At 45.2% G+C, this 68159-nt stretch overlaps 7 protein-coding genes and 3 pseudogenes across 15 annotated transcripts; 5 read left to right on the top strand and 5 right to left on the bottom strand.

Moving 5' to 3' along the window:
* The window catches only part of LOC101770750, a 1779-nt pseudogene extending 974 nt beyond the window's left edge, over window positions 1-805 (bottom strand).
* Window positions 806-5967: 5162 nt separating this feature from the next.
* LOC101778962 (outer envelope protein 80, chloroplastic) lies at window positions 5968-12996 on the top strand. The gene is made up of 16 exons (XM_004951512.2): window positions 5968-6659; window positions 6741-6834; window positions 6926-7008; window positions 7365-7462; window positions 7567-7636; window positions 8184-8277; window positions 8372-8453; window positions 8689-8724; window positions 9673-9826; window positions 9908-10051; window positions 10122-10192; window positions 10326-10404; window positions 10489-10604; window positions 10745-10892; window positions 11973-12042; window positions 12242-12996. The coding sequence occupies exons 1-16, from the start codon at window positions 6180-6182 to the stop codon at window positions 12394-12396; spliced, it is 1974 nt and encodes a 657-aa protein (XP_004951569.1). The 5' UTR covers window positions 5968-6179; the 3' UTR covers window positions 12397-12996.
* A 373-nt stretch (window positions 12997-13369) lies between these two features.
* On the bottom strand, window positions 13370-23823 carry LOC101779369 (zinc transporter ZTP29-like). Of its 2 annotated transcripts, XM_022827475.1 has the most exons (21): window positions 23496-23823; window positions 21794-21892; window positions 21608-21709; window positions 21473-21532; window positions 21273-21379; window positions 21067-21149; window positions 20844-20934; window positions 20534-20733; window positions 19459-19946; window positions 18259-18346; window positions 17580-17638; window positions 17397-17489; window positions 17225-17314; window positions 17032-17113; window positions 16787-16842; window positions 15772-15828; window positions 15114-15154; window positions 14668-14735; window positions 14489-14545; window positions 14296-14413; window positions 13370-13731 (listed from the first exon to the last, which is right to left on the bottom strand). In XM_022827475.1, exons 1-21 carry the CDS (start codon window positions 23619-23621, stop codon window positions 13686-13688), a joined length of 2211 nt encoding a protein of 736 aa, XP_022683210.1. In that variant the 5' UTR covers window positions 23622-23823; the 3' UTR covers window positions 13370-13685. The 2 variants fall into 2 exon arrangements, with proteins under 2 accessions (XP_022683210.1, NP_001267766.1); NM_001280837.1 differs by lacking the exons at window positions 19459-19946; window positions 20534-20733; window positions 20844-20934; ... (4 more) ...; window positions 21794-21892; window positions 23496-23823 and having other exon boundaries at window positions 13407-13731; window positions 18259-18470.
* Window positions 23824-31063: 7240 nt separating this feature from the next.
* Window positions 31064-32814, top strand: LOC101780163 (zinc finger A20 and AN1 domain-containing stress-associated protein 8). 3 transcript variants are annotated; one of them, XM_004951515.4, is made up of 2 exons: window positions 31064-31204; window positions 31949-32814. In XM_004951515.4, exon 2 carries the CDS (start codon window positions 31961-31963, stop codon window positions 32474-32476), a length of 516 nt encoding a protein of 171 aa, XP_004951572.1. In that variant the 5' UTR covers window positions 31064-31204; window positions 31949-31960; the 3' UTR covers window positions 32477-32814. The 3 variants fall into 3 exon arrangements, with proteins under 3 accessions (XP_004951572.1, XP_022680309.1, XP_004951573.1); XM_022824574.1 differs by having other exon boundaries at window positions 31120-31210; XM_004951516.4 differs by lacking the exon at window positions 31064-31204 and adding an exon at window positions 31309-31412.
* A 1435-nt stretch (window positions 32815-34249) lies between these two features.
* Window positions 34250-39457, bottom strand: LOC101780837. Of its 2 annotated transcripts, none has more exons than XM_004951517.4 (13): window positions 39273-39457; window positions 38443-39129; window positions 38139-38341; window positions 37788-37985; window positions 37633-37704; window positions 37166-37261; window positions 36657-36736; window positions 36481-36556; window positions 36198-36408; window positions 35783-35976; window positions 35597-35702; window positions 35422-35511; window positions 34250-35164 (listed from the first exon to the last, which is right to left on the bottom strand). In XM_004951517.4, the coding sequence occupies exons 2-13, from the start codon at window positions 39026-39028 to the stop codon at window positions 34428-34430; spliced, it is 2649 nt and encodes an 882-aa protein (XP_004951574.1). In that variant the 5' UTR covers window positions 39029-39129; window positions 39273-39457; the 3' UTR covers window positions 34250-34427. The 2 variants fall into 2 exon arrangements, with proteins under 2 accessions (XP_004951574.1, XP_022680302.1); XM_022824567.1 differs by lacking the exon at window positions 39273-39457 and adding an exon at window positions 39233-39251.
* A 4291-nt stretch (window positions 39458-43748) lies between these two features.
* Window positions 43749-46879, top strand: LOC101781241 (annotated as a pseudogene).
* A 1995-nt stretch (window positions 46880-48874) lies between these two features.
* On the top strand, window positions 48875-50779 carry LOC101781629 (zinc finger A20 and AN1 domain-containing stress-associated protein 4). 2 transcript variants are annotated; one of them, XM_004951518.4, is made up of 2 exons: window positions 48875-49016; window positions 49730-50779. In XM_004951518.4, exon 2 carries the CDS (start codon window positions 49742-49744, stop codon window positions 50255-50257), a length of 516 nt encoding a protein of 171 aa, XP_004951575.1. In that variant the 5' UTR covers window positions 48875-49016; window positions 49730-49741; the 3' UTR covers window positions 50258-50779. The 2 variants fall into 2 exon arrangements, with proteins under 2 accessions (XP_004951575.1, XP_022680305.1); XM_022824570.1 differs by having other exon boundaries at window positions 48933-49022.
* Window positions 50780-50923: 144 nt separating this feature from the next.
* Window positions 50924-55957, bottom strand: LOC101771933 (annotated as a pseudogene).
* Window positions 55958-58047: 2090 nt separating this feature from the next.
* Window positions 58048-61923, top strand: LOC101782992 (protein ABHD18). The gene is made up of 6 exons (XM_004951522.3): window positions 58048-58389; window positions 59342-59794; window positions 60189-60273; window positions 60350-60519; window positions 60680-60993; window positions 61449-61923. Exons 2-6 carry the CDS (start codon window positions 59419-59421, stop codon window positions 61602-61604), a joined length of 1101 nt encoding a protein of 366 aa, XP_004951579.1. The 5' UTR covers window positions 58048-58389; window positions 59342-59418; the 3' UTR covers window positions 61605-61923.
* Window positions 61843-67631, bottom strand: LOC101782038 (transcription factor TGAL9). 4 transcript variants are annotated; one of them, XM_004951521.2, is made up of 10 exons: window positions 67199-67631; window positions 66419-66525; window positions 65409-65464; window positions 65191-65325; window positions 64956-65102; window positions 64687-64764; window positions 64256-64310; window positions 63835-64142; window positions 62435-62683; window positions 61843-62336 (listed from the first exon to the last, which is right to left on the bottom strand). In XM_004951521.2, the coding sequence occupies exons 1-10, from the start codon at window positions 67294-67296 to the stop codon at window positions 62112-62114; spliced, it is 1458 nt and encodes a 485-aa protein (XP_004951578.1). In that variant the 5' UTR covers window positions 67297-67631; the 3' UTR covers window positions 61843-62111. The 4 variants fall into 4 exon arrangements, with proteins under 4 accessions (XP_004951578.1, XP_004951576.1, XP_012704240.1 ...); XM_004951519.2 differs by having other exon boundaries at window positions 66419-66528; XM_012848786.3 differs by having other exon boundaries at window positions 66419-66533.
* Between the last annotated feature and the right edge of the window lie 528 nt (window positions 67632-68159).

Consider the following 68159-nt stretch of genomic DNA (forward strand, 5'->3'; position numbering starts at 1 on the left):
GTGGCTGGTGGGCACGGGTAGCATGGCCGGCCGGAGGGAAGCCCGGGCAGCAGGGGCCCCCGCTTTGCTTGTGACGCGAACAGGTCGAGAGTGGAAAGCGAGGCCACTGGACAGTCTATCCTTTCCTTTGGCACTGTCGCCCTCATCATCGGAGTCATCAGAGTCGGACTCCCAGAGCGCGGCGTCCAGCGTACTCTTGGGGGGACACCTATCTAGCCGGGACCTCCTCTGCCTTGACGCCGCAGCCGACTGACGCCAGGAACGGGTGCTCCAAGAGCTGCGCCGCCGTGCACTGGTCGCGCGGGTTCCTCGCGAAGCACCGGGGCAGGAAGTTCTTCGCCTCGGTGGACATCCACGCGGGCACCTCCGGCACGGCGTCTGTGTACCCAATCCGGTGCACGGCCGCGAGGAGGCCGCCCACGTCGCTCCACGACGCGCGCCCTGTGGCCATCACGATGACCGTGCACCCGAGCGCCCAAACGTCGGCGGCCGGGCCCTGCTCCTCCCCCCGCGCGGCGCCGAGGACGACGTTGGCGGGCTTGACGTCCTCGTGCACGAGCGAGCGCCCGTGGAGGTGCCCCTAGCCACGTCCGCCGTGTACGCCGGAGGGTTAAAAAAAGAAACCAGTAGTTTTTTTTGCATCCAATAGGGAATTGTCTCAATCTCCGATGATCATCCAGCGAGGAAAGGGACGGCCGGTTTGGTAGCTAGCCTCGGCGGGCGTCTCCTGCTTTGTCGCTTGCACGAGCCACGACCCACGAGCGGCGCGGGCTGCAGAGGCGCAGGGACCGGTGGCGCGGCCCATCCGGCCGAAAGCAGCTAGCATCTCGGCGCGCACCCGCCGCCGCGGGAGCACGGAAGGTGCGTGGCCGTGGCGCGCCCGCTGGCTCGCTGCAGCGGCGCGTGAAGATGCCGACCTTTTGCGAAGAGGACGCGAGACGCGACGGCGACGCATGGAGGCGAGCAGAGTTTGCGGAGGTGGTGCCGGATGTCAGGGCTGATTTGTGATTGGCTGGTTGCTAATCCCTGCGGCGGCCATCCGTTTGATGCTGCGCAAAAGAGATTTTGAGCGCCGCTTCCGTGGTTACATGCTATTACTGTACTTCATTTTGATTATTTGTTATACATACCTCTTCTTTTTTTTCTTATATACTTATATATACTAGGTCCCGTTTGGAGGCCTCCGATTAAAAATTAGTTCGATGCTTGGATGCCAATTAGGATGACTAGACATGAGCTAATTGCGAAACTAATTGCATAAGTCACACAAATTGATCTAATTGTGAAACTAATTGCATAAGTCATATATTATTTATGTATGACTTATGCAATTAGTTTCACAATCAGCTCATGTCTAGTCATCCTAATTGGTATCCAAACATCGGACTAATTTTTAGTTCATAGTCTCCACCCTAGGAGAGAGAAAGGCAAAGAATGGTTTAGGACGTATACTTTTGTGCTATCTTTGGATGACGTGGCGATGGCACGTAGACTTAACCAACAGCTTGCTATGGCGGTTGGATCTATTACAGATAAAAAACCGTTTAGGTTTTTTTTCTAAGTCAGATTTTCTTAACTTTGATCATCAATACTTGTGATGGCAAAAGTATGAGATTTTTAACAAAGCACCTTAAGATACTCCCTACTGTAGATGAGCAATTGATGTGAGTTTAATAGGAGATTTATATGGATATCGTTTTGATGCAATTAGGAATTTGAATAAAGGGAATAACTTGCTAATTTTCCATGGTATTTTGTATGCTTGTTTTGCCATCTGAGGCGAAGCCGTATGAATTTCTCCACAGAACTCGAATAATTCGTCGGAATTCCTAATTCATCTTGTGGTTGTTCCAAGTAAAGCCTTAATTAGACAATCCGTTCGACATCCGTATTTAGCCACCATTTCGTCGATAACAGGCGTATGGAAAGGAGATGCTTGGTTTCTTTTACCTGCTCACTACATCTGAAGATTGGAGGAGAGGGGCTACAATCCACATGCACGTACAAGAAAACACAGGGCCATCAAGCAGTCTCCGTCAAAGGAAAAAGGACTAATGAGTTGTCCGGTTAGCCGATCATTTTCTCCGGACAACATCTAAGCACTAGGGACGACGCAATTCCTCGTCATATATCCACTACACTATTTACTTCATTTCATCTTTAAAAGAGAAAAGGTTGTAGGACTACTCGCAAAAAAAAAAAAGGTTGTAGGACACGGGGCGACTTCAACAAGACAACAAAGCTGCGCAAAGCGGCAAAGGTACTCCAAAGTCCAAACCGATGGCAAAGTCCAATTATGCCACACTCATTTTCTTGTGGGTAACACTTGGGTTCAAATTCCACTAACAACTACATGTAGGCTGTAGCTGCAAAATCAAAGTTGAATTAAACAGGTTTGTTAATTATGGATATGTTCAAATACACCTTTTAATTATAAGTCAGACTTCGAGTGAATTTGTGAAATGGGAGTCTGCTGAAAAGATTTGTGATTCAAATCTCACATGTAATTTAAATAATTTTAACGAACTGAGCGTAACTTTAGGTTACAAAGGACAAGGAGTATCAAGAATCCAGTGCGAATATGCCACCAATGTGGTCTCGCATATCATTATCTCTTTAGGTTCCAAAAGACGTGTATAAAGAAATTAATATTCCTTAGTCTTTTGTCATCGTACCGTAACCACCACGGTGAAAATTTGTCATGTTTGACTTTTAAGTTTTAACCTTGGCTATCCGGTTTGCTTTGATCCACCGTAGCTTCCTCGCAAGAGAAAGAAAAGAAACTGTAAACGAAGCCAAATGCAACTGGAAACATGTTGATGGCCCAGTAAATATTGAAACTTCTTTTTTTTAAAAAAAAAGACAATATTGAAACCTCTTTCATCCCAGGAAAATAACATTCGCGGTTACTTTTAGATACTCTGATGGTCTGACATATTATAGTTCAAAATCCCAGTCATTATAGCAGGGACAAGAGTTCAAATCACAAGCGTCTTGAAAACAACAATCGAAACCGTATGAAGACTTCAGACTTCAGTCTGAGCTTCTGCCAACATGATCCTGAAATTTGTTTCAAAAGAGTGGATATGAGGAAACAGTTCAATTTGCTCATATGAGCCTTCAGATTGCTAATCTCGCATGATTTTTTTTACTTCCTGGCCAAAATCTCCAGATGGGCCCATTTTGGGCTTAAATTGGCCAGTGAGGTTTCTAGTTTTGGGCTTTATTTGGATTGTCGTCTTCTTTTCTCCATTTCAAAACCCTCCTCTCTCTTTCGGGGGCGTCGGTGAGCTGACGAGGCCACGAGGCTGAGCTTCAATTCGCTGAAGTCTGAAACTGTATTTCTACCTCCGCTTCTCCAGCAGCTTGGGTGGCAGAAGCAACGGGCAATTGCAAGATATATAGCCAGCTAATGTTCGATAAAAGTACGCGTTGTAGGGAAGATGGCATGGCACTACAGTCATGAAGAGAGATACGATAGATTTCGGGCCTGTTCGTTTCAGCTTATAAGTCAGCTGAAAAGCTGAAACGGCTGATTTATTGTGAGAGAAAAACACTGTTTGGTGGCTGATAAGCCAGCTGAATAAGCTGAAGCGAACAGACCCTTCATAAATGGGAGTGGATACACACGCTCCAATATTTTCACACGTGGTGGGCAAAAGTTTCATTTTCATCTGCCGATCTGCCTATCCAATGCATCATCGCATATTAAGTAAGTACAATGATTAGCCTCTCGAAGAATTGCATCGCATGTTTTTATAGAGGTGATTGTGTACGCATATATATGAGTGTGCATCTATTTCGAAAAACAAATACGATGGTCAGTCCATGACATTATGTACTGGAGTGGTTTTATTTCAACAATAATGTAACCGCGTGGTTAATTAACTAGCCAACAGATCAGATTCTTTTTTTTTTTTTGAGAACACGAGGTTCATCACTCAAATAGCTGGATTACAATCGTCATTCAGGATATCACGTACCGGAAAAGGGTGCTATATCTAGCCACTCACCCTGGACCAGTGAACGAGAGACTTGTTTGGTACAAAGATGTGCTGCCCTACTACATGATCTAGGATTGAAACAAATTTCAAAGCTAGGACAACTCATGCCAAGCTCCTCTATCCTCATGAGGAGATCTCGGACTTTTGCATTTTTAGGGTCCGTTTGGCACGGTTTTGGCTCGTGAAAAAATAGCTCTAGCTCTGGCTCATATGAAAAAGCAGCTTTTTTTTAGTTCTAGCTTATTTTGTAGAAAAATATTTGGCAAAACAGCTTCTCCTAGCTTTTTAGAATGTATAGAAGATGTCAATTGTCCATTTTGCCCATGCATATGTATGTTGCTTGCCCATACAAGTTTTATGTGTGGCTCTATTGATAATGTGATTTGTGTGAAATAAAAAGATAATACCATTTTTCCTTCTTCCTTTTTTTTCTATTTATTTTTATCCTTTTTATTTTTCTTTTCTATTTTTTCCTTTCCTCCTTTCCTATTTCCCTTTCTTTCCGTGCATCCTTATCCTCTTCTACGGAGTCCACCGTCCGCTCTCCCAATCTCGCTCTCTCGTCTTCTCTCTCGTCTCTCTTGCTAGGCTACGCCGCCGATTCGACCTGCCGCTAGTGCGCCCCGCAGGGTCACGCCGTCATTGATCTGCCCAGCACCGCGCTGCCGCTGCTCCACCCCGCTGTCCGTCCGCGCCATCCAGCTGCAGCTGCACGCGTGCACCTGCTACCATTCGCGCCGGGCAGCTGCGACCTCTCATCACCGGTGAGCTTCACGCCGCCACCAGAGAGGTAGGAATGGCAATTTCGTTGCAATTCCAGCCAAGTTGAGGGATAGTTCCATTTGTCTTGGCGCAAGGGAGGAAGAGAAGCCGGGGGAAGCCACTTTTTTCAGCTCTCTCATCCTAGTTCAAAAACGCTAGAGGCTTTTACCGGCTTCTGGGAAGAAGCCGTTTTGATTTTTAGCGTTTTGTAGGGCTTCGGCATAAGCCGGCAAATAAGCCGGAGCCAAAGCCCGACCAAAGGGCTCCTTAGGGTCCGTTTGGCACGGCTTTGGCTCGTGAAAAAATAGCTCTAGCTCTGGCTCATATGAAAAAGCAGCTTTTTTTAGTTCTAACTTATTTTGTAGAAAAATATTTGGCAAAACGGCTTCTCCTAGCTTTTTAGAATGTATAGAAGATGTCAATTGTCCATTTTGCCCATGCATATGTATGTTGCTTGCCCATACAAGTTTTATGTGTGGCTCTATTGATAATGTGATTTGTGTGAAATAAAAAGATAATACCATTTTTCCTTCTTCCTTTTTTTTCTATTTATTTTTATCCTTTTTATTTTTCTTTTCTATTTTTTCCTTTCCTCCTTTCCTATTTCCCTTTCTTTCCGTGCATCCTTATCCTCTTATACGGAGTCCACCGTCCGCTCTCCCAATCTCGCTCTCTCGTCTTCTCTCTCGTCTCACTTGCTAGGCTACGCCGCCGATTCGACCTGCCGCTAGTGCGCCCTGCAGGGTCACGCCGTCATTGATCTGCCCAGCACCGCGCTGCCGCTGCTCCACCCCGCTGTCCATCCGCGCCATCCAGCTGCGGCTGCACGCGTGCACCTGCTACCATTCGCGCCGGGCAGCTGCGACCTCTCATCACCGGTGAGCTTCACGCCGCCACCAGAGAGGTAGGAATGGCAATTTCGTTGCAATTCCAGCCAAGTTGAGGGATAGTTCCATTTGTCTTGGCGCAAGGGAGGAAGAGAAGCCGGGGGAAGCCACTTTTTTCGGCTCTCTCATCCTAGTTCAAAAACGCTAGAGGCTTTTACCGGCTTTTGGGAAGAAGCCGTTTTGATTTTTAGCGTTTGGTAGGGTTCGGCATAAGCCGGCAAATAAGCCGGAGCCAAAGCCCGACCAAAGGGCTCCTTAGAGTCTTCCATAAGTCCAGATTCATGAGCGGTCTCGTGACCACAATCGAACGGTTCTCACTGCCCCTCTAGACAAAAGCGAGGGAACCCCCATCCCCGACCCCGGGCCAGGAGGGCAAGCCAGCCACAGCCACCATCTCCGCTCCGCCGCCTCCGCCTCGTCCATGGCGGACGAAACCCTCGCGCCCTCCTCCGCCTCGTCGGCAAAACCCTAAACCCTAACCCACCTCCATTTCGGGACCCTGATCGGGCACCCCACTCCCGCCGCCATGGGGCGCTGCCGCGATGTCCGCTTCGTCTCCTCCGGCGTCAAGCTCCCCTCCGCACCGTCCCCTTCCCCGGGGCCCGCGCCCGCGCTCCTCTCCGCGGCGCTCCCCTTCGCGCACATCGGCCGCGCCATCGACTCGGCCGCGCGCCGCCTGGGCGCGTGCCTCCCCCGGGTCCCGGTCGCGCGGGCCGACCCGGCGCCGCCCCCGCCGGCACGGCGGCACGGGAAGGACGCGGGAGGGGGCGCCGAGGAGCGGGTGCTGATCAGCGAGGTGGCGGTGCGGGGCAAGGACGGGGAGCCCCTGGAGCGTCCCGAGCTGGAGGCCGCCGCCGCCGCGGCGCTGCGCGCGTGCCGCCCCAACGCCGCGCTCACCGTGCGGGAGGTGCAGGAGGACGTGCACCGCGTCGTGGAGAGCGGGCTGTTCCGATCGTGCATGCCCGTCGCCGTTGACACCCGCGACGGCATTCGCCTCGTCTTCGAGGTCCTTGTTTTATCCACTTCCCTTCCACTGGCTTATCTCTGGAATTTATGGATGCACAATTCCGGTTGTGCTGTGGTTTAGGTGGAGCCGAATCAGGACTTCCATGGGTTGGTCTGCGAAGGCGCCAACATGCTGCCTTCCAAGTTCCTGGAAGATGCATTTCGTGATCGCCATGGTAATTGTGTTAGTTTCTCAAACAGGTTTAAGCTTTTGCTGTGTGATGATGTGGTATCTTAAATTAGAGTTTTTGGTGTTACAATGTGCAGGAAAAATCATTAACATTAGACATCTGGATCAAGTGATAAAGTCTGTTAACGGATGGTATCAGCACCGCGGTCTAACTGGGCTGGTAGGTAATCTGAATTTATGTTTCCCTGCCACATTTTTCTTTCTGCTTATCGTTTTATGGTACTTGGTGTTATATCATGATATGTTTAATATGATTAGCTAAATAAGGTGTCTGATGGCATTTATCCTGAAAGAACATCTCTGTAATGTGTTGATCATCCAGGGGCCTACAACTGTAGCAACTGAGTTCGTTATGCTCCTGCTTCTTTAACCCACTAATGTTTGTATGTATCTCCCTGATGTCAGATATGTAGGTGGCTGAGCATACAGCATAGAATTCATTTGTTATTCATTGCATATGAAATAAGGATCCTCAATGCTAAATGATAAATCACAGAGTCATTGATTTGGATTCAGGTTTCATACGCTGAGATACTTTCTGGAGGAATTTTGAGGCTGCAAATTTCAGAAGCTGAGGTTAATAACATTAACATCCGCTTTCTAGATAGGAAAACGTGAGGACCTATCTTTATTATGAGTTTTTCTTGATCAAGTATGGTTTTAAACTGCGTAATTTTCTTATCATCCACCCTTCACTTTCCTTTCCGTGTTGTACTAGTGGTGAACCAACTGTCGGAAAGACACAGCCAGAGACCATCCTTCGACAACTTACCACCAAGAAAGGGCAGGTCAGAGCATTTTCAGAAGTTATCTTTCTCAATTCTCTATTTATGTCTTATATACTTCAGGAGGACCATTGATGATATGTCGAAATGCAAATATTATCTTTCAGTTATTGTCTTCTAGATGTTGCATGAAATGTTAATTCTTGCCACTTATATTTTTTAGAATTCATATGCTGTGTTGCATTGTTCATGCACTGATATTGCTACGCAAAGGCTAATACCAAAATCACCAGCTTTTGTTACGATATAGGCATACAAGTTTGGTTGGAGACTTGAGCACGTAGAACTAAGTCCCTCTTTCTTTGTTCTTTATTGTGTGAATTCTGGCATTCAGAACTAAGTATTAGCAATCATCTATAAAAATATCATGTTACCAGTTTTTTTTTTGTGTGTGGTGGTGGTGGGGGGGGGGGGGGGTTTCTTACCTTTTTATTCATGTTCTGTTGTCTTATGCTGCGACATTAATCTTGTCTGTTTACTTCACACTAATATTGTCAGTTTTAAACTTTGCACTGATCGTATCTGTTTAAACTACGAATGGTGAAAACAGGCTTACAATAGGGCGCAAGTCAAAAGGGATGTTGAAACAATACTTACTATGGGCATCATGGAGGATGTTACAATAATTCCACAGCCAGTTGGAGGTGAAGCTAACTCTAAGTTCTCTATCATTGTTTTTGAAGCTGATCCGTTCTTTTCTTAAGTGCTAGTCTTCATGTGCTTTGTAATTATCTGCAGATTCGAATAAAGTTGACCTTGTGATGAATCTTGTTGAACGCCCTTCGGGTGGTTTCTCTGCTGGTGGTGGCATTTCAAGTGGGTGAGTACAAACAGTGCTTTGTAAATTGAGCTGAGTAAGATTGCATAAAAGGACGTAGCTGGTGCCTGCATGCTTTAAGAAATTCTGTTTTCAGTCACTACTCACTAGTGCGGAAACTGTGGATGCACTGTTTCTTAACCTCCAGTTGTAGCACATCTGCAGATGCGAAAATACAGTTGAACTGTTATTCTTCAATTCTTATTAATTTATTATTTGACAAGCTGTTTTTCTGCAGGATAACAAATGGACCCCTTTCTGGACTTATTGGCAGGTTTGTATGTTATTCTTTCACAGTTTAAGATGTATATATACGGCTACTGTGTTTCTGTTTCTAATGCTATAATGCTATCATTTCTTGTGAGATCCTACTCTCCTCATAGGCTCAACATTATCATAGTTCTTCAAATAGTCCCAGGGATGCAACTTTCCTTGCTGAATATTAGTTGGGTGGCCCTGCGCTCAAAACTAGGACCTGTTTTGAAAGGGTGTATTGTGATCCAAATTCTTAGTCTAGAGTTATGCCCCTCTTCCAAAGACACCACCCCACCCCCCCATCCCACCCACACAAAAATTATTGGCGATGAAATCATGTGCAGTTGAATAGATAGCTGATGATATTTAATTCGAATGTGTGGCTGAACTTCTTTTTTTACTGTAAGATGTATATAACATCAAACCCCTGACCAGCCATTTACTAGTTGGCTACAAGCATGTGCTCACTTCAAAAAATTCCTTTCTCAAGGATTTGCCATAATCTGTAGCATTTGGATATTGGAATCTGTTGGCTAGTTGGCTTGAAACTTCAATAGAAATATAATATTACACTGGCATGCTTAAGACCGTAATATTCTTTAATTCAGTGTATTGGTATACAATACACTAGTTCAAGTTAATTGTGGTTTTAGCTCCATGTATATGGAACAAGGAAGAGTTACTAGTTTCATTTTTTTACATGGTTCCTCTCTAAGATTGTGTAGCCTTCTTTCAAACACCACTGCCAATTGGCAAGTTTTAGTGCCATTTGTGGCAGAATGCCTCGAAACCAAAGTGACAAGTATCTGCGAACCAAAACCAACTTGCTAAAGTAGACATTCTGATTTCCGAACTTGTGGTAGTATGTCTAGAACAAAATCATTATATTGCAACTTCTTATTAGCTCCTACCTATTTATCTGGATATATTGAAGATGCACAGTCTAATACGTTCTAATTGAATGCAGTTTTGCATATTCACACCGGAATGTTTTTGGGAGGAACAAAAAATTGAATCTTTCACTTGAAAGGGGGCAGATTGATTCAATTTTTAGATTGAACTTTACTGACCCATGGATCGATGGCGACAACAAGAGAACCTCTAGAACTGTTATGATTCAGGTATTTGGCTTTAATATGACATCGCTTTCGATTTCCGCTAGTTAGCACCATACATATGTTTATTGTTATTTCTCGTGCCAGAACTCTAGGACTCCTGGAACACTTGTACATGGTGGTGATCATCCTAACCATGAGCCTATAACGATTGGACGTGTTACTGCCGGCGTGGAGTATAGCCGTCCGTTCAGGCCAAAATGGAGTGGGACGCTTGGCTTAATTTTTCAGGTTAATTTCTGCTGCTTATCGTTTTAGGACTAGCCACATAGTATGGTGCTGACCTTTTGTGTCTGCACAGCATGCTGGTGCTCGTGATGACAAAGGCAATCCTGTCATCAGGGATTTCTATAACAGCCAATTAACTGCCAGGTCTCCATTCTCATTGTCTTATTTCCTTCTTGGTTTTCACATGAAAGATCCTATATGTCCAGGCACACAATCAATATAATAGTCGAGTTAAGACTTCTACATTCTACCTGATGTTTATCTCTTTGCATTGCAGTGGAAATGCTTATGATGATACACTGCTTGCTAAGTTTGAAAGTGTCTACACAGATTCTGGGGACCATAGCTCTACAATGGTTGGCATTAATGCTTATTCCTTCCCCAACTTGGCAATTTTGTAGCCATAATCGCTTATCTCCTGCTATCATTGCTGCTTGTAGTTTGTTTTCAACGTTGAGCAAGGTCTCCCTGTTCTTCCTGAGTGGCTAAGCTTCAACAGAGTGACAGCACGTTTGAGGCAGGGCTATGAAATTGGTCCTGCTCGGCTTCTTCTAAGGTTTGTTTTTTTTATCAAACTCTTGAACTGGGCCTGTAGCAAAAACCATCATGAACTGAATGCTCTGCATATTAACTTGCACTGATAGTTTGTTTCCAGTTGTGTAACTTTCTATATAATTTTTTTTTTGTTTGATGTAGTGCTTCTGGAGGTCACGTGGAGGGAAATTTTCCACCTCATGAAGCATTTGCAATTGGTGGGACAAATAGTGTAAGAGGATACGAAGAAGGTGCTGTTGGTTCTGGGCGTTCTTATGCCGTAGGTAGTGGAGAAGTGTCATGTCGCATGGTAGGCTTCTTCATCCTCCTGAACCTCATAGGCCTTTTGTCTTTGTTATATTGACTCCACAAGGAAACATGTGACACTAGTATGACAAAATCCAGGCACAATGGTATGGTAACTTACCACAGAATACCGTGTTGGCTACAAGGGTATACATATGTACATAATTACCATTTGTAGGTGCCGTACCCAGGAATAGGGCCCAAAGTTCTCTGCACAAAACACAATAGTCCTGGAATACCTATACGAATATCTAGCAACGGATATTAGCAAAAACCGAATCAATATGCATTTATAACATTATTGTTACCAGGGCTCAACATGAAAGTAAAGTGAGCAGCCCAGTTAAACTTGTCTCTTACCCAGTCTTATATTGTTTTCGGTGCTGCTAGCGCCCAGACGTCCGATGGGAAGTTTCCTATTGGACGCTCCGTTGCAACATCAAAATACAACATCTGCAACATCAAAAATATATAGTTGCAACATTGAAAAAATAAATATGCCGTTCGATTCTGGGATAGAAAATTCCCGCCGCAACATGAACACTATGTTTCATGCAACATTCACTGTGAAACATGCAAAAACAATAGTTGCAACATCGATGCTTAACTTTTGCAACATATGTCGGAGCATCCGATTTTTCTTCCCCGTCCAGACGCCTGTGTCTTAGCATTACCTTATTGTTTTTGCTCAAATGAGTCTTCTATGGATGGGGCCATCACCCAGTGATTGGCTGCGGTAGCTTAGGCGTGCTTGCTTTCTTTTTCACTGCTCTACTTTCATATTGGGCCCAAGTAGCAGCAATGTTATAGATGGATGCTGTTACTGTTTTTTAATAGAATGTTTGCTGTGGGGTAAAACAGCTGTTCCTGGTTCTTTTTCTTCTTTATTTTTTGCACAGAGAATCTGGAGCCCTGTTCTCATGCCTGACTATATTACCAGCTTGAAGAATAGCTATATGCACTGTTTGAGTGCCGTTGCCTGGAAATGCTTATGTGCACAGTTTGAGTGCTGTTGTCTGCAAATGCCATCATATGCATTTGATAAAGTCACACTAATGCACATTACACCTACTAATGCATGCAGTTTGGACCGCTGGAAGGTGTTGTCTTTGGGGACTATGGTAGTGATGTCGGTTCTGGTCCTAAAGTTCCTGGTAATTCACATTCTACTCACATTTTGTCCAACTTATAGTTATATACTTTTTGTAGGTTACATTTGACAGAATGAAAATATAAACAGCTGGAGATCTTGCACTTATGCAATCATTATATCATCGATACATATCAGCATTTTTTTTCCTGTTAGACAGTATGTGTTCTTACTTGGACCATCCGTGGTGATTGGCTGTTCAGGTGACCCAGCGGGAGCTCGTGGGAAACCAGGTAGCGGGTATGGTTACGGTGTTGGCATCCGTGTGGACTCCCCACTTGGACCTCTGCGGCTTGAATATGCCTTCAATGATAAACAAGCAAGGAGATTTCACTTTGGTGTTGGCTACAGAAATTAACATGTATATTCGGCATGTTCTTCTGAGCATTCTTTGGCTGGTATGAGGTGATCCATGCCTTCCCATTTTTTGGCGATGTCGCAAGTTTTGGATAGAAAGCTTTATTTAGTCAGGTTTCCTTTCTGTAACATATAGTCCCTTTGCTCCTGTTGTAAGCATTCTTGTGCTAGAGAACTTAAGTCGACCCCAGCTGGTAGATTCATCCTGCCTAAGGTATCTGAATTCTGGGAGGCCTGGCAAGTGAAACAGAAGATGCGAAGAACGAGGGATGAATATGCTGCTACAATAGTGTTGCCATTCCTTGCGTATTTATGCATGTGTATATGTGCTCAGTGCTCAAACACTTGAAGATCTGAGTGGTTGATTTATTTATTTCATCACATGGATGACAGATGATATATCCGGACAATACAAAAGGTTTCTTAGTGGTAGAGAATGGTTTGCCAACCATACCTTTTCTAATGTATGGATCTAACAACAATTTTGGCTGTTACATTCTGGGCAACTGCAGTTTTTACGCCTATGTACGACATATCCGTGAAACAATGATCTTTGGGGACAATTGATCCAGTACAAAAAATTGAATGATCTTTGGTAGCATATGTTTCTCTGTTGAGAAAAGATGGATGAGCGCCATTTACACACACTGTTCAGATTGAGATGTTCAGTGTGCCAGAAGTGGCTGTAATGCTTTGACTCGTGAGCGGCAGGTCTATTGCTGCAGTCGGTCATTGCTGCGATCCAGTTCAGGGATGCGTGACCATATCCAAGATTGCCGGTAAGAGCATCTCCAGTAGATCGAGAAAAATGATCCCCATTTCCTATAAACTTCAGCATCTCCAACAGCGTGACCTAGTTGCTCTCAAAATATTGATGACCTTTTGATTTGCAAGACATGTAGAGCAAAACTTGAGGTGGTTGTTCACAATCAAAGTTTTAAAAGGTCGACAGCAACCTGTATGAAACGTTAAGAAACAGTGTAATCGGAGTGTATACTTTTGAAGCTTTCATTGTCGACCAACTGAGGACTACAATTTTTCGATTGTTACAGTTGCCACGAATCGTCTGGCAACTAATTCAGTTTTTACATCCTGGGGAAATGCAGTTTCCCCCCTCCGATACATGTAGCCATTGTTCCTGGCTCCTTTCTGATGTTTTGGTGTAGTGCCTACTGCCTAAACACATTGTCGGATGAAATCCTCCAGGAACACACTGACTGAAAAGCTCAGCTTTAGAATTCAGATGCTGCTGTGACACTGTGGAGGACTTGCGGCGCTACAGATGTGATGCTACAAGCTTATCTCCTTTGGTAGGCTGATCTCCAAGAAGTACAAGCTGTCATAACCGAAAAAAGAAAGCAATTAGGTCGTAAAAGAATAGCAGGAAGTGATGTAAAAAAGGCGTGTACAACGATACAAGCTCGTCTGGTACTCTGGTATCAAATTCAGGACTTTCACGACCCTACAGGTCCACACTACAAAGGCCCCAGCCAGTGCACTTAACAAATGTGATTATTGATGACCGCTGCATAAACTTAGGCCAGTATGTTTAAACATATTGTCAGTCTTTATCTGTGCCATTGCAGGATGGTCAACCTTCATAGATGATAGAACTATGGCATTGGTAGGCTATTCTTTTTAGAGCCCTAACATTAACAACATTTGCGTTTAGTGCCCTACTCATACCCACAAGCCTGTGACTTGTGAAAACTCAATAAACACCCTACGAGGATAAATACCCGTTCATATTCTCATATTGCATTACAGGTGTTCTTAAAAAACACATTACCACACAGAAAGTCTCTTGCCAAAAGCAAATTGAATCGAATTGGATTTTTTGTCTAAAATAATCCATACTAGTCATTACGAGAACATGTACGAAATCGAAGAATCAACAAACCTTGCAGACATGCAGGCCATGCCCACAAAGACTGCTTTGACAGCTCGCTTCTGGCCACAATAGTCAAATGCAAGAGGCAGCATTTCATGCAGAGTGAGGAAAGCCATAACACCACCAACTGCAAAATGACACACATGATGTTGACAGAGTATTCAATATCAAAACCAGTGTTCGATTTACTCAACAAACTAACCAGATCCAAGTAAACCTTCAAGAATGTCAGGATTCAAGCTGCTTGGAAACAAGTAAGCTGCAGTAAAATCATATCAGCGCTAAATAAGGTTGCAGAGTAAGAGACAGAAAATAGATAGATTTTAGTATAGTTTCCATCTGAAGAACATCATTTCAAAAGGGGTTCATGAGAAAGCATACCTACAGCAATTACTCCTACTGGCTCGGCCAAACCGGATCCTGCTGCCATATAAAATGCCTTCCATTTGCTGTGACATAAAATAAATAATAGACAGATATATCATATGCATAAAAAGAAAGGTCCGACAAATATAGGAATGGTTATAATACTATGAGCAACCATTACAAAATGGAAATGCTAACTAGGATCTGCCTTCTTTCTAACGAACCACCATTTTGGTTTTTCTGTATTTTCACCATTTATAATAAGTTCAAGTTCTCGACTCGTACATCCTGCAATGATATATCTGACAAACATGGATTTGAACTGATAACATTTTCAAACTTTTTTTTAGGATTCATTTGTCCATAAATCATATATATATTCGACACTGGAATCATTTGTAAAGGCTGCTGCAAAATATAAACTCCATTCACCATGACTATCTCCATGAGAGAACAGGTACCTCTTGGTAGCAAAATAAATTGGAAGAGCTACAGCAACCCCCTGAAAAGGTAACAAAGTGGTGAGCAGTTAGTACGAACTAAGCAAGATGAACCGAACTGAATGAAACTGAAAACTGGTCCAAAGAACAGATACAAATACACAGAACCTGAATGGTATCACTAATATGCCATGTATCCCCAGTTATAAATTATATGATTTCTATGTACATTGCATATATTCTCTCTATGGAATGGAAAAAATATTCCTAAGTACTATTTTGATGGGGTTTTTTTACACTATACTCTGCTAATGCTATATACAAACATACCCCTCTTTAGACTGGTATCTTCTGAGACTACCCGATTCTGGAAAACTGAAAGAGATGAGTAAAAGGAATATAATTTGATTACTGCTGATACCTAGCAAAATTTAAGAGGGCGGCTTTATGATATAGATTACACAGAACTTACTAACTGTCATGAGCCCTTTTGTCATGCTATGAATTAATTTGCACACACAAAGGTAACCCTTAAGTTGAGCATCCATAGACTATGGGATTTTTAAAGTTTTAGAAACTTTGTGGCATTTAAATCTTCCGGTCGTTATCATTCGTGGCTTCATATCAGATATAGATAATTCTCATTTGACGGGAGGGGCTGAATAGTTGTTTTCTGTACCTCTGGTATGTTATGTAAAGCAATAGCAACAGCCAAGTTCAGACCCACATGAAGACCCTGCAGTTTTTTAATGCAACAAGCAATCAATTCAAGCATGAGGTTTTGGGCGGAGCCTTTCCAGAACTAACAAAGCTAGGAACAAGTAACTCCAACAGTGTTCTATTAGAAGAAAATGCAGGGCACATGAAACCACACTTTTTGTCACAGTTCACCAAAAATGGAACATGGAAAGAAGCTAAGACAAGCACACATCAAAGGAACCAAGACAGAATAATTCTGGAAGTAACATATAGGCTATAGTTAACGAGTGTTGTAACTTCAACATATTGATATGATGTTCAGTTGTTCATAAAGCTACTGTCCTTGATAAATGCAGGTATATGATACTATTACTGACTATGTCAGACTACAAATTTTGCAAGGATGGATGATGGTAAAAATCACAACAGCTATGAATACTAGAATGGGTGATTAAAACAATGAATGATGCTGAGCTGATCATCAGTAAGTACTAAGATACCACAGGAAATCAGGGACCAATAGAAATGCAGGAACGCTAGCCACAGAACTCTTACAAACTTGACCAAGAATTAAAGTCATGCAGTATAACTGAACATTCTAGCACACATTTGAATCTTAATAGTAATGAACAATAGAAAGTATCGCTAGTTAAACTGTTAAGAACAAATTAATCGGAGAACATGCTACAGGAACACACAACTGTTGCTCCAATTATTAAATGGATTGTTAGTCATTGATATAATTCAACTAAGTCTTACTCATTTGATCTATTACACTAACATACATTTACAATCAGAAACATTCTAAAATACAGTTTAATCAGCAGTGTGATGAATAACAGAGAGTATCACTAGTTCGACAATTTAACAGCTAAATAACAGGAAAGGCACCACAAATAAATGTTATTTCAGTAATCTGGCTGATGGTTAGTGATTTGAGCTGTTATACTGAGTTTACTGACATAATTAGTTAATTACACTAAGGCAATATGTACCTTCACAGACCCAAGAAATACAGCCATTCCCTCTGGAAAATTGTGCAAGCTAATTCCTGCAAGGCAATTCAAATGACTGTAGCGTCAAGCAAAGTTGCACAAGATATTGCAACAAGATACACATGATATGAAACAGTCTTAATATTTATTTTATCAGAATTCGAAAGAAATCCAATGGAGTGCATGTGTTATTTACTAGTTAAATAAGGGCACTGAATAATTTAGAATTGTTTTAAATTTCTTACCAACAGCAGTGATAATACCACTGAATAACACTTGCCGGCGATGTTTTCTCATCATATCTTTACCCGAGCCACCATCATCAGCCTGCTTTCCTCAAGTCATACAAAGAGAACTAAATTCTGTTCAGCTTTTCTATTTTAGCGAGCAAAAAAGATATGCTGCTCCAAAAGAATCATAAGTGCTGTTCATTCCAACCTTTTTCTCACTTGGATCAGCTTCTGGTGAAAAGTCTGGCTCTGGAATAAATTTGACGATAAAACCAAAGAAAAGAACTCCTGCAAAAAACTGCAGGTTGCTTTTCGTTATCAGAGACAGATCAGCATCACATCAGCATGTGTTCTAGAACTGTAAGCACAACATGACTCACCCAGAGGTTGCCCTTCAAGAAGCCAATAGAATTCATCGCATTGTGTGCCAAGTCTAGAAAGGAGATGCTCAGCATAAGCCCAGCAGCAAAACCCTGTAGTCAGTATGAGCAACATATAGAGCATTAGCAACTAAACATCTTACTTACTCAAAGAGATAGTGAAGTTACTCGACAATTTTTCACCTGGAGAAGCCCAAGCATCTTAAGGTTAGGGGCAGGATTCAAAACCACAAACAGCGCACCTGAAACAGAGAATTCAAACTTAAGTGGGTGAGGTTGCTAAAAAAAACTTTGTTGTACATAACAAGTCACCAATTCGACTGACCAAAAGTGAGGCTGGGCATCTTGAGACAGTTCACCAAATCGATCAAAAGTAAAGTACAATGTGGATCAGGTTTTAGCTATATGTATGGTTTAACCAAGCAACTAGGCTACCTGGGGTCTCCTTCCAAACTTGAAAATTAGCCTATTTTTCCATGTGGGTGCACAATTTCCATCACTTGGTGATGTGTGGTTAATAAAACAGTAAAGCCAAAAATGCTCTGCAATTTTCTGTATCCGTACAGGAGGGTAGGGGTTTGTAGACACCAGAATTAAGCTTATGCAGAACAGCCGGTTACGGTTACTCGCCCACAAATATCTACGTTGACGCGAGAAACCCCTGCGGGTGCGGAACACTCAATCGCATCGTGTACACTGCTTCACGCCGCAGCCCAAGCTAGGAAATCGGACTTGAACCAAAGGCAGCAAGTGAATTTCCCGCTAGAGCTCCAACCCCAGGAAACGCAACGAACCACCACCACGGCGGCAAGCAAGCGGAAAGTCAGCGACCGAGGAGCCGGGGGGCGGAGGGGAGCCGTACCGATGGCGGTGCTGAGCCCGCCGACGGCCGAGAGCATCAGCGCCCTGTAGAACACCTGCGACTCCATTCTCCCCCCACGCAGCCTACGCTAGGGTTTGGGCTTTGGGGGATTCGAGGCTGAAGCGGGGAAGGGGAGGGGAGGGGAGGGAGAGGAGGGTGAGCTTGTCGTGAGCCTGCGCGAGGCGATGGCTGGGGGAGTGATTGAATTGAACTGAAAATCGTGGAAGGCGACGGGAGGAGGCGCAAGTGCGGATTTATTCTCACCGGAAAAAAAAAGTGGGGAATTTTTTAACCTTTTCTGACCCCTCTTGTTGGCATCGCATATTTGAAACTTTGAAAATCTCGCATAAAAAGAAGTATTTTTTTCTGGCTTTCGTTGCGAATGTTGAATCTAGCAGCAGGTTCGGCAAAGAGCCGGCTTTGAAGATCCCAACGCCCAAACAACGAGAGCTATGCTTCGAAATGCGAATCCTATGAGAATTATGGAGGAATTTTACGTTTAGCGACGATTATTGGCAACAGCAGCGACGGAGATTGAGAGAGATTCATGATTCCCTCTTGCGTCATCCTGTTTCGTCAGCAGACTAGTTTTACTTTGGTATAGATCGACTTAAAGCACTGAAAAGGTTAAAAGGAAAGAAAAAAAAAGGCACTTTAAAAGTAAGACTCTGCAGGTTGCGACTTGCTAAACTCCAAGCCGCAGCAGTGCTGCCATCTGACAATTTCCTAATCTGAAGAACACCAAGCGGCATGAATCATGATGCAATGTACTTGTGTACCTGCTCCAACGATGGTGACGGTTCTGAAATGCCCTATGGCGTAGATCAAATACCACATCACTTGGGTTCTTGAAATAAAACATCATTTTTTTTTTATAAATTTTTTGACGCGAAAGTTAAGAGCATCAGAATTCAGACAACGCAAGGAGCTTAGCCCATTAGCCACACCACGTCAGCAGAGCACGAATCCATCAAAGAAAATCAAATTGGGATCATGATATTTAGCTTGGATCATCCACAATTACAGAACAGAATCCTTGACAATTCACACGCAAAGCAAACTAACACACATATAATTAATTAATCAATCGTAATAAAAAACACAGATAATAAAATTAAAAAATCATTCGAATGAACCAAGCACAAATCGCCATCGCGAGTTCGCGCCGTTCCCGCGCCTCGCTCAGTGCAGGTAGTAGGCGAGGAAGGAGGCGACGAGCGCCCCGGCGGCGGGCACGGCTGCGGCGGCGGCGCCGCTGGCGGAGGGGCCGGCCGCGCCGACCGCGCCGGCGGGCGCCTCGGAGGGCGCCTCGGTGGCAGCGCCAACCGAGGCCGAGGCCAGGACGGCGGTAGCCGAGGCGGCGGCGACGAGCGCGGCGCAGAGGACCTTCTTCATCTCCATTGCTGCTGGCTGGTCGCTTGCTTTGCCGCTGGAGAGAGGTGGTGTTATTAGCCTTTTTTTTATTGGGGTGGAACTGGGAGACGCTGCTCGCTCGGGGATCGGCGTGAGAGATCTCTCAATTGCTTCTGCCGCCTCAGGGCGGGGCGCCGCTTTATAGGAGCTCCCCGGCGCGAGCGCGAGCGGCCGCGAGCGAAGCCAGGGCGCGGCGGTTGGGCGAGCTGGCGGGCCGTGTGGATTGCCGGGAATAGGGTGGCCGCGCGTGGTTAGCGGCGGTGGCGGGTGATCAGCTGGTGGGTTTGCCATTTTTGGGGTGTCCATCAGGCCATGGCATGGCATTAGCGGTGCGCGCGGGCCGCGGGTTTGGAAGGATGATTCGCCATTGTTGTGGCATATGGAGGGCGGAGAGGATGATGCGTGCTCGATCGATCGGAAGGAGTTGTGATGTTGTCGCAGACATGCGGGCCCAGCAGTTGTAGGACCCGCGCGTCAGTTGTGGAACGTCACGTTGCATCAGTTCATTGTGCGCTGCAGGATCGATCCATGGCGAACCAAACTGCTTGCCCAAACGCAATGAGTCTTCCATGTGGGACCAGATTGTCAGTGTCAACCATGGCATTTACCATAACGACTCTTGCACGCAGCTCAGTACAAAATAACCAGTTGCCAGACGCTACGAAACTTGGACATTCGGAGTAACAGCTAAAGCTTCCCCCCCCCCCCCCCCCCCGCCAATGGCGATGAACATACAAACCTACTGTACTAGCCCAGAGGAGAAGAGAAGACACCCAGATGGTATTGCAATCAGTTTGGCTACATCCTGATGCTAAAACAGATGATGTTCGGCACAGGGCAAGAAGAGGATGGCAGCAGCATCACTTGCGTTTCTTGGCCCTCTTGCCCTCCAGCCTCTGCCGCGCCTGCTCAAACTCCTCTTCGGTGGGCTCCGAGCTGCTCGCGTTGGGGTCGCACTTGGACATGATGGACGAGAGGATGGAGTCGAACTGGTTTTTCCGCTCCGCCCTGCGCTGCGAGATGGCTAGGATCAGGTCGTTCTCCTCACTTTTCCTCTTTTTCCTGCCACAGAGTTCAACAACAACAACGATCAGTTGGAAGCAAATGGTAAATAAATGCAACATTTAAGGGTATCAAATGAGAGGCTGAGTGTTCTGTTAGGAAAAACTTACTTCACTCTCCTCTCCAATGGATTTGTTGGTGGCTCCATCTCAGAGATCTTTTTAGCCCACTTCTCATATGCTTTAGTTGATTTCAGCTCACCTGGTATACGAAGAAAATGGTGAATGGTTTCACGACTAAGCATGCATAAACAGGGCAATTAGCTGGCACTACTGTATGAATGAAACTGTGAAATCAATCCTTGATAACCAAAAAATACAGCCAAGTGTTTACCTTCAGCAATTGCCTCATCAACTATATCCTTGAAGCGGTGGGAATCAAGCTTTGGTTCTGAGCAAATCATTGAGCAGAAAAGCCTGCATAGAAGGGAACCATGTCACAATAGAAAATAGCACCAAGTTTTTGGCATCAGTTCACAATCACAACATTCGGAGATTGGTTTGATGGAGCCTAAAAGCAGATTAGTTCACAGAAATCACCTGTTCATGTTGCCCTTATATTTTGTATAAAGATCCTTCAAGTCCTTTTTCTCAGAATCAGATCCTCTGTATTTAGCTTCAAATTCTTCAATGTCAGCCTCAGTGACCTGGCAAAAAAATGATTCGAAGATTGATTTGTCAACCATTGCAAATGCATAGACAACAGTCACCTGTGATTGATGATATACAAGGAAACATACCTTCTTGTACATTGTTCTGAAGTACTCTTGAAGATTGTCCGCAGCTGCTCCAACCAGCGCCTAAGAGGACAGAGAAGGTTCAGAAAATATTGCTTCAATCTCAAAGGTAGAAAGTACTAGAAAAGAGGTGCTCACATCATCATCAGCAATGCCAGTCTCATCATATAATGCCCTCTTCTCTGCATCTCCAAGAATGGAAATCACCTTCTGCAGCTGCTGAAATTTCTCTTTGGCTTCCTGGAATCACACAACATTCCACTTGAGAAACAAGCCACCAAATTACTGTAGAACAATATCGATGGTTTAGGGTTGAGATCCTACCTCATCCCCAGGATTCTTATCTGGGTGAAGACGAAGAGCTAATTTGTAATATGCCTTCTTTATTTCTTGTTGTGAAGCGGTCTTCTCAACCCCTAGGATCTTCAAAACAAAGAAAGGAAAAGAAACAACGCATTAAATTAGTAACTTCTGATCTGGAAAAAGAACAATGAGAAATTGGTTTGTGACAATAACCTCTACATTTACACCAAAAACAGTTCGGACTTCATCTCATTTGAAGTCATTGACACAGACCCTACATTTGCGATTACAACTTAAACAGGTACCAAAAGAGTCCGGAGCAATTAAAGTTCAGGACCTGTCCACAATAATGAGTATACCCATTATATTTTTTGAACTGCATCTCCATGTGTACTAGTTTGTTAAGTGCAATCAAGTAGTAAGCACTGATTAGCTACAGGTCTAAAGTGATGGCGCAGGTCAAGAAAAACTAGCATAAGTGAACCATGACCTACAGAGAAAAAACTAGTAAAAGCACTCAGTGGATACAACTAAATGCAAATTGCAAGCTCTATTATTCTTGATCTAAACAAAAGAGTAAATTTGCTAGGCATGAAACACAAATGACCAAGGCCTTGTGCGGTCCACCAGATGAGCAAAAAAAAAATTCATTTGAAAGCAAAACAATTTACCATACAAATAAGAAGCACTTTAAATTTAACTGCAGCATATTCATGAAGAGTACCCATCCCTGAATCAACATAGTGGCATACACATAAAGGCGCATAAGAACACATTAGCCTGTTCACATCCAGGCGCATAAGAACACATTAGCCTGTTCACATCCAGGCGCATAACCGTTTGACAGTGCTGCCACTTCTCATAGCAATTCTTTGTGTTTAATACTCAATTGCCTGCATACCTTCCTCTTCCTTCCCCCAAAGCAGGATACTGGGTACAGATACAGCTTGAATTTTTTAGTTGCTGCTGAATTTTTAGCTGTGGGAGCGTGTAGCGTGTGGCTACTACGTGTAACAATTTATAATTGTGTGGACTGATTCTCCCTCCACAAGGGGGTTGAAGCCGGATATTACTTCCATTATCTAAAAATAGATACAGCTTGAAGACAAGCATGATACCCAATGAGCTAACTACAGCATGAGAACATATCACGAGATAAAAAAGAGTGTTCCAGTGACTTCACTGTGATTCTCTCCTGACATTCCTACAACTTCCATATACATGAATGCAACTATTAATTTCCCCTGCATTTTGCCGGATCCCAAATGCTTAAGCATTGTTACAATTAAGCAAATGGCACAGCTGTACAACCCAATTGCTTAGCATGCCGAACTAACACCACCACAAATTATCAGCAGGTGAACCATGTAGATAAGCAAAACCAATCGGATTAACTGAAACAGAGCCCCCCACACCCACCCACACATGATTGTTACTGTAACAGGCGAGCAGTCTGCAATCCGCAAAAACTTTGTCCCCATTCCACAAATACAATCACCGAAACGATCAAATCCGCAAGATCCACCAATTCACGGGCACTCATAACACAACACAACGCCTAAGAAGACTAATCGAAAGCCATCTGACCGAGCGAGCGCAGGGAGCGCCCTTCCCGCACAGGATTCGAGCGCCGCACCAGCATCGCAACCAACCCCAACCCAGCACGCAACCTTCCGCCCCGCGCTTGCCCGAGATCCCAGCTAGGGTTAGGATGTCGCCTTACCTCGTAGAGGGTCTTGCTCCCGGTGGCGGCCGGAGCGGCGGCGGCGGCGCCCCTCTCCTCGTCGCTGCCATCGGCGTCGGCGTCGGCGTCGCGGGAAACCCTAGCCCTTCTGCCCTTGCGGCCCATTCGACGGGAGGCGGTGGTGGATCGGTGGCTGCAGTGGTGACTGGTGAGGAATGGGGGATTGGGGAACCGGGAAGAAGGGCGGAGGCGATTGGGGATTTTATACAGGGGAGGGCGGCGCGGCGGCGCCGAAAATTTTCCCGCCCTTTCGAGTGCGAGCGCCGTGAGACGCTGGACGGGATCCGAAATGGGGCGGCCCGGCGGCGGGGTGATGAGGTTTGCGGTTTGCCACGTTGGATATCCGTAATTCCATATACCCACCTCCCAAATTACTATTCGTTTAGATATTTCTTGATCCATAGCTAGTAATTGGGACAGAGGGAGTATTATATTACTCATGTATCCTAAATTATAAATTATTTTAATTTTCTACGCACTTAAGTGTATGTTTAGATGCATCGTAATGTCTATGAATCTAGAAAAATCAAAACGACTTACAATTTGAAATGGAGGGTAGTTGTTTGGTAAGATAATTTCTTTTTCAAAATAAAAGAATTTAAATGCAACTTTAATGATATCAACTTTATGTCACAAAGATTCACCTATGGAGCCAGAACTAAACAACGAAATTCATGGAGCTACAGGGTGTAATCTTTTTATAAGCATGTGTTACACGTACACCTTACCTTACCTCTCTGTGTAGACGTGTCAATAGGCACAATTCCAATTTAAGCTACGCGTCAGGCCAACAAAAGACTTTGTCCTGACCTTTGAATCAGGTCTAAGGGTGCGTTTAGCAGAGCTCTTAAAGTTGATTCTATGTTGAATCTAATAGAAGCTTTGCTAAACAGTTTTTCAGAGAGAAGTGATTCTCTGAAATAAACTAAGAGGTTAGGAGCTGAAAAAAGTAGCTTCTCCTGATTCTATGAAGTGATTCTCCATCCTGATTTTAAGAGTTTATGCTGGAGAATAAAAAAATCACTTTCAGCCACAGAATCACTTCTCTCAGAGAATCGACTCCCATAGAGAATCAGAATCAGATAGAGCTCTACCAAACAGACCCACCCTATCAAAATTCTTGCAAAATCGAATTACAAACACTAACTTGTAGATGAAGTGGAACCGTCGAACCGAGCAATTATTAGGTTGATTTAGCAATCAAACTTTCAAACTTATGTCAAGTATGTGTTATTAATACATTTATTTTTTTGACGCATGGAGATACTTGTGTGTTTACGGTGACTTTGTTAAGCAAGATATGTTTACTCTTAGACATTTATAGGATGTCAAGACATCCTTAGAGTTAGAGTTAATAGGGTGGAAAAACCATAAAAATCGCTTAAGAAAAGTTTCCATGTTTCACATGGAAAACTCAGGAGCTTTAGGCGCCATGTCAAATAGCAAGGAATGAAAAATAAAAGAACTAGATGAAACATATCATAACCTAGAAACAATGTCGAGTTGCTTATCGATCTTTCTCTAAAATAGACCATAATACATCTCCATTCGCCAACACCACTAGTCAAATCCAGATCATACGCGTGTTTTACAAAAGTAGTAACATCATACGTGCTCCATTTTCTATGCACATTTGTTGCACTTCGTTTCAAAAGGGCAAAAAATCGTGGCCTGTGCGTAGGTGGGGCAGTGAACCGTCAGCGAACCGAACCGTGCTGCCACCGGCTGCCAACTGTAGCACCTCCTTCCATTTCCTCTCTCTTTCACAAGGCAATACGTGTCGAGGCATCATCTCTCGGCCTTTTGCATATGTAGCCTTTTTTATCTTGAGAAATTGCTCAATTATTCACATTCCAAGATAACTTCAGGGTCGCGAGTGGCGTCATGATCTTATAGCCCATAACCGAGACGGTATAATTTGAAGATAATCGACACTATATAAGGATTATACGGTACAAATACCAAATACTAGCTCTTTAGAAGGTTTTTCTTTCTTTCTTTCTTTGCAAGATCGTGCCCGTCCGTTGCTACGGGCAAAATAAATTTCATCTATAAACATTAAATATTATCGTGTAAAATATTTACTTCTACAAACTCAAAAATATAAGGCATTTTTTTCCTTGGACATATGCATTATGTTTCTGCGAGGTTTCATCTAATTCCAACACTACATTTTATTTAAGTCATAAAATCTTGGAATGAGTAATAACATGCGAAATGCCCCCAATATGGAAAAAAAATGAATTTGCAACGAGTAATAACATAAGCACACAGTACACTTGGATGTTCTTTATCTCAACTTGCAAAAGAATAATCATGTGACCAATTCCCAAACTATACATGACAGTTAATCACCTTTACATCATATTCGTTTGTAGCAAGCTCTAACGGCGACCTGAACAACCTTCAACATTGGATTTAGCAGGATAATAATCACGTGGAAACAAGTACGAATATAGATAATCGTAAGCATGGTACGACAGGTCATCCAAAGGCTACCCCCATCTATCCTATTTCTTTGCTTGTGATGCGCCAAAGATAATGTTTTACAATGCCAGGTAGTCTTATCTTCCACTCATTCGCTTCATGTGCTAAAAGATCGATGAAGTTTGCTCAGATTCATAAGCACCCATTTAACAGTTTGCTTACCCTTTGACAGTGGAACGGCTTCAGCAGGTTCTTTTTTTTTATGAGTCGAGAAAAGAACAAAATCAGCATGAGGTCCAACTTTACCATTTGGAAAAGCTGGAAACTTGTTAGTTAGCCCTTTGAGTCATTACCCAAATTCAGAAAAAGAAAATCACCAGCAGTTAAACTTGTATGGTGAGAGAACACCATAGCTGATCAAACGGTTGCATAATCAATTGAAGCCAAGTCATGCATCAAAAAGTCCACAATCAATGTACAAAATAGCGGATTATGAGATTTTAACGTAGAACTATACTCAACCGCTATAGCTCCATTATAGTCCACTATAGCGCCGCTATAGCCCGCTAATTAGTACAACGTTGTTGTAGCGGCAGCTAGCATCAACCACTATAACGCCGCTATAGCCTCACTATAGCCCGCTATTTCGTACATTGACCACAACTCTAGCCTAAAAAAAGGAAATTTTCAGGAATTCTATACTGAATACGACTTAGCCCAAAATCAAAATATTCAGGCACCAAACCACATGGGAATTGCACGTATGCCAACATCCCAAAGAAGGAAAACCATCAGACAACATGATCACGGGGGAACTGCGTTACTGTAGATCTCTCGACAAGATCAAGGAAAACTAACCTGGCGGCGTGGCTCCTTCCCCGACGTGTTAGGCACGATGAGAGCGAGTATGAGGTTGGGCAGCGGCGCCATCCAACAAGATCATGGGGGAACTGCGTTACTATAGATCGCCCGACAAGATCAAGGAAAACTAACCTGGCGGCGTGGCTCCTTCCCCGACGCGTTAGGCACGAGGAGAGCGAGTATGAGGTTGGGCGGCAGCGCCGTCTGACAACAGGATCACGGGGGATTGCATTACTGTAGATCACTCGACAAGATCAAGGAAAACTAACCTGGCAGCGTGGCTCCTTCCCCGGCACGTTAGGCACGAGGAGAGCGAGTATGAGGTTGGGGGGCAGCACTGGGGAAGATTAGGGTTTGGCGAAGAACTTGATGTTGGCTCACCTCACCGGATATGTGCCGTCGTGGACACGACAGCCGTGGCGGGCAACGTCCACTGGATCCACTGTACCGTGATGGGGATGGAAAAGGTGACAGCGAGGGAGTTTTGGCGATGGAGACGGGACCGGCGTGTGCTATCGATAGCGGCACCCCCAGCGTGTGGTGGTGATGGGGATGGCTACGGCGACGGCGAGGGAGGCAATGAGGATGAGGAAAGAGATGGAAGCGGAGGCGGAGTCGCAAAACGGTGCGGAGGGATAACCTAGCGGAAGAATGTACAGCGCTGAGTTGTTGAGGGACTCCGGAGATGGCGCGTCGACAATCCGGGGGTGGAAATCGAGCAGAGGGACGTTAGGGGGGAGGGGCAATGGGCGGAGAGCCGGAAAACGTCACCTTTTTACCTTTTTTAGAGTATAGATGTTCTCTTGAGGGTTGTTATGTAGGCTTGCTCTGGAACCAGTGCCATTTTGAGTTTTACATGCACCATAATGTATTTTTTGATATGCAAGAGCTCTTAGGACTAATAATTAGAACTAGAAATGGGACTGAGAATTAATCTTTACCTATTATTAAAGTCAGTAACGTCTTTGCCTCGATTTTTCGTCCGTCGGGCTATTTTGCAAAAAAAAACCCTGACATTTCGTGATATCAACCCGCAGTCCAATCTGAAGAGATGGGGGCTCGCGTGGTAAAAAGAGGAAAGCGAGGGATTAAAGCGAAAAGAGTTCAACTCCCTCGTTCCCTTCCCCTTCCTCGGGGGATCGAGTTCCGCCGCACTCCGTCCGGCTCCGGTCCCGTCCCTCGGGGGATCTAGATGCCGCCGCTCCGTCCGGCCCTCCACCCAACTCCCTTGTTCCCCTCCCCTTCCTCCACCGCACTCCGTCCAGCTCCGGGCCCCTCCCTCGGGGGATCTGGACGCCGCCGCTCCGTCCGGCCCTCCACCCCATGTCCACCGATGACCTCCCGCCATCCTCCGACATCGATGTCATCATCCTCCGTCGACATCCCGCCGCCGCTCCGTCCGGATCCGGGGCTTGTGGTCGGTTCCCACCTTCGCCCTCCACCCCATGTCCATCGACGACCTCCCCCCGTCCTCCGACATCGACGCCATCATCCTCCGTCGACATCCCGCCGCCGCTCCGTCCGGATCCGGGGCCTGCGGTCGGTTCCCACCTTCGCCCTCCACCCCATGTCCATCGACGACCTCCCCCCGTCCTCCGACATCGACGCCATCATCCTCCGTCGACATCCCGCCGCCGAGGCCGTTGGCGGCAGGAGGTGGGCGGGGGAAGGAGCGGCTGCAGGAGGAGCTCGGCGGGCAGGTGGGTGCTGCCGCTGTCAAGGGCCATCGTCACCGCACAGCAGCAAGTACAGGTAATTGAATCAATCTACGCTGTCGCAAATCCGAGTTGTTTTGGTTCTTCCAGCGTCAAATCTGACGGTGTTTCTGTGTGATCTTGGAGTTCACCAAGGTGGCGGCACGGACGGCGATCGGGTTGAGGAGGAGGAAGTGCAGGAGGAGCCGCCGCAATCAGCGACAGCAAAGCAGGAGGAGGCAAAGCGGCGTTGGGGTCGGAAAGCTGTCCAAAACCCTCCACCTCCAATTTCTCAGGTGCGATTGATTATACATCATTTCTTATGCTCCTGTCGGTTTCAGGTGATCTTGCTTTGCCTATTACAGAAAATTCGAATTGAGAAACTTGGGTACAAAATGACTTATACTTTATGGTATTCTGATTCAGGAACTAATGGGCAGCCAAAGGGTGTAGCGATAAGCCATTCTTTGATCATTCAGTCCCTTGCAAAAATTGCCATGAAAATGGCTTCGGAGAGGATGATGTATGATATCAAGATCCAAGTACTGTTATATTACAGTTCCCCCATGAACATAATGTTGCCCTGTATGTCATTAATAGATTTGATGAATCACCAACATAAGTTTTATGTTATGTTCATAACTTTATGCAATTCAATTTGAGTTTAGAAGAAACAATAAGTGTATGACTTCAATAATTTTCCTTTGTTGGTCTGCAGGTTTACCTGCATATGGAGACTCTTTGCCATATCAGAGGGGATCTCCTCATGCATGACTATCCCTGATGGCCAGAGGTTGCCATGTCCTGGTACCGAATTTGACGCCAAATTAGCCTTTGATGCCATCAAGGAACAAGGAGTGACTTCTTTCATCATTGTCCCTACGATCATGGCTGGCATACTGTCCTATGATAGGCATGAGATAGCGCTCCTATTTTCTGAAATCCTATGAATGCGCAACTGTAGACTACAATTGTTTCGATGACAACGATTTCTAATTATTTACCAATGTGATTAATCCCATTTGATGCTAAAGGCTATGCTATACTCTGAACAGCTCTGAATTGGTTACCCTTTAACCAAATTTAGTAACAAAATTACATTACCAAAGTTGCATCAGTGCTGTTATTTTTCCTTGTACGAGATGACTGGTGTTTTCTTGCTCCTCTTCTTTTAATATCTGATTGTGGTGTCAGCTGATTTGTTGGAGGGCAGAGGAGCATATGCCTCAAAATGGATCTCTGACAATAGAAAACCAATTCCTAGAAGCATAGCTCATTTTCCTTTTTAAGAACAAATTGAAAACGAGTGAATTTTCCCTACAGGCATTAATATTATATGGTGTTATTTTAAGATACTCCAGAGTACAATCCATATTAGTATCAATTGTTGTTCTCTACTTTTTAAGTTAAGGTGCAGTTCTGTACAGTGTAACACACAATAAACAGTCAATGATGTCCCATTTGGACGAATTCGATGACGACAACAACGAATTCTGGCGTAGCAACGCACAGGGCATTTTGCTAGTAAAAAAATAATTCCAATAGTAAAAGAATAATTCCAATAACGCATCAAATCGATGTTGCGCTGTGGCAACTAGCTCCACCATCACCGAAATGAGATTCACTGACACCAAAAATCGAACTCTACAGCCATCGAATCGACCTATGTGCCGTTGGGTTGACCTTCAGCACCATCGAATCGACTTTCGATGCTGCCGAAACAAGCTCCGACACTACCGGATCGAGCTACGAGGGAAAGCTACACGAGCAACAGCGAGGGAAGCAAACGGTCCCTTCGGAGTTTGCCTTGTTTTACGCGACGAGACGAGGTAAGCAGAGGAAGCAAGACGAGCGGCAGCAAGAGATCCAAACACGCCTATAGTTATAATCATAACATTCTAACGGTGGATGCTGACAACTAGATTCCAAAACGATATATCAGACCAACACATTATCGCTGGACTGATATTACCTTCTAGCTGCCTTGGTGTACCGACGTGCCAAAAAAGTACGTTGGCATATTGCTACACGGTACTCCAGCTTGTGAACTCATCCAAGTTATATTGGACAGTTATTCAAATTTCTACCGATGCTAAATTTTGCCTCACAAAAAAGATACTCCCTCCATTTCAAACTACAGTTCGTTTTAGCTTTATTAATTTCATATATATCATTATGCATCTAGACATACATTATATCTAAGTGTATACATCTAGAAAGGTCAAAACGACCTACAATTTGCAATTTAAAACGGAGGGAGCAGAAACCAATTACTCGAGTACGAGTGGCCAAGTTCACGCCATTTAGGAGAAGAAAAAGGATGCCACGCCGCTCCTTCTTCCCCATCGAAGAAAGAAAAAGAACCCTTTCCAAAATTTATATAAACCCGCAGCCAGCAGGAACCTCACTGAAAATCCACAGCCGTATTCCTCAAAAGAAAAAAAATCCACAGCTGCATCCATCCCAACCGTCCATCAGCTCACGCCACCGCGATCGGACGGCGCCTCCCCCACCTCAGCCAGGCCACTCCACGCCACCAACCGCAAATAATTCGAACTGCCAGGGGCAAGGAGGTAACTTCCCCTCGGCTCCGCCTTTTTTATCTGGCTCCCCCACCTTCCCCTGGCCCGACGACGCCCCCCATTTCGGAGCTCCTCCTCGCGATTCCAATCCCCGCACGTCTCCTCCGCCTCCGCCTCGCGCAGGGTTAGGGTTTGCTCTGCTCCCCATCTTGTCGCTTTTGTTTTTTTCCTGTGAGATTTGGTAGGGAAGGCCTGATCTGTGTCTTCCGGTGCCTGATTCAGCGTCTCTTGATCGATCTGCGCGGTTTTCTTGTGATTTTTTTGGGGTGTTGATTCGTTGGTGCGGGGAATTCCACGGGCCGTGGAATCGCGAAGGGGACGGGCGCTTCGAGGTTCGTGTGTTGATTCGGTCTTCGGTTGGGGGTTTCTTCTGTTCAGGTTGAGTCTTTTGGGTGGGGAAATGAAAACGCGTTCTTGTTTTTTTCTTCTTCTTATTTTTTTTAAAAATTGTATGAAGGTTGTTTCTCTTGTCCAAACGATTAGGCTTTACCTGTCTTTTTTTTGTCTGATTTTTTAGAGTTCGTAGCGCTGCTAAATGTTACTAGTGATTCAAGTGTTTTATTCCATGGAAATCGTGCGTATCTAGTTGTAAGCGGTGGATTAGTTAAATTACTTGGCAGATTTGGTGCATATTGTCCTCGATTTGCATCACCATGGTTTTTTTTTACAAAGATTGGAATTGATATACCCTGATTTGTTTAGGAATGTCGTTTTGATTTGTATTACACAACGTATTTTGTGATAGTGGCTTCCGCGATGCTCTCCCTAAAAATTAGGATCTCGTTTCATCAAGTACAACATCTGCATGACTTATATTTGCTGAAGTGACAAATCGTGTGGTTATTTACATCGATTGTTTAATGTGCAGCTTATAGTAGTCATGGAACACAAGGAGGCGGGCTGCCAGCAACCCGAGGGCCCAATCCTATGCATCAACAACTGTGGCTTCTTTGGCAGTGCGGCCACCATGAACATGTGCTCCAAGTGCCATAAGGAGATGATAATGAAGCAGGAGCAGGCCCAGCTAGCTGCCTCCTCCATCGATAGCATTGTTAATGGTGGTGACGGTGTGAAAGGCCCTGCCATAGCTGCAACTGCCGAGGTGGTGTTTGCTCAAGTTGAGGAGAAGGCAATTTTTGTGCAGCCTCCAGTTGTAGCTGAAACCAGCGAGGCTGCTGCTGTAATCCCCAAGGCCAAGGAAGGCCCGAACCGGTGCGCAACCTGTAGGAAGCGGGTTGGCCTGACGGGATTCAACTGCCGATGCGGTAACATGTACTGTGCGGTGCACCGCTATTCCGACAAACATGACTGCCACTTTGACTATCGGACTGCAGCTAGGGATGCGATTGCCAAGGCCAATCCTGTGGTGAAGGCGGAGAAGCTCGACAAGATCTGAGGGGTAATGGGGAGCGGAATTGGTTATGATCTGCAAGATTCAGTCATGCATCTTTGCTGCTTTATCATTGAACTTCCCATTCTTGTTTGCTGCCACATCCCCGAGTTGTTCAACACTGATGCACATGCATCCTGGCAGCTGCAAGAATTCATCCCCAGTCGAGTCCAAAATGGTTTGCGTGTTGGCTATGTTGTGTAAGCTTATTCAGTTATTCATGGTGGTTTGGTTGGTATTGTGGCATTCCCATTTAGGTAGCTCTGTAATGTACTACTGTCTCGTGCGTGTTACATCCCAATCAGTAATAGTAATCAGCAATGGTCTGCCATATTTCCTCGCAATTTTCTGGTTCTCTTCTTTTCATGTGCGCTTGTGAATTTCATTCAGAGCAATGGGGGCAATTGCTCAGATGTTTGATATTATCTGAAGTTTTGATGTGTGGAGCTATTGACCAATCAACTGTTCTTGCTTCGTGCTCTCTGAAGTGGAAGCAATCAGCTTCCGCTGCTTGCATGAAGTGGGATTGTTGTGGATGAACACTGCATTTTAAAATCATGTAGCAGCCGAGAGAGCTGTGGATGGAGCTTTATTGTTGGGTATGCTGATTCTTTATTACAACACAGTCTATGCAAACGCAATTACTTGGTGCAAACACAGTCAATTCATCATGATCTATTTTGGAAAATCCTGTAAACAAAGGAACTTGCTTGCATGGTTTCCACAATTCTTATCCTTCTCTCTTTCTAGTCTGTGCAAGTGGGGACATGCAGCTCTCCTTTTTACATGTGATTGGTACGAAGCCTAATTTGTTTTTGTATGATTGTCACCTGCAAAGAATTGGAACAAGTCTAAACAACTTGTTTTTGTATGATTCACTTGCAAAGAAGATAATTCGTACGAAAAAAATATTCTTCTGCATGGGGGGAATATTTTTGCTCCTCAATTTGTGGGTGGGTCTCTTCAGACATCATGGGAACATTGAGCAACTCTTGTGCCGGGTGTTGAGCTGCGATGGATTAAAGAACGCAAGCAATGATATAGGTTCTGTTTGGATCCACTAGCTATATTTGAGCTGGTTAAATTTAACTGCTATGGATGCAAATATGATCTAACTAGTTTAATTTTTTGTAGTTGGTTGAACCCAGCTAAACCAGTAAAAGATGAAATTGCCTCTCAACCTTCCCCGAGAAAAGTTTTTAAAGTGGGAGGGAGGGATACTATAGACGAATACCTCTTCTATATAGACGAATACCTCTTCTAGCTAGTGGATCCAAACACCTTTAACTAAAGTAGCTAAAAGAAAGTTTCTAGAGTTTAGTTAGGTGGATCCTAACAGGGCTAGGACCATAGAAGCCTGATCGCCTTGAGATTCCTTGTTTGTTTATGGGAGAATGGATAGGATCTCAGCTTTGTCGTCCTCCCATCCCAGTAGCTGGAGATGTATTTTATGGCACTAGCTGTTGCTACCTGCTCTGATCAGTTTACTATAAAACTGCCATTATATTGTAGAGTATGTAACAGCCTGAAGAAAACATTTGCAGAGCTCAGCAGCAACCATGGGGATTACCTAGTTGCAAATAAGACACCCAATGGCACTTCTTTTTTACCCAGCCAGAACTGAGCAACCCGGATTCAGGGCAAAGAGCAGATCACTTCAGGACGAAACATTTAGCAACACCTTCAGTTACCGAGATACATAAGGTGAACAAACTCATCAGCGGTGTCTTCAGCTGCGAAAAATTCACATAATCTCAAGTAACTTTCTCACTCAAGAAAGGACCGAAGAAGCGCTGTGTGGATTGCTCGGTATTGCAGTAAGTGAATGTATATGAGAGGGATACACATGAAACAGCTCATTTCCTCTTTAATTGTCTGTTCTAAACTACAGTGTATGAGAAGAAAGAGGCCGTGCATTATTCTGTATTTTTTCTACTCCAAGTGTAAATTTGGGGACTCAGCCCCCAATGTTGAAGTAAACCGTATAGAATTCGTCCCTCAAGCTGTACAGTGGCTCCAGGATGAAGTTCCTCCTCACTCCCTTTGCGATAAAGCTGATTGGATGGTACTGCCTCAGTGGGGCAGTCTGCACAAAGCTCGCCGCCTGCTCGAGTATCCCACCAATGCTCTGAAGAGAGCTCTTGCAGCTGACCTGAATCTTAGTCTCTGCAGAGTAATCCACGCCTGTCACCAAGAAGCACCCTGGTTTGGTCCCGAGCTCGAGGGAAACTGAATTAGGATTTCCATCGAGCCCGGGTATTATGTTGAAGAGGGAATCTGAACCCTTCTGCGCGGATAGGGTGAGGTTGTTGGTGATCACAGTTCCTGGCAAGTCAAATGGCTCGATCAGCACGGAAGCTCCCTTCATGGTTGTGCTGTATGTGTCATGCAGCTCCGTTGAGTCCTGAGGGTGTGCCCTGAATGTTGCGTGGATGGCGATGTCGGTGCCGTCAACTTCAGGTCGCTCTTGCATTGTTAGGGAGCCATTTGCGCTTGAGAGGACAAATGTTTTTCCATTGGATACTTGTGTGAAGGTTGCCAGCTGTGAGTTGTACACTGAAGGAACAGTGGTGATCCAATCTGAAATTGTACTGCTATTGCCAACTTTTGCATCCCAGTCACCAGTGGATAGGCCAGCAAGAACAAATGGCCCAAATAGGATGGCTTGAAGGGATGCATACTCCGGCCTGTCATCTGAACAGATAGCTAGCAATTAATATTGGATCAAGTTCCTCAAAAATATTTGGATCAAGATTCTCTCTGTACAAAAATCTGAATATTATCACACATCGTAGCAAAATCCGTTATTTCTACTAGCGCCCCTATGTTTTTGTAGTATAAGTGTACAACCACTGGTTATCATGGTGGTATATCAGTGTGCGAGCCAAGTAAAGTCAGCCAATTTGTTCTTCAATCTTAAATTAGTCAACAGTGGAAGTATCATGAGTTACCTTTAATTGCTTCAGTTCTTAACCTGATGGGAAAGCGTAGTGATAAGTGATCCTCTGAGTTCCATTGTTTGGTGACTGAGAGGAAAGATCCTGCCCATAAAATAACATAAGGTAATGAACTGGGCTTCAAAAATCGATGATAATTTGAATATTGAACAGAATGGAATGATTTTACCTGGAGATAATGACCCCAAATCTTTGCCATTTAGATTTGCTCCTGCACCATCAGCAAATGTCCATGATGGAATTCTAACATTCAATTTGGCAGACTGACTTGTCGTCTGAACAAATAGCAAACAAATGAGCTGAGTGAAGATGTTTTTTATCTGAATTCAACGTATAAAGAATTGAAAATAATTACCTCTGCAGAAATGGAGAGTGAAATTTGAAGATACAGGTCAGAAGAACTGAGGGTTTTGATTTGCTGAGTAACAGTGAGCCCAGCTGCTTTCCAGTTGAAAGTGCTTGGTATGTACTGAATGATGTTGAGTGCAGGTGTATCTTCTTTCTCCTCAAAGTAAATAGAATCGCCAAGTTTTGAAAAGGATTCTATACCTGCACATGGAAATCATTATATTTTGAAATAAACAACTTGCTCGAGAATAAATGCGACCCCAACGTTCACAGCTTGAGGCAATAAAGCAGAAAGGTTAAAAATGAAGGGGCTAGACACTGCCTTTAGCTTATGGAATCAAAATTGGATAGAAACAGTTGGTTGAAATCAAGCAGAATATTCACATCAAGGCAATAAATAGATGTTGCAATTTTTGTATTACCTGTCCCATAACAACACCAGAAAGAATCGTACTTTGTTCCCCAACCATGATAACTCACAGCCTTAGAGTGTCCAGGGGCCTGGGGTAGCATGTAAATCATCACACCAGGATCTGTCCCCCTTTGAATGCTTAAAACACCATTTATCAGTGCTCTTTCATAGTAATCTGCATATGATATTTCCTTTGTCCATCGGAATAGGTTGCGAGATATCTGGATATGACACAGGTTTACATATGACACATTTCTAAACAAGAAAACAATTTTTTAGTATGGTTTCACAACCTTAAGCATGTTGTAAGTGGTGCAAGATTCCTCATTCTCAGTACTCAGAGTCTCAGCTAAATGTTTTGGGTCAGTCCTGAAAAACAATTAAGAGAATCAGTTCCTTGCCAAATATAACTTTCGATATACTATGGAAGTATTGATGCCATTAATCAAGCATCTACAAGCTATATTACCAGAATTCACCAGCAGATGTGCCACCAGTCGCGTAGCTATGAGATGAATTTATTGTATCCATAAAGAATGTGGCAATTTGCTGTTTCAAAAATGAGGCTTATGGTCAACTTCACTCAAATGGTGGAGAACAAATGATAAAAAGAAGACAGAAGATGGTACTACTTCAGACACAGAGACGCAGATACTCATAGGCAAAAGGCTAAAATGGATGTAAAGGAAAGAAACATATAAATCCAAAGAGCTGTGCTAAACACGCATAATGTCAGCATATTTCAAAAAATTGAAAACAGTTTATCTTAATCCATTCGGAATTTTAGTAATAACAGCAAGAGTCATACATATCTTAATTTTTATTAACCCATTTTTCCTCTTCTGAACAGTAGTCAGTGTCTTTATGTAAACTGATAACAGCATGCACTTTATGTCCGCATCCCCTAACAGATTCCTCACTGTCTATGAAAATGGAATACTTCAACTCTGTAGTAATAAATTTCGCAGTGAACTTTACCTTGTAAAGAGGATCTCCGGTAACTTCATACCTCATCTGTGCACCAATGACAACTGGAATGTGTGTATTGGAATGGAAGCCTGAAATGCTGTCAGCCTGAAATGAAACAAATACACAAACAACGCTATCACTAAACGAAAAATCCCTCGAGAGGAACAGTAATTCTAGTCCATCGATTGAGTCCTGTACTAGGAACCCAAGTTCAATTTCCATGAAAGTGTACACTTTACATGGTAATACCAGTTCAGTAGTGGCATAATTAAAATCTGTTCGATATATAGACATGTAGTGACCACTGGATGATAAGCAAATTGAACTGAAGTTAGTAATCACAATTCTTAACATAGTTAAAACTGAAACTGGTTAAGTTCTATTTCAGTCATTTATTGTAATGTAAACATAATCCTAGCTATCACCAAATAGCTGAAGATTCACAACTAGCAAACCAAATCAGTGTTTCAGCACACCTGAACTGCAAGCAGCCCAAGAAAGCATGGCTTATCGAAGAGATGGGCCAGTGTCAAATGCTTCAGATCATTCTGCCCAATTAAGAGAAAGTCAGCATATCAGCTAGATATAACTGTATTAATCGATGCTACACTTGTAACAAACGGCAAATCACCGTTATTGTGTAGAGCTGATAGAGCACATCATTCATCCCACCAGTTTCCTCATTGAGAGACTCCCAGTGCCTCTCAATGCTGTATTTCTGTATGACATTCTTCACCCGATCACTGAAATAATTAGCCATCTTTACCACCATGTCAAGAGCCTTGGAATTCCCAGCCACCGTGTACTGATCAAGAAGGCCTTGCATAATCTGTAAACCAAAAATTAGACCCACTCAAATTGGTGATGATCATTCATTCATTGCACAATCTGTAAACCAAAAATTACACCCACTCAAATTGGTGGTGATCATTCATTCATTCACATATTTATCATGAAGTAGAAACTGAAAACCCCCATGAACCTTGTGGATTGTGTAGTAAGGGGCCCAGACAGGCCTGATGGCCTCAACCCAATCGAAGAATTCCGACGGGAAGGCCGACAGGTACCCTGTGCCCATCTTCTTCTGACAATCATAGAGCGCGTCGACGACAGACGACATTTTCACATTAAGAGTATCATTGTGTGTGCTAGCCCACATCTTTGCAGTAGCACTCAGGTAATGCCCTGAAAAGAACAACGGCAGGACGCTGAAATTCAGCCTAGCTGCGAAATTGTAGTGGGTAAATGCTACAGAATCGAAATCAAACTGAGATGCGGTGGCGCACCAACAAAGTGACCCCGGAGCTGGACGTTAGGGCCCTCCCACCCGCCATAGGGCGTTCCCGGCGCCGTCAGGCCGGCTTGCTTGCGGAAGCTCCAGACGAGGCGGTCGACGTCCAGGAGGAGCAGGTACTCCAGATTGGTCTGCTGTGCTTGCCAGTACGGGCTGCCCGGCTCAAGCCGCACGTCGTGCAGGGAGGCCTCGGAGAGGAACGCCCCGGCCGCAACCCCGGGCCGCGGCGCGCCGGCGGTGGCGCCCCGGAGCTTGCGGTAGAGCATGAGCCAGTCGAACGCCTCCTCGCGCCGCAGAGCCCGCCGTGGCATGAGCGACATCCAGGCGGACTCGTCGGTGGGGGTGAGGTGCTGCTCGTGGCCATGCTCATGGGTGTGGCGACCGTGGTGGCTGCGCTCGGGCACCGGCGCCCGCGGCGCGGACCGCAGCTGCGTCGCCGCGCGCTCCGTGTGCGACGTCAGCCCCGGGAACGCGTTGGTGCACGACTTACCCTCCGCGCCGTGCCAGCCGGCTGCGGCGGCTAAGATCACCACGGCCCCCAGCGCCGCCGCCGCCGGCATGCCCGGCCCTCTCGCCATAACCAACCCCCCTTTCTTGGCAAGAACCACTCGTTACCCTGTCCTCAGTTGACCGACACACACCGCATAAGCGAAAGCCTCCAAAAACCCAAACCTGTAACCTGTGAGAAGGGCGAGGAGGATAAGATTAAGCATCACGAAATGGTGACAGCGCATCAAACTACCAGTGATTCAACCAAGAATTGCGCGGAAAGCAATTCATACGAGGGGAACAAAGATCGGAGGGAGGATTGAAGAAGACGACCTCGACTCACTTCACTGGAGTGAGACTGTGACAGTGATGTTTACTGTTTCCGTCTCGAGAGGAAGGAGGAGAAATTGCTCCTTTTTCGCCGGGGACGGATCAACGGAATAGGGGTGGGCGACAAATGCGCATCGGGAGAGCGACGGTTTATATCAGAGGATTCTTGGACCCCAAGAGCCGCAAGGCGACGCCATCATCACCCATCCATCATCTACCGGTTCGTCCCAATCCACCATGGCCGTCGCCCGCCGCTTGCTTGCACGCCACCGCCGGCCCGCCGCACGGCAGCAAGTGGCGCATCGGCATCACGTCGGAGAGGTAAAAGCTTCTCTGCCCTTTTCAGACCCAAGGGCAGAGACGGCAACTTGGCAGCGGAGCTCGCAACCGAAACCGGAGAGCGGATGCGTCAGGGTAAAACCTACCCTGTTGGTGGATGGATCACCGGATTGAGCTGAACTTGCAACTGAACACTCTCGGAGATTCCCTGATCTTGTCATGCTTCTGCCGTTTGCAGGACACGGCATTGCATGGCATCTAACCGATCCTGTGTTCCGGCTCAGCCTCATCTGTTCGATGTGCAGAGGCCGATGCAGCAGACCCCAGAGGCGTGCTGCGTGCATATCCATCGATTGATAGATCCATTTCCTTCTGACAATAGAATCATCGTGCGCATAGACCACACCTGCATGCCAAGACAATGTCACATGGATGAATAGGATGCGAAGTGATCGATTGTTGTGTCAGTTTCAGAAGGCCGAGTGGCAGCATGTTGTCGGTCATGTTCTATACTACCTCTGATGGGCCTTGAGGCGAGAGCAATATCTCCGCCCTCCCAAGAACAGAGGATGCCCAAGCTCTTCTGAATACCACCAAACAAGCTCCCTTAGGATCCATGCTGAAATCGCACAAGATATACCAAACAAAATGTGTTCAAGCTCTTCTTAAAACATAAAATGAAAATCAAAAGATTTTTGGGCGAGAATGGGAACAACGGTAATCATCCTTGAAGTCGACCCAAACTTTTGACTAGTTTCCAACCCCAATCATTGCCGATCCAGGCCCAAATCTAGCCCACCTCAGGCACCCGCAATGGTTAAAGAGGGTTTGCTCTCTGTTACTTGTCTACCAGCCCTGTTTGGATATCATATGCTAAATTTTAGTACAGTGTTAAATTTTAGCACCCTCAAATAAAAGGTTAAAGTTTAGCACCTTGGGGTGTTTGGAAAGGAGGCTAAACTTTAACACCTGGGTTGACAAAAGACTCATTTATCCCCACTTTCTTCCTTTCTTTATCCTCTCTCTCCTCCTCTTCTCTCGCTCTTCTCCCCACCTTCCCCAGCCGCACCGGCCTCCGTGCCCCTAGCTGCCCTCCCTCCCCCGCTGGGAGGTGGCGGCCGCGCGGCCAAGCTCCTCTCCCTCCCTGCGCCAGCAAAATCACCTCCGGGCGTCGCTCCTCACCCTCCTCCCCCGGGTCAGAGCCACCGCCGCGCGGCAAGGACTCCTCCTCCACCGGTCCCGCCCCGCTCCCGACGGCAGAGAGGTGCTCCCTCGTCGCGCAGCGCCGACTCCCTCGTCGCGCGCCTTGCTGACGGGGAGGACGGGCCGGCCGTGGCCCTGCACCGAGAGAGGGGGGTGCGGAGGCGGCATGGCCGGCGGAGGCAGCGGGGGCGGCGGAGGCGGCGTGGCCGGGTGGAGGAGGCGTCGCCGGCAAATGCGGTGGGGCCGGGCGGAGGAGGCGTGGCCGGCGGAGGTAGCGAGGCCGGCGGAGGAGGCTTGGCCGGCCGAAGGAGGAGAGAGAGGGGGGTGGGGGGCAACCAGGGAAATTTTAGATAGGGGACCACTTTTAGCACCTATTTGATGTGCTAAAAAAAGTGGGGTGCTAAACTTTAGAACACCACTTTTAGCACACCTGTTTGGGAGCTCTAGTGCTAAAAGGGTGCTAAAAGTGAGGTGCTAAAGTTTAGCACCCCTCTTCCAAACAGGGCCATAATATTTATAGATCCATCACTTAGCGGATTATCTGTAGTATTTATTGCTAAGTTTCGTGGGTCGTATAGTATTTTTTTAGTCCTCCTACTCTTCTCTCTCTCCTCCTTCCCCATCCCCCACACCGACAACTGCTTTTCCGGCTGACCTTGTGATGAGAACATTACCTGCTCGGATACAACCATATTAGCAACTTTTGATTCACAGGTAAAATAATTCTTTGAAAATTCATTTGATGAATTGATGCTACACCATGATGTGTGTTTATTGTCATTTGATACGTACGTGGATCAAAACGAGTGTTAAACACACATCGAAGGCATGGAGGACCAAAGAAGTTGATTAGATTCCAAGTCCAAGTATTCCCAACGTCCTCCACTAGGCCACCACGTCACTTTTCGCCCAAGAAAAGAAAGAGATCAAATTCAACACGTTTTGGGGCTGAATTCAGACTACAAGCACTGCGCCAAATTGCAACGGCCGACACGACCTCATCCAAGCTCCGTTTTGGGCGTTCAAGTACTCCTTGGAATTCTTATGAAGTCTATTTTCATATGGATCTAGACTCATGTTTATATATTTTCTGAGGCGGTCGCAATGATCAAATTACTACCGAGAGATTTTTCTGTCAAAGGTGCTGCGTTGCCTTATTTTGGTCCAATGGGCCTTGTATCAATTCGGGTCCAATAAGGACGTGTCCTAGGGTTGGAGCACGACAACAGGACCCCTATGGTCGTCCTCCTAGGTATAAATAAGGTTTAGAGCCACCACAAACAGATTGAGTTTTGTTTAGATGTAAGTTTAGCCATTGCTACTTCCTTGTAGACGCGTGTGTCGACTAGACCATCCGTTCTACTTGATTCAGAATCCCAAATTTGTAATTTTAGATTGGTTTTCATCTCCATATTTGCAATTGAGTTGCTTGTTCTACTTATTCTTACTTATTCCTCGATTGCTTGCAGGAATTACCCTAGTGGTTTGATTGATCGTGCTCCACGAGATCGCGGCGACCATTGAAGATGGTGTATCGGTTGCTAAGACGCAGCATCCTTGGATGGTTGTAGTCGGGGCTGTGAACGTCACCGCGCGCTCGAGCCGGCGGAGTGGCGGAGCCACGATAGCTCGACGGCCCCAGCTGCGCCCCATCCACCTCCTGCACGGCGGCATGACCATGCTCCGTCACATCCTGCACCGACCACCACGCAGCCACGCTCCTCCCTGCTTGCGCCACCTCGTGCTGGAGCTACCGTCGCCACACCGGGCGCGCTCCGCCCGCCCCCGCACCGCTGCTGCGGTCTTCTGCCCCTCTGCCGAGCTCCACGCTCGTAGCGTGCCTTGCTTGGTCTCGCTCCACACCGACACCGGGCCCAGCATATCCGGCCACCACATACGCGTACCCATTGCTAGGCCCCTGACACCCGCACCGCTGTGCTCTTCCTGCTCCCTAGGCCCCACACATCAGTCTCCGAGCATCTGCTGCCGAATCAGATCTGAGAGCGAGCAGAGGGGATGCGAGCGGCCGACCGGGGCGGCGGGACAGCGAGCGCAACGAGCTGTTGCAGGCGAGTGGTGATGTAGATGGGATGCAAGGTAAATCCACCAATTTGCACAGGTTAGGGTCTGTTTGGGAAGGGGGTGTTAAAGTTTAACACCCCACTTTTAACACTTTTTAACACTTTTTTATCCAAACACTTGTGTTAAAAGTGAGGTGTTAAAGTTTAACAGCCCATTTTTCATAAACACATGGATGAGGTGTTAAAACTTGCTAAAGGTGTTAAAAGTGGTCCCCCTCTCTACTTTTTCCCAGGTTACCCCTTCTCTCGCCTCCCTCTCTCTCCGCCGGCCATAAATGAGGGGGCAATGGAGTCATTTCTCACCAAAGGTGTTAAAGTTTAACACATCATCCAAACACCCCAATGTGTTAAACTTTAGCACTCTATTTGAGAGTGTTAAAACTTTAACACTTGTTGAATTTTAACATAGGGTATCCAAACAGGCCCTTAATCTCTGCACCTACCAGATGCAAATTTGCCAAATGTAATCTCTGCACCTCACGAGCTTGATTGGGCTGGCTCGAGCCTGGCTCGTGAGCCTAGCTAAGGTCCTGTTTGGCAACACACTCCTAAACTTTAGTACCTGTCACATCGAATGTTTGATACTAATTAGGAGTATTAAATATAGTCTAATTATAAAACTAATTGCATAGATAGAGTCTAATTCGCGAGACGAATCTATTAAGCCTAATTAGTCCATGATTTGAGAATGTGGTGCTACAGTAACTATTTGCTAATGATGGATTAATTAGGCTTAATAGATTCATCTCGTGAATTAGTATAGAATTTCTGTAGTTAGTTTTATAATTAGCTCATATTTAGTTCTCCTAATTAGCGTCCGAACATCCGATATGACACTCCTAGTTTAGGAACACCCCGTGAGGCAGACCAGGCTGCCAAACGCCCCCAAAGCGAAGCCACGGCCCACGGCCCCGTCGGCCGTCCGCCACCGTTTTTTTTCCCTCTTCTTCTTCGGTGCAACTCCTACCAGACCGTGCAGCCCCACGCGATCCAGCTACCACCCGTGGCCGCGCTCGCCGCCTTCCTCGCGCCGCCGCGGATCCACAAAGGTATTCTTGGCGTGGTGCTTTCGCTCGTGTCGCGCGCCCCTGGTCCTGTCGCGGCACCCGGCGTGGATCTTGGCCTGGATTGTCCCGATACTCCGCAGCAAAAGCAAGGGTTCCGAGGTGGTTTCGCGGTTTCCTGGCGTCTCCTCTTGCTCGCCGGTTCGTCCCAAGGTGCGGCCTTCTGAATTCCTCGTACTTCCAAAATCGATGTGATATGTTCTGTGCGCGCTGGGAGGAGTGCATCTGAGCACCTGCATTGCATCTTCAGGACGCTTGTTAGTGAGCTTAATTGGATTTGTTCTAGATCTACCGCAATTATATGCGTTCATCCGTGGAAAAAAATGTTGTTTTCGTTTCCCTGGATGTCTAGCCTGTGGCTGCTATACTTGTATGCGATGAAATGATGCTACATTATCCTGAATTGCTGGCAGGGCACGTGTTAATTTTTTGTTGCAGGCATATCTTGGTGCCCGTGATTTAAGTGGTACAATTAAGGCCAGAAGAATCAGCTTTATTCAACCAGTGTTTGGATATGGTATCAGCTAACCTTGGGTTGGCACATTATGTACTGGAACTCTTCTTCATCGCACCAAGTTAGGAACACCATTTTTCTCAAAAGGATGGGGAGGTACCAAACTTGATTTGCTAGAGAGCATGGTGAAGCAGCTGTTCCCTGAAGCACATTGCCAAAACTGGCCACCAACTGCTGTGCAGCCAATGTGGAAAACAATTTGGGAGACAAACAGTTCTTGTCTGCGAGAGGGTGTTTTCAGGACTAAATGTGATGAGAGACTAGTCGATGCATTGCCCCCTGAAAATCACAATGCAGGAGTTGCTTTTCTTACTCCTAAAAACATTACACCAGAGAAGATGTCATGCATGGTCCATCTTGCAGGTACATGATTTTGTGGTTTCATTATATTTGTTCCCTAATGCACTGCATAGATTAGGAAAACCATTTTCTGATATGAATGTTTAGCTTGTATGCATTTTAATCAGTTTCTGTTGTCTGGTAGAACGGATTATGAACGTATTAGTCTGCTGGCTTTCTAGCGCTGCCAAGTTTAACATTCCTCTTTTGACAGCTTCCCTATCTTTTTTTGAAGATAAAAAACTTTCCTCACTGCCAAGTGCTAAAATTGAATAAGGACTAGTCTCCTTTTACTGTTAGTTTCATATTGATTGATGAATATTGTCACAAAATTGTTCATAGTAAAAAAAAACTGCTCCACTCTTTTTCCTATAAAAATATGTCTCCGCTCTCATCTAATGAATCTAAATTTTCTGTAATAATATAGGCACTGGTGATCACACATTTGAACGCAGGCTTTGGCTCGGTGGGCCTCTTTTGAAGAACAATATTGCAAATATGGTTCTTGAGAGGTGAGAGTTACTTGCATTCTTTGTTAAAATATTTTCTCCACAATTCACCAAGATCTGATCCATTGAACCACAGCCCCTATTATGGACAGTGACGTCCTAGCATGCAGGGTGGTGCAAAGCTTCAGTGTGTGAGTGGCTTGTTACTTTTAGGGAAAGCCACAATTGATGAAGCTCGCAGTCTCCTGTACTCGCTGCAGGCTGAGGCTGGTTACGGCAAGATGGGCATATGTGGGCTCAGCATTGGTATGTTAACACTGGTTTTGCTCATGAATGAATATAGCTAGTCTTAAAAATAATGTAGCAGCCTATTTGTCAAACCCATCTGATTCTTATAATTTTCTGGTTATATTTACAAGGTTCCTTTGACATTCTTCTCAAAAAATAATTCTTTGCTGATGACACAGGTGGTGTCCATGCCGTGCGTGATGGGGGGATCCCTTCATCCTACACCAATTGCTACACCGCCATTTCTCACTTCGCACTCTGCCGTGGTACCTTTCTGTGAACGGGTCTACAAATATGCCACAGCTTGAGATGTGTTGAGAGAAGATGCAGCAGCATTAACTCAAGATGTAACATCTTTGACAGAAGATGCAGCACAGAAAACTGGGGTCACTATTGAGGAAGTCATAGATAGGTTGCGGTCAGTGTTGTCTTTGACTGAGGTCACTCGATTTCCAGTCCCAAAGAACCCGCAGACTGTCATCTTTGTTGGTGCAACGGTTAGTGTTTTTTTTTAACCTTTTAACATCAATTTATAATCTCTGAAAACATGATCTCCCCCTCCTCCCCCCCCCCACCCCCCAAGCTTTTACTTTGTTTTACCAATCTTATAAGTTAAACACCATTAGAAGATTTTCCTTGTAGACTGGGTTTTTTTCCACTATTTCAATAAGACTTCCAAATTTAGTCAAATTGTATCTTTCACCTGCACTGTTTACAACAAGTTCTTTTTGAGACCACACTGTTTGCAGCAAGTTACCGTAGCACTCCAGCAATGTTCAGAATTGAACTTACATTGATAGCAGATAGTTTACTCAAGCACTCTTATCTTCTCATGTTCAGCAATGTCTCCTTATTTCAGACAGAGATTGCTTACTCGAGTATTCGTTTTCAGCTGGAGCTTTCTTCTAATCTGAAGCTATGTTCCCTTTACAGGATGATGGTTATATTCCCATAATCCCATACATTCAGTCATGAAGCTCCAGAAGGCATGGCTGGGCTCAGAAGTCCGGTGGGTAACGGGAGGCCATGTTTCGTCCTTTTTCCTCCACAATGACGCATTCCGCAAAGCCATCGTCGTCGCCCTTGACAGATTGTAACGTCTAACAAGCTCGAGCCAACAAAAGACCCATCTTTTTTTTTTTCAACTCGACCTAACCATTGATCAGGTCTATTATCACCCTAACAAAATTCTTGCAATATTATCACCCTATCAAAATTCTTGCAAAATCAAACAACACACACCCTAACTTGTACGAGAACCGGTCAATTTCTTAGGTGATTTAACACACTTGGTTATACTGCATGCCCACTTAAGATCAAACTTAGGTCTTACATCATGTATTTCTTATTAATACGTTTGTTTTGTTGACTAATAGGCGATGCGTTTGTTGAATCTGCGCATTTGCAGTGGCTTCGTTAATCTCAAGATACGTTTGCTCTTATGCATTTACAGGATGTCAAGGCATCCTCAGGGCTCGTAGAGTGGAGGAAAAAAAACCGCTTAAGAAAAGTTTCCATGTTTCACATGAAAAATTTATGAGCTTTAGGTGCAGATGCCAAATAGCAAGAAATGAAAAATAAAAGAATTAGATGAAACATATCGTAACCTAGAAACAATGTCGTAACTCGATATCTCGAGCTTATCGATCTTTCTCTAAATAAACTAGCTCTAACACCACTAGTCGAATCCAGATCATACCAGTATCTTACACAAGTAACTTCATTTTCTATGCACCTTTGCATGGACGCATGCTCCCACGCGGTGATGCCGCCATTACCTAACGTTTAAACTCCCTTTCAAAAGGGCAAAAAATCGTGGCCTACGCATGGGGCGGGCAGAGAACCGTGCTGCAACCGGCTGCCTACCATCACCATCTGCTTCTCTTTCCTCTCTCTTTCACAAGGCAATACGTGCTGAGGCATTATCTCTCCGCTTTTGCGTAGGAACCCTTTTGATCTTGAGAAATTGCCTAATTGTTCACATTCCATTCCAAGACGACTTCAAGGTGGTAAAGTGGCAGCATGATCTTAAAGCTCATAACTGAGACGATAAATTTTTTAAGATAATCTACACAATATAAGATTATACGGTACAAATACTACCAAATACTAGCTCTTTAGAAGGTTTTTATTACTTCATGTATCAAGTATCATGTATCAAAGGTAGATTGCTGACCGCGAATACCACGCGGTAAGGTTTTTATTACTTCGATGTTCTCTTGAAGGAACTAACTTATTTATGGTTGATGTGCAGGCTCGCTCTACAATAACGTTACAATCCAGTGCCATTTGCGTTTTACACGCATCATAATGTATCTTTTGATATGCAAGAACTTAAAGGATAATTGCAATAAACATTCTATTAAGTGAAAAACACCAATTTTTTTAAAAGAAAATGAATAACTATCATGTAATATATATTTGAGGGGAAAAAATTGTAGTTATAACATTCTAAAAGTTGATGCACTTATTACTGTTGTGTTTGCATATGTTATCACAGCTATGATAGCTAGATTCAAAACGATACTCCCTCCATCCTAAATTGTAGATCATTGCTATGCACTTAGGTATGGTACATATTTAGATATACAACAAAAATTATGTACTTAAAAAAACTAAAATGACCTACAAGAAAGAAAACGGGAGACTAACATAAGAGCATCTCCAGCAGACCCCCAATAAATATTTTCCAATGCCTAGTTAACAAGGATATCCTAAAATCATTTTCATCGTTATTGGGAGAATTGTTTTTGCTGTCTCCCAATAATCTCATCCCAATCCAACTACCGTATTGGAAGAGTCACAACTCCGCTTTTATTTAGGGAAAGTTAGGGTGAATTATTGGATTGTCCCAATAATTATTCGGAAAAAGGAAAAGTAAAGGGAGACTGCTGGAGCACTAGTTTTTTACTAACACTTCCGGTACGAAAAAGACCGGTATTGCATTCTAGCAGCCATGGTGTACCGACATGCTATAAAAAAGTATTTTTGGCATATTGTTACACGGTAGAAGCTTGTGAACCCATCAAGTCATGTAGGACAGTTATTCAAATTTCTACCGATGCCAAATTTTGCCTTATAAAAAGATAGAAACCGGCTTTTTAAAAAAATATAGAAACCGATTACTCCAATATTCAAAGTTCACACCATTTATAGGAGAAGAAAAAGGACGCTACGCGGCTCCTTCTTCCCCATCAAGAAAGAAAAAGATCTCCCCCTCCAAAATTATATAAACCCGCAACCAGCAGGGACCTCACTGAAAATCCACGGCCGCATCCATCCCATCCGTCCATCAGCTCACGCCACCGCGATCGGACGGCGCCTCCCCCACCTCAGCCAGACCACTCCACGCCACCAACCGCAAATAATTCGAAATGGTAGGGGCAAGGAGGTAACTTCCCGTCGCCTCCGCCTTTTTTATCTGGCTCCCCCACCTTCCTTCCCCTGGCCCAACGACGCCCCCATTTCGGAGCTCCTCGCGATTCCAATCCCCGCACGCCTCCTCCGCCTCCGCGGCCGGCTCGCGCAGGGTTAGGGTTTGCTCTGCTCCCCATCTCGCCCTGTGCTGTTTTTCTTTCCTGTGAGATTTGGTAGGGAAGGCTTGATCTGTTTCTTCCGGGGCCTGATTCGGCGTCCCTTGATCGTTCTGCGCGTTTTTCTTGTGATTTTTTGGGGTGTCGATTCGTTGGTGCGGGGGATTCCACGGGCCGTGGAATCGCGAAGGGAACGGGCGCTTCTTGATTCGGTCTTCGATTGGTGGTTTCTTCTGTTCAGGTGGAAGTCCTTTTGGGTGGGGAAATGAAAACGCGTTCTTGTTTTTTTTTCTTATTATTTTTTTAAATAAAAATTGTATGAAGGTTGTTTCACTTGGCCAAATGATTAGGCTTTACCTGTCTTTTTTTGTCTGATTTTTTAAAGTTCGTAGCGCTGCTAAATGTTACTAGTGATTCAAGTAATTTTTTCCGTGGAAATCGTGCGTATTTAGTTGCAAGCTGTGGATTAGTTAAATTACTTGGCAGATTTGGTTTATACTGTCCTCGATTTACATCACCATGGTTTTTTTACAGAGATTTGAATTGATATACCCTAATTCGTTTAGGAATACCGTTTTGATTTGTATTACACAGCGTGTTTTGTGATAGTGACTTCCGCGATGCTCTCCCTAAATATTAGGATCTTGTTTTGTGATATTTGCTGAAGTGACAAATCGTGTGGTTATTTACATCGATTGTTTAATGTGCAGCTTATAGTAGTCATGGAACACAAGGAGGCGGGCTGCCAGCAACCCGAGGGCCCAATCCTATGCATCAACAACTGTGGCTTCTTTGGCAGTGCGGCCACCATGAACATGTGCTCCAAGTGCCACAAGGAGATGATAATGAAGCAGGAGCAGGCCCAGCTAGCTGCCTCCTCCATCGATAGCATTGTTAACGGTGGTGATGGTGGGAAAGGGCCTGTCATAGCTGCAACCGCCGCGGTGGCGGTTGCTCAAGTTGAGGAGAAGGCAATTGTTGTGCAGCCTCCACTTGTAGCTGAAACCAGTGAGGCTGCTGCTGTAATCCCCAAGGCCAAGGAAGGCCCGAACCGGTGCGCAACCTGTAGGAAGCGGGTTGGCCTGACGGGATTCAACTGCCGATGCGGTAACATGTACTGTGCGGTGCACCGTTACTCCGACAAACATGAATGCCACTTTGACTATCGGACTGCAGCTAGGGATGCGATTGCCAAGGCCAATCCTGTGGTGAAGGCGGAGAAGCTCGACAAGATCTGAGAGGGGCAATGGGGAGGGGGATGGGTTGTGATCTGCAAGATTCAATCATGCATCTTTGCTGCTTTATCATTGAACTTCCCATTCTTGTTTGCTGCCACATCCCTGAGTTGTTCAACACTGAGATGCACATGCATCCTGGCAGCTGCAAGAATTCATCCCCAGTTAGAGTCCACAATGGTTTGCGTGTTGGCTATGTTGTGTAAGCTTATTCAGTTATTCATGGTGGTTTCGGTCGGTATTGTGGCATTCCCATTTACGTAGCTCTGTAATGTACCACTGTCTCGTGCGTGTTACATCCCAATCAGTAATAGTAATCAGCAATGGTCTGCCATAGTTCCTCGCAATTTTCTGGATTGTTGTGGATGGACACTACCGTTTTAAAAGCATGTGGTAGTCGAGAGAGCTGTGATTTGTAACAGGATGGGTCTTGATTGTTGGGTATGCTGATTCTGTATTACAACATAGTCTATGCAAACGCGTACTTGGTGAATGGTATTAATTCATCATCATCTTTTTTGAAAATCCTGTATGCAAAGGAACTTGCTTGCATGGGAACATTTCACAATTCATATCCTTCTCTTTTTCTAGTCTGTACAAGTGGGGACATGCAGCTCTCCTTTTTACATGTGATTGGAACGAAGCCTAATGATTGGCACCTGCAAAGCATTGGAACAAGTCTAAACAACTTGTTTTTGTATGATTGTCACTTGCAAAGAATTGGAACAAGTATAAACAACTTGTTTTTGTATGATTGTCACTTGCAAAGAAGATAATAATTCGTTCGAAAAAAAATTCTTCTGCAGGGGGCGAATATTTTTGCTCCTCAATTTGTGGGTGGGTCTCTTTTGGACATGATGGGAACATTGAGCAACTCTTCTGCCGGGTGTTGAGCTGCGATGGATTAAAGAATGCAGGCAATGATGGAGAAGCCTGATCGCCTTGAGATTCGTTGTTTGTTTATGAGAGAATGGATAGGATCTCAGCTTTGTCGTCCTCAGCTCCCATCCCAGTAGCTACAGTTGTATTTTATGGCAGCAACTGTTGTTACCTGCTCTGATCAGTTTACTATAAAACTGCCATTATATTGTAGAGTATGTAACAGCCTGAAGAAAACAGTTGCAGAGCTCAGCAGCCTCAACCATGGGGATTACCTAGTTGCAAATCAGACACCCAATGACACTTCTCTTTCACCCAGCCAGAAGTGAGCAACCCGGATTCAGGGCAAACAGCAGATCACTTCAGGACGAAATGTTTAGCAACAACTTCAGTAACCGAGATACATAAGGTGAACAAACTCATCAATGGTGCCTTCAGCTGCGAAAAATTCACATAATCTCAAGTAACTTCCTCACTCAAGAAAGGACCGAAGAAATGTTGTGTGGATTGCTCGGTATTGCAGTAAGTGAATGTATATGAGAGGGATACACATGAAACAGCTCATTTCCTCTTTAATTGCCTGTTCTAAACTGCAGTGTATGAGAAGAAAGAGGCTGTGACTTATTCTGTATTATTTCGACTCCAAGTGCAAATTTGGGGACTCAGGCCCCAATGCTGAAGTAAACCGTGTAGAATTCGTCCCTGAAACTGTAAAGTGGCTCCAGGACGAAGTTCCTCCTCACTTTCTTTGCGACAAAGCTGATTGGATGGTACTGCCTCTGCGGGGAAGTCTGCACAAAGCTTGCCGCCTGCTCGAGTATCCCACCAATGCTCTGAAGAGAACTCTTGCAGCTGACCTGAATCTTCGTCCCCGCAGAGTAATCCACGCCTGTCACCAAGCTCGAGGGAAACTGAGTTAGGATTTCCATCAAGCCCGGGTACTATGTTGAAGAGGGAATCTGTGTTGAAGAGGGAATCTGAACCCTTCTGAGCGGATAGGGTGAGGTTATTGGTGATCACAGTTCCTGGCAAGTCAAATGGCTCGATCAGCATGGAAGCTCCCTTCATGGTTGTGCTGTAGATGTCCTGAGGGTGTGCCCCGAATGTTGTATGGATGGCGGTGTCAGTGTCGTCAACTTCAGGCCGTTGCATTGTTAGGGAGCCATATGGCCTTGTGAGGACAAATGTTTTCCCATTGGATACTTGTGTGAAAAGGTTACCAGCTGTGAGTTGTGCACTGAAGGAACAGTGGTGATCCAATCTGAAATTGTACTGCTATTGCCATCTTTTGCATCCCAGTCACCAGTGGATAGGCCAGCAAGAACAAATGGCCCAAATAGGATGGCTTGAAGGGATGCATACTCCGGCCTGTCATATGAACAGATAGCTAGCAATTAATATTGGATCAAGTTCCTCAAAAATACTTGGATCAAGATTCTCTATACAAAAATCTGAATATTATCACACATGGTAGCAAAATCCGCTATTTCTACTAGCGCCACTATGTATTTGTAGTACAAGCACTGGTTATCATGGTGGTATATCAGTGTGTGAGCCAAGTAAAGTCAGCCAATTTATTGTATCCATAAAGAATGTTGCAATTTGCTGTTTCAAAAATGAGGCTTATGGTCAACTTCACTCAAATGGCAGAGAACAAATGATAAAAAGAAGACAGAAGCTGGTACAAATTCAGACACGGAGATGCAGATACTCATAGGCAAAAGACTAAAGTGGATGTAAAGTAAAGAAGCATATAAATCTAAACAGCTGTGCTAAACGCGCATAATGTGCAGCATATTTCAAAAATTTGAAAACAGTTTATCTTAATCTATTAAGAATTTTAGCAATAACTGTCGACCATACATGCCCAGACCCACCAGAGGGTCTGTACGGGCCCACTCAAGGGGACGTACTCGAGACGTATCAGGACATTAAGACTACGCTACAGGGCAACCTAGACTCCATGGAACTCCTGAAAGGCTAGTCGGAATACAAGGAAACTACTCTGCCGAGTTAGAGTAGGAGTCTATAGTCTTGCCCGACTAGTACTCTTGTACTCAAAGCTACCCTGTAACCCTGCTCCCCGGATATATAAGAGCGGGCAGGGACCCCTCCAAACAGGTTCAATCGAATACAAGCATACAACACACAGGACGTAGGGTATTACGCGATTTAGCGGCCCGAACCTATCTAAAATCGTGTCCCTGCGTCACCATCGACTCCTTGAATTCGGCGACACCCACCAACCAAAACTCTATCTCGGGTACTCTCTTGATAGGTTGCCGAGTTAAAACACCGACAACTGGCGCGCTAGGTAGGGGTAGTCGCCGAAATTCTCCACGTCAGATCGATGGCTTCAGTCATCATCAAGCCTGCGTTCATGTTCGAAGCGGGCACAACGTTTGTTTCCAACGTCGCATCATCGAAGAACCGGAGAAAAAATATCTCGGCGGAAACTCTCGTCGACATCAAGAGAAAAATTTCATCGAGAAATTCGAATTTTTCGATCTCAAAAACACCGAGTTCGACCACAACTCGGAGTCAACTATAACTCGGACTAGTCCGCGCGAGCAGGCAATTCAGCCATCGTGTGGACCGAATACAACTTTAAGCCAATTCCCGCTCGGACTCCGAAACGCGGTCACGATTCATCAAAAAACTCTATCCAAAGTCCAGTCCGGATTAGAGTCAATTGAGGACCACAACTCCGACTCGAACTCTTTTGAAGAACTCCCCTTATCAGGTTCACAACAGGCCTGGTAATCACATGAACACCGCAAGGCAGATTCGTCTACTGGCCTGGCATGAAGCCATCATTCCTTGCCCAAGACAATGAATCACGCCTCATCGCACACCTGGATATCCTCCCATATCAAGAGGGTACTCCACTCTCACTGATCCATGAAGAAGATGGTTCCACTGAAGTCATAACATCCAGCTCTGGAAGCTATTCTCCAGATAGAGAACTCTTTGTTGTGGTTTCGCCAATTGATGGAACGGGAACCAGCGATCACCACCAAAGAACTCCTCGTCGGGAACGCCAAATGGAAGAAGTCTCCCAAGATGAAAATGGAATACTTCAACTCTGTAGTAATAAGATTCGCAATGAATTCACCTTGCAAAGAGGATCTCCGGTAACTTCATACCTCATCTGTGCACCAATGACAACTGGAATGTGTGTATTGGAATGGAAACCTGAAATGCTGTCAGCCTGAAATGAAACAAATACACAAACAAGGCTATGACTAAACGAAAAATCCCTCAAGACGAACAGTAATTCTACTCCATTGATTGAGTCCTGCACTAGGAACCTAAGTTCCGTTTCCATAAAAGTATACACTGTACATGGTAATACCAGTTCAGTAGCGGCATAATCTAAATCTGTTCAATATATAGACATGTAGTGACCGCCGGATGATAAGCAAATTGAACTGAAGTTAGTAATCACAATTCTTAACATAGTTAAAACCGAAACTGGTTAAGTTCTATTTCAGTCATTTATTGTAATGTAAACATAATCCTAGCTATCACCAAATAGCTGAAGATTCACAACTAGCAAACCAAATCAGTGTTTCAGCACACCTGAACTGCAAGCAGCCCAAGAAAGCATGGCTTATCGAAGAGATGGGCCAGTGTCAAATGCTTCAGATCATTCTGCCCAATTAAGAGAAAGTAAGCATATCAGCTAGATATAACTGTATTAATCGATGCTACACTTGTAACAAACGGCAAATCACCGTTATCGTGTAGAGCTGATAGAGCACATCATTCATCCCACCAGTTTCCTCATTGAGAGACTCCCAGTGCCTCTCAATGCTGTATTTCTGTATGACATTCTTCACCCGATCACTGAAATAATTAGTCATCTTTACCACCATGTCAAGAGCCTTGGAATTCCCAGCCACTGTGTACTGATAAAGAAGGCCTTGCATAATCTGTAAACCAAAAATTACACCCACTCAGATTGGTGATATCATTCATTCATTCACATATTTATCATGAAGTAGAAACTGAAAACCCCCATGAACCTTGTGGATTGTGTAGTAAGGGGCCCAGGCCTGATGGCCTCAACCCAATCGAAGAATTCTGACCGGAAGGCCGACAGGTACCCTGTGCCCATCTTCTTCTGGCAATCATTGAGCGCGTCGACGACAGACGACATTTTCACATTAAGAGTATCATTGTGTGTGCTAGCCCACATCTTTGCAGTAGCACTCAGGTAATGCCCTGAAAAGAACAACAGCAGGACGCTGAAATTCAGCCTAGCTGCGAAATTGTAGTGGGTAAATGCTACAGAATCGAAACCAAACTGAGATGCGGTGGCGCATCAACAAAGTGTCCCCGGAGCTGGACGTTAGGGCCCTCCCACCCGCCATAGGGCGTTCCCGGCCGCGACCCCGGGCCGCGGCGCGCCGGTGGTGGCGCCCCGGAGCTTGCGGTAGAGCGGGAGCCAGTCGAACACCTCCTCGCGCCGCAGCGCCCGCCGCGGCATGAGCGACATCCAGTTGGATTCGTCGGTGGGGTGTTAGGTGCTGCTCGTGGCCATGCAGCCATGCTCATGGCCGTGGCCATGGTGGCCGGGCCCGGACATCGGCTGCGCCGCCGCGCGCTCCGTGTGCGATATCAGCCCCGGGAACGCGTTGGTGCACGAATTCCCCACCGCGCCGTGCCAGCCGGCGGCGGCGGCTAAGATCACGACGGCCCCCAGCGCCGCTGCCGCCGCCAGCACGCCCGGCGCTCGCGCCATAATCCCCGTTCTTGGCAAGAACCAGTCGTTACCCACTTACCCTGTCCTCAGTTGACCCACACCCACCGCATAATTCAGCCAGAATCCACCTCATCACTTTGATAAGAGGATCTCCGATGGCTCTCTATTTGTTGCAAAAAAAATTTGTATCCATTCCCCACTTTTCAAATATTCAACTCTCCCTCTCCACACACTGACACGTGGGTCCTACACGTCATCCCCTTCCTCCCTCCCTCCTTTCCCTTTCTTCCCATCCCCCTTCCCACCCCCTCCTACCTCCGCCATCAATTGGCGCCCCTCCCCGTCCTCCTCCTGCACCTAGGCCATGGAGCTGCTGGCGCTAGAACTCTACCGGGAAGCGGCGGTGCGCGGCCCCCTCCGACGCCTACGCGGATGGGAGAGTTGATGATGACGCCGATGCGACGTGGGGAGGACGGTAGCGCTCGACGGGGGAGCTCGCCACCAGGATCCGGGAGGCGCTTGACCTGGCGCGTCGCGCCACGGCATCCCCACGGTGGATCGAGGCCGCCAGCCGGCTCCTCCCCGTGCGGCCTTTGCTGCGCCGCCCCATCCTTCCCGCTAGCTCCTCCCCGAGCTCCCTTTGCTCCGCCTCGACCGGTCGACGGTGGCGCGGCGACGGCTTCCGAGAGGATGCGACGCGTGAGGGGAAGATGTTGTGGCAGATGTGGGGCCCACACTTGGCAAGACAGATGTGAAGACAGGTTGGGTTGCCAAGTTTGGCCAGCGGGAGCGGGAGGAGAAATTTGGCCATTCAGATGGGATAGCAAGAATGATGGCAAGTCTGTTGGAGCAAGATTTTCATGGTAAGTTGCTAAATTTTAATTTAGTGAGTTGGATAGCAACTCTCTTGGAGTTGCTCTAACATGGAAGAGAGAAAGTGAGGAGAAATATTGTACTATTTCAACTAGCTCATAGAGAAAAAGAAATGCACATTTTATTGATGAGAGACATGCTGCGGGAATCAAAATACTCTGAGCAATATGCTATGAGACAACTATTGAAGAGGTGGACAAGCTTCAAGCCAGTGCACTAGCTCAACTATTGGAGTAGGCCTAGGTAGGCGTGTTGCACTGGCTCAACTATTGGAGTAGGCCTAGGTAGGCGTGGAGGAGAGAGAAACAACTACAAGTGGTACAATACGTAGCCCCTGTTGTGTTGGTCACCCGGTGCAAGGATTAAATAAATAATTTGAGTAAGAGTATTGAATGCTATTCTTAGCAGATGGGTGGACCGATAGCTTGCTTGGCTGGGAAAAGTTGGAGAGACATCTTTTTTATCACTGTAGGATCCACCTTAACATGAACTAAACAAGTCTAAATGTTGCGACTTGTTTTGCTAAACCAGCACCCTATGACGTGTCTACACTTGCCCCTTACTTAACAAAATATACACTAAAACTGCTCTAACAGATCATGCCTTCTCCGTTTGAGCTATTTTACGATACACAATACTAGGTTATACTAGTATTTAAAAAAACTAGTATAAAAATATTCGACAGTTAGAATTAATTATATACTACTGGAAACTCAGCTTTTCTGAGCTTCTGGCTCTCCGAAAGCTGCACCAGAATTTCGTTGTTTATTTGAGCATCTTACTTTTTACACTGAGAAGACAAACAATGAGAATTTTGTTGTTTATTTGAGCATCTTACTTTTCACACTGAGAAGACAAACAACGCCTTATAGGACCGAGAGTGGCAACATGTCAGCCATGATGTACCTCAAATGGACCTTGAGGCGAGACCAATATCTCCCCCATCCAAGAACAGAGGGTGCTCGAGCTCTTCCAGATACCTAATAAGCTCCCTACGATCTTTGTGAAACCACACAAGATACCAAACAAAGGATATTCAAGGCTTTGAAACTGAAAATCAAAAGATTTTCCGGGCGAAAATGGGTACGGTAACCATCTTATCATCCTTGAAGTCGGCCCAAGCTTTTGACTACTTTCCAACCCAATCATTGTCGATCCGGCCCAAATCTAGCCCACCTCAGGTCTCTCGTTCTCGCCGCCGCCGCCTCGCCACCGGGCCCACCTTATCCGACCGCCACGTACCCGTTGCACCACTCTGCTCTCCCTGCTCCCCGGGCCCCACACGTCAGCCTCGGGGCATCCGCCGCCGAATCAGATCCGAGAGCGAAAGCGAAGCCACGGCGCCGTCCCTCCCCGTCCCCGCGGGCCGTCGCCCACCGTTTCTTCCTCTTCTGCTTCGGTTGCGCCGCGCACAAGAAATCCGTGCAGCTCCTACCGGACCGTGGAGCCCCACGCGACCCAGCTCCCCACCCGTGGCCGCGCCCGCCGCCTTCCTCTCGCCGCCCCGGATCCAGAGAGGTAATTTTTGGCGTGGTGCTTTCGCTCGTGTTGCGCGCCCCCGGTCCTGTCGCGGCATCCGGCGTGGATCTTGGCTCGGATTGTACCCTGCAGCAAAAGGAAGGGTTACGAGCTGGGTTCGCGGTTTCCTCCTCGTCGTCGGCAGGTTCATCCCAAGGTTCGGCCTTCTGGACGCCTCGTATTTTCGAAATTGGTGTGATGATTTGTTTCGTGCGCGCTGGGAGGAGCGCATCTGAGCACCTGCATTGCATGTTCACGAGGTTTGTTGGAGAGCTTAATTGGATTTATTCTAGATCTACCACAATTAGATGCGTTCATCCGTGGAAAACATTGTTGTTTTCGTTTCCCTGGATGTCTAGCCTGTGGCTGCTATACTTGTATGCGATGAAATGATGGTACATTATCCTGAATTTCTGGCAGGCTACATGCCATCAAGTGAAGAGTGAACTGTAAAATTCTCTTCTCCTGGAAATGGAACACTAGCTAACTAGTTATCCAGTTCTGATATGCCTTTGTTAAATTTAGCCATCATAGCATCTGTTATGGGTAGTTGATATGTCCAGGAGCATTATGGGTAGTTGAAATGGGTCAATACAAGCAAACATGTTTCGAATTATCAAATGAAGAAGACTCCCATTTACACAATGTTTTCCTTTTTACATCTAGTAGTTTGAATCTCTAAAAATGTATCATGGTCAGGTCATCTTCCTATTAAGAAATATTCGAATTCATTTTTTGTGGTTGGCTTAGTAGTTAGTATTCATTAAGGGTTGATTGGTTGGTCCAATTTCAGAACTCACTACTTAGCTTGCCCCTTTGGAGTTCTCTACTCTGATCATGGTTTTTGATTCTACCCAAATCTGGACTTTGCTTTTGTAGCTCACTGTTCTACATATTTGTTGAATGGTTACTTCGTGTTGCTATGCCCTATCCAAAATTCAAACTACTGGTCTTATCTGCTTTGAAATATTCTTGCTTCAAAGTTATCCAAATTAGTGAGCCTCTACTGTGATATGCTGCAGACCATTTTTCTTCTGTGAAGTGGTCCAGGTACATTGAATCTCCTACAGTATGTTTAAACCTGGATTCTTGTTAATTTTGTGTTGCAGGCATATCTTGTTGCCCCTGATTTTAAGTTATACAATTAAGGCCAGAAAAATCAGCTTTATTCAACCAGTGATTGGATATGGTATCAGTTAATCTTGGTTTAGTACATTATGTACTGGACCACATATATGGAACTCTTCTTCATCGCACAAAGTTAGGAACACCATTTTTCTCAAAAGGATGGGGAGGTACCAAACTTGATTTGCTAGAGAAGATGGTGAAGCAGCTATTCCCTGAGGCACGTTGCCAAAACTGGCCACCAACTGCTGTGCAGCCAATGTGGAAAACAGTTTGGGAGACAAACAGTTCTTGTCTGCGAGAGGGTGTTTTCAGGACTACATGTGATGAGAGACTAATCGACGCATTGCCCCCTGAGAGTCACAATGCAAGAGTTGCTTTTCTTACTCCTAAAAATGTTACACCAGAGAAGATGTCATGCGTGGTCCATCTTGCAGGTACATGATTTTGTGGTTTCATTAACATTTGTTTCCTAATGCATTGCATAGATTAGGAAAACCATTTTCTGATCTTGGCTTGTATGCATTTCAATCATTTTTTGTTGTGCTGGTAGAACAGAATATGAATGTATGAGTCTGCTGGCTTTCTAGCACTGCAACTTTAACATTCCTCTTTGACAGCTTCCCTATCTTTTTTTTTTCAAGATAAAAAACTTTCCTCGCTGCCAAGTGCTAAAATCGAACAAGGACTAGTCTCTTTTTACTGTTAGTTTCATATTGATTGATGAATATTGTCACAAAGTTGTTCATTCTCAAAAATCCGTGCCACTTTTTTCCTATATGTCTCTGCTCTCATCTAATGAATCAATCTAAATTTTCTGTAATAATATAGGCACTGGTGATCACACATTTGAACGCAGGCTTCGGCTTGGTGGGCCTCTTCTGAAGAACAATATTGCAACTATGGTTCTTGAGAGGTGAGAGTTGCTTGCATTCTTTGCTAAAATATTTTTCTCCACAATTGACCAAGATCTGATATCCATTGAACCACAGCCCCTATTATGGACAGCGACGTCCTAGCATGCAGCGTGGTGCAAAGCTCCAGTGTGTGAGTGACTTGTTACTCTTAGGGAAAGCCACAATTGATGAAGCTCGCAGTCTCCTGTACTGGCTGCAGACTGAGGCTGGTTATGGCAAGATGGGCATATGTGGGCTCAGCATGGGTATGTTAATACTGGTTTTGCTCATGACTGAATGTAGCTAGTCTTAAAAATAATGTAGCAGCCTATTTGTCAAAGCCATCTGATTCTTATAATTTTCTGGTTATATTTACAAGATTCCTTGTACATTCTTCTCAAAAAGAGTTCTTTGCTGATGACACAGGTGGTGTGCATGCTGCGATGGTGGGATCCCTTCATCCTACACCAATTGCTACACTACCATTTCTCGCTCCACACTCTGCTGTGGTACCTTTCTGTGAAGGGGTCTACAAATATGCCACAGCTTGGGATGTGTTGAGAGAAGATGCAGCAGCATTAACTCAAGATGTAACATCTTTGACAGAGGATGCAGCACAGAAAACTGGGGTCACTATTGAGCAAGTCAGAGATAGGTTGCGGTCAGTGTTGTCTTTGACTGACGTCACTCGATTTCCAGTCCCAAAGAACCCACAGGCTGTCATCTTTGTTGGTGCAACGGTTAGTGTTGCTCTACCGAGCTTTTTATGACCTCTCAACATTAATTTATAATCTCTGAAAACATGATTGTTTTCCCCTTGAGTCTTTTACTTTGTTTCACGATTCTGACAGTATAACGACCATCAGATTGTATCCATAGTTGACTGGCTATTTTACTACTATTACAGTGGAAGGACTTTTGAATTAACTCAAAATATGTCTTTTACCCGCACTGTTTACAGGAAGTTCTTTTTTGAGTTTTAAGACCACACTGTTTACAGCAAGTTGCCATAGAGCTCCGTCAATGTTCAGAAATTGAAACTTACATTGATATATAGCAGATAGTTTACTCCAGCACTGTTATCTTTTGAAGATTGGTTAAGTTACCTCCTCATTTCAGACAAAGGGATTGCTTCCTTGAGTATTCTTATTCGGCTGGAGCTTTCTTCTATTCTGAAGCTATGTTCTCTTTACAGGATGACGGTTATATTCCCAGACATTCAGTCATGGAGCTTCAGAAGGCATGGCCAGGCTCCGAAGTCCGGTGGGTAACAGGAGGCCACGTTTCATCCTTTTTCCTCCACAACGACGCGTTCCGCAAAGCCATCGTGGACGCCCTTAACAGATTGTAGCACCGAGGGGAAGTCATCATTGTGATGCCAGTTTATATTGTGTGACTGTTCTGAACTTGGGGTTGCGAATTGCGGCATCAGCTGAACCCACAACCGTATGCCATGATAGGCACACCCTGTGCTGAAGGGTTTTGGTAAATGACTATTTGTTGTAGCTTAATTGTTCTGCTTCGCATGAGATCGGAGGGAGGCTGGTTGTACATCAGATAGCATGTAACACCCCATTATTTGGCAGTAGTTCTGCAATAATTTATCCTGTCACCATTTATCAATCTTCTGAGTGTCTGACATGTCAACACTGGCTGAATCAGCTTGGCAATTTGGCAGTTTCAATGGTTATTCCTTCCTATTTCCTAATGCTGAATCAGCTCCTATGTATACATAGTTACATATATATAAATACTCCTAGAACTGATGTCAAATAGTCGAGAAATGGGTCATCTGAATTCCTGATCACCTCTATACGCATCTCTGAAACTATCCCATATCACTTTCCGGAGGCTGCATCTATAGTAAGCCACCGGCCCTACTACTTTGGAAGGGTTGTCCGTGGCTGGGCCCCGCCGCCGGGATGGTCGCCACCGGCTCGTGGCGCGGCCGGGTGTGCCAGAGCTCGCTGAGCGCGCGGAGGCGGTGGGAGTAGTCGGCGATGGCGAGGAAGCACCGCGCCGCCTGCCGCGCCGTCAGGATCTGCGGCAGCCGGTGCAGCGCCTGCAGCCTCAGCGCGTCCGCCTGCAATAACGTAACCATTCACCATTTCTGCAACCGATTCATATATATATATATTATATAAATAAACATGCAGAGACAGATGGGCGCAGCTTGCTTGCCTGCCTGACGAAGGCTTCGAGGGAGGCGAGCTTGGCGATGGCGAGGGACATGGTGGCCATGTAGCCGGGCACGTCGGAGTAGGGGCAGAGCAGCGCCGCCGCGTCGGAGGAGACGGCCTCCGAGACGGAGCGGTGCATCGCCTGCAGCTCGTGGTCCAGCGCCGCCTCCGCCTCCCTCGCCCACTGCTGCACGCCGCAGACGCCCATCGCCTGCGGCTCCGTGAGGGGCTCCGCGTGCCGGGCGGCTACCTGCGGAGCATGCGTGCATGCTAGCTAATCAACAATTCATCCTTTCTTTTCTTTTTTTTTTCGTTGAGAAATTAACAAAAACTGGTTGTCACTTTGTCAGAGTTTGCAAGCACTACCCTGACTGATTTGAGCTGAAATTTCAACAAATTAACCATGAACAAAGCATATGAAATTAAACTATAAACCTAATAATATATACTATATTTTTTTTCTAGAAAAAGGTCTGCCACGCAAGTCGCGCTTACATGTCTCGTGAGATCTTCGCCTACACACTAAGGTGGTAATATGAACTTTTTCCGAACGAGACATGGTTGGTCGTTCACGTGATCGAGTTACATGTTGACAAAACCTGAGATTTTATTTCCTGAACTCGTTTTTTCCAATGTCGACTCCAACCCCTTCTAGAAGCCGAAACAAAAGGCATACATGTGTTAAGCACGTCCTTTGCATTGTTGTAGGTAAGTTAACCATCCCCGTCTCCATCTCCTATCTAACCTACTATCCTGTTGCAGTTGCAGAAAGTAACAGTCACATATAGTAGTAGCTGATGGCTGCTAGTGTACTATATAGGCAAAGTCCAAAGACAATTCCAAAGGCCCAACTGTTCCATCAACTGGGACCTCTGACCTACCTAATCAGCTATCTAATCCGTCATGTACATCTGTGACCTGTCCATGGATACCTCTACCTAATGAGTAATGTCTGTACCCATTGTTATAACCAAACAGTACTTGGATCCTTAATTTTTTTTTAGTGCATTTGTGTTTAGTATCATATCATGTATAATTGTCCTACATCAGGATGTACAGGAGAAGCCTGTGTACATGCACATTTTCACTCACGAGTCGTGAGTCGTGACACATGCATGCATGCTTGCTTGTACATGGCCAAGGACAGGCAAGAAGGCAAGAAACGTGTGCCTGTGCGTGTTTGGGTCAAAATTAAGTCACGCGATGTACTTATGCTATAATTATATTCTGTGGACTTGGTTTTCAGCTCATCGATTAAGAAGTAGTAGTTGGTCAGGAGATAAGTAGAGCACGTGAGCTCATGCTTACAGAACTTGAGCTCAGCGTTTAATTCACGGTGTGGTTAGTTATAATGAAATGAAGCAGTGGCATGCAGTTAAAAGTTGTTGGAGCTCAGATCACCTTGATGAGCTCCGAGGGGCGGAAGCCGCCGATCCAGAGGAAGCAGCGCTCGGCGGCGGACGCCCACGCGCCGGACACGAGGTGGAACGCGTCGGCGCTCGCCACGGCGGCCTTGAGGTCCGCCAGCACGCCGTGGTGCGCCGCGGCCGCGTCCACCAGCTGCCGCAGCTGCGCGTCCGCCGCCGGCGCCGGCGCCGGCGCCGCGGGGTGCTGCTGATCGGCCGCCTCCAGCGCCGCCCGCAGGTGCCGCATCATCTTGCCGTGCTCCTCCTGCCACCGCGCGTGCTCCATGTCGAACCAGGCCGCCTCTGCGAACAATTGCACAAGATCACGACGATGCATGCAGATTAAGCATGCACGTAAACGTCCAAGGTGCGATGTATGAGCAGTTTAGGTAGCTAGGGTTTAATAAATTGCATGCCTGGGCTTAGTCCGCCATTGCTGCCAGAAAGAGCTCCACCACCAAACACTGCTCCCTGGATGATTTATATTTGGCGTCATGCATGGAACAAATTAAACTCAATTAGTCCGTAATATGGAACAATAATTTCGTTTAAGCTTCTGTTGCTCTATTTTTTTTTAAAAAAAAATGCAGATTCTAGTAAGATAACTGTTCCAAAAATTAGGTCTATATTTTTCTGCAGCCCTCCTGCATGTTAGTAGTTCTAAAAGTTGGAGTACAAACAAGGGTAAAGATAGCTGTGTAGTTTTCCTTTTTTTTAAAAAAAAAAAACTAGACCAACCTCAGAATGAACTAGGGGGCTTTATATTAAGAAGAAGAAAAATATGCACCCAAATTCAGCTCGGTGAGGATTGATCAAACTTGGGTGGTCTAGCGTCCACCCTGCATACCTGATTTCTGGATCTGTGCAACTCTTGTTCCAGCTGGGACAGCCTAATCCTGCTTGTCTCTAGGTTCTGAATGTAGGCCTACGCTTGGAGACAGAGACAAATCACATAAAAAAGGAACATTAATCATACATGCAGGTCATGGAAGAGTGATTTTATACGACATAGAAAATTAAGCAGATATAGTTGTTGATAAATCCAAACTTTTCCCATTTCATTGGTTTTCCAGACTCACTCTATTTTTTGGTTAGGTAGTACACAGGATGAAATACCTTCTTTCTGAGCCTGCTTTTCCTTGCCGCCTCCCTGTTCTGAGCGAGCCTTCTCAGCGTCTTGGCGTCCGGCGTTCTGGGGCCCTCCTGTTGGTTCGAGGTCGACGGCGTCCCGCTGCCCGTGGCGGCACCGCTGCTCCCTTCTCTCTGGCGACGACGACGACGACATTATGGACGCGTCAAGCACGAAGCACAAGGCACATCAAACAACACTCGAGAGCACAGAAATGCATGCCTTGACGCCTGCCGGCTTGCCGTCCTTCAGCGCTGCCGGAGTCGGCCTCGACGGGTGGTTGGATGGCGGCGGCGGCTGCTTCGAAGGGCCGGCGCCGGCGATCGGCGCCGTGTTGCTAGTCCCCATGGATCCCTGCTAAAAAGATCATCAGAGCATCAGAAGCAAGATAGGGTTTCGTGTCAAAGAACAAAAAACCATGCATCCCGGCCATCATGTACCTTTGGCGCAGGCTCGGCGATGTGCATTGGCTGAGAAGGGAAGATGTTGAGAGTTTCTGCACAGTAATGCGCGCACATTATATTCATGAACACCATATTATCTAACTATACTTCCTCTACGTCCGTTTAGGACAAATAAAGTAGAAAATGTCATATACTCCATCCGTTTCAAATTGTAGGTCGGCTTTTCTAAATTCATAGATATTAGTATGCATCTAGACATACATTATATCTATATGCATAATAATAGCTATGAATCTAGAAAAACCAAAATAACCTACAATTTGGAACGGGGAAGTATTTAAGAATGGACGGAGTGTATAATAAAATAAGGGAACTAGAACGTGCACAAACAATACATGTGTACATGTACAGTGATGTTAGGAGTCCAACAAATATGTGTCACTAACTTTCTACAAGTAGTAGTTAACAACATATCTATATGGAAGGGCTCAGTATGAACAAAGGGGAAATGCAAGCGTGCATATGCATGGTTGTTGGAAATATCTAGAAAAGTGGCGAAATAGCAAGCTGTTTGGCCAATGAGAAATCACATCCCTGCCTAACTGCCTTGTTTGAGCAGAAAATGACCCAGAATGTACACACATACATGAGCAGGTGTTTGTTACATGTCACTCTCCTCTTGAGCTAGCAGGGATTCTTTTTTTTTCTTTTTCCGAAATTATTTTTTTGTCAGACAGAACAGGCTTTGCAGACAAAAAAGAAGGAAAAAAGATCGAGAGGTTTGATCGGCATTGTCGCGCATCTTTGCTCCATACTCGTGTGACCATGTCCAATCAGCAGGGTAGATGCATGCATGACTAGGTGACATGTTTAATTTATTGGGAATGTATATATGAAGCAACAAACAAAGTTTATATGACAGGGAAAAAGTTTATTCCCTCTGGACCATTACAGCTATATTTATATATATGAATATAATTAGATTGCATTATTGATTGTGACATTACCAAAAAGGAGCCCGGAGTTAAGTATGGCTTACGACTTACGAGGCTGATCTTGATGATGAGCAGCTGATGTTTGATCCTGGCTGTTGAGGTAGAGGAAGAGGGCTTGATCGAATTCCGCCATGTCGTATCCCCCTCCAGGTTCCTTTCTGCTGCACTTGCACAAGTTAATACACACAAAATTACAAGAATCGATATGATTGGGTTAGTTATTACTAGTTCCTGCATATTTTAAGATTTATACATATAAAAATCGTGTACTCCACAGAAGGGGATAAAATGAGAAGGAGATAGATGTCTGAGCAAGCTATCGGATGCTGAACAAATCGACTAGAAATGCTCCCAAGAATCCCATACAAAAGCTTCTGATAGTCTGCATTGGTTACACCATCACATTCTCTAAACATACGTCATGAGTAGTGAATATTACACATGCAAGTACAGAGACACTTTAAAGCATGAATCATTTTCAAATTAAATCAAGCCCAAACTTCATTCATAATCTCCAGAAGTATAAAGTATAAGAGAGATAACTGATTCTTTATATGTGTTTTCCAAATCAGGCCTGGGTAGCTAGTAGCTAGCTAATTACAGGAAAACAATTCCCAAACCAAAGCAAACTAATAAAAGCACAGGCCGAAAAAACTAATGAAAATCAGAGAAAACTGGGAGCCATAAAGCACGTATTGAAGAAAGATTCATGTGCTTCAGAAGAGGAAAGACAACTAATAAGCAAGAAAGTAGAGCAAACTTCAATTCTATCTATTTGCAAGAAAATAGAGGAAGACTTGATTCTAAACATCTATGTGTGTTAGGGTTTACATGATACCGCCATGGGCGGAGGAGGAAGCAGCTTGGATCATCCCTGCGTGTGGATAGGAAGCCTGCTCAGGTGGCTGCTGCCATGGCCTATCCCCCATGCATGCAATCACTTGCCTATATGCCAACAACCTGCATGCACAAGCCGCTACCTGTCCAGAGGCAGCTTCTTGATAACCTTATCGGATCCTCTCGGCTCGGATGTCTCCCAACTGGACTGAAGCTATAGCAGGAAAGATGATTCAAAAATGAGCTTCAATTCTTCACATCCAATTCCAATCTGCGAGAATTGAAGATGATCGGTAGACGCGCGTCGCCGCTGTTCTTTCTTCCCCCTTCCTTCTCCTCTTTCTTCTTCCTGGCCGGCTATATGTCTTCTATGGCTTCTTCTGACCGGAAGCTAGCAAAAAGTAGGACTTGTAGCCTGGTTGAGGTGGAGTGCTTGCACAAGAAATATAAGGGAGTGGTTACAAACCATGGAAAAAGCTAGGCACAATAATTGGACTTTTTTTTAAAAAAAAAGGTAGAATACGATGGGTGTCGTTGGATCCGGTCCGGTAGGATGACCGGTCTCGGAGCAGTTAGTTTATATTGATTTGCCAAGCTAGTTGATCTAATGTTTCATCTTGATTTGATCCAAGTCAATTTTAACAAACCAAAAAAAAAAAATCCATGGCCAGCTGGGGCATGTTCAGGAGAGACATGCTACCAATGCCAAGTGCTTGTTAACTTCTGGGGTTTTGGCAGGATTTATATGGAGAATCAATTTGGGTCCTGGAAAACGAACTTTGGTTTCGACCATTTAACAGTGCATCAGTTACAGGGTTACGTTTGATGTGTGAAAGGATTTGATGTTTCTTTGGTTTACGCATGGCGCACACTCTGTGTATAACAAGAGCTCTGTGACTGACCAACGTTTTAAGGGCAAAAAGGTGATCATGATATCCTAACTAGAAACAAATTA

Source organism: Setaria italica, chromosome I, assembly GCF_000263155.2.
Source record: "Setaria italica strain Yugu1 chromosome I, Setaria_italica_v2.0, whole genome shotgun sequence".
In the NCBI taxonomy this organism is placed as follows: domain Eukaryota; kingdom Viridiplantae; phylum Streptophyta; class Magnoliopsida; order Poales; family Poaceae; genus Setaria; species Setaria italica.

What these genes read in the sequence shown, in the direction of transcription:
- LOC101778962 (XM_004951512.2), top strand. Translation starts at nt 6,180, where the DNA reads ATGGGGCGCTGCCGCGATGTCCGCTTCGTCTCCTCCGGCGTCAAGCTC. An exon ending in TGCATTTCGTGATCGCCATG is followed by an intron (nt 6,835 to 6,925) that starts GTAATTGTGTTA and finishes TACAATGTGCAG; the next exon opens with GAAAAATCATTAACATTAGA. An exon ending in GGTGGTGGCATTTCAAGTGG is followed by an intron (nt 8,454 to 8,688) that starts GTGAGTACAAAC and finishes GTTTTTCTGCAG; the next exon opens with GATAACAAATGGACCCCTTT.
- LOC101779369 (XM_022827475.1), bottom strand. Translation starts at nt 23,621, where the DNA reads ATGGGCCGCAAGGGCAGAAGGGCTAGGGTTTCCCGCGACGCCGACGCC. An exon ending in CGCTCGTCGCCTCCTTCCTC is followed by an intron (nt 18,347 to 19,458) that starts GCCTACTACCTG and finishes CCCAAACCCTAG; the next exon opens with CGTAGGCTGCGTGGGGGGAG. An exon ending in CGGGCTCAGCACCGCCATCG is followed by an intron (nt 17,639 to 18,258) that starts GTACGGCTCCCC and finishes TCTCTGTTTCAG; the next exon opens with GTGCGCTGTTTGTGGTTTTG.
- LOC101780163 (XM_004951515.4), top strand. Translation starts at nt 31,961, where the DNA reads ATGGAACACAAGGAGGCGGGCTGCCAGCAACCCGAGGGCCCAATCCTA.
- LOC101780837 (XM_004951517.4), bottom strand. Translation starts at nt 39,028, where the DNA reads ATGGCGAGAGGGCCGGGCATGCCGGCGGCGGCGGCGCTGGGGGCCGTG. An exon ending in TTGGGCTGCTTGCAGTTCAG is followed by an intron (nt 37,262 to 37,632) that starts GTGTGCTGAAAC and finishes GTTTCATTTCAG; the next exon opens with GCTGACAGCATTTCAGGCTT. An exon ending in CCGGAGATCCTCTTTACAAG is followed by an intron (nt 36,737 to 37,165) that starts GTAAAGTTCACT and finishes TTTTTGAAACAG; the next exon opens with CAAATTGCCACATTCTTTAT.
- LOC101781629 (XM_004951518.4), top strand. Translation starts at nt 49,742, where the DNA reads ATGGAACACAAGGAGGCGGGCTGCCAGCAACCCGAGGGCCCAATCCTA.
- LOC101782992 (XM_004951522.3), top strand. Translation starts at nt 59,419, where the DNA reads ATGGTATCAGTTAATCTTGGTTTAGTACATTATGTACTGGACCACATA. An exon ending in ATGCGTGGTCCATCTTGCAG is followed by an intron (nt 59,795 to 60,188) that starts GTACATGATTTT and finishes GTAATAATATAG; the next exon opens with GCACTGGTGATCACACATTT. An exon ending in GCAACTATGGTTCTTGAGAG is followed by an intron (nt 60,274 to 60,349) that starts GTGAGAGTTGCT and finishes ATTGAACCACAG; the next exon opens with CCCCTATTATGGACAGCGAC.
- LOC101782038 (XM_004951519.2), bottom strand. Translation starts at nt 67,296, where the DNA reads ATGGGGGATAGGCCATGGCAGCAGCCACCTGAGCAGGCTTCCTATCCA. An exon ending in GCAAGCCGGCAGGCGTCAAG is followed by an intron (nt 65,103 to 65,190) that starts GCATGCATTTCT and finishes CGTCGTCGCCAG; the next exon opens with AGAGAAGGGAGCAGCGGTGC. An exon ending in TCGAAGCCTTCGTCAGGCAG is followed by an intron (nt 62,337 to 62,434) that starts GCAAGCAAGCTG and finishes ACGTTATTGCAG; the next exon opens with GCGGACGCGCTGAGGCTGCA.